Genomic DNA, 63633 nt, shown 5'->3' on the forward strand with positions numbered 1-63633 from the left:
CCAATTCTATATACATCAAACAACCATGCATAATAATACCCTTCATGTCGTTAACCTGGAATAATTACCTTATCATAAAATTCACATAGATATCTGTGTAAATTTAAGTTTATCATCTATGATATTCTCTGATTTCTCAGTCTATTTATTATGTTGATAATATACTGTAACTTGCTGATGATACATGCGATACTGCAATTCCAAACTGTTAAAATACATAAAGCAAATGGCTAGAATTGTACATTAAACACACCTATTAAACTAGAATTGTACATTAAACACACCTAACAAACAACCATCCAATCCAACTCCACCCCATCCCCCAGTAGGCAATGAGGATAAAGTGCCTTGCCCAAGGACACAACACATTGGCACGAGCGGGGCTCAAACTCACAACCTATGGATTATGAGTCGGGAGCCTTATCCACTCGGCCACACGTGCTCCCACAAAAAAGAGCACTTGTCCAATATTTTAGGCTTACGTACTTTCCAGATTGGCTCATCATTTTCTCCTATTTTTAGGTGGTGCCGTATTCACCGACCCTACCCAGGCTTTACAATCAGAAGTAGAGGCTCTGACGTCACAAGGAGTCGACAAGATTATCGTTCTCAGTCATCAATGGGGCTCGATCGACACAGATGTGGAAATCGCAAGGACCGTACCAGGAGTCGACATAATTGTAGGAGGTGGACAAAATCACTTCCATTATACAGGTATGTACATTTATGTGTAAGTGATACAAAGAAAAAACACTACGGCACACCCCACACACACACTCATAAAGATACCCCACAAACAACACCACACTCCCACAAGTATACTGGGGTAAGAGCCGCATGCACGCACAGACCAAGAAACATTCGCACGTGATATTTGGTTATCTGGGAACTCCATGTTTTGTCCCTTGCAAAACAATGAACTATTAAGAGGCTTGCTTTTTGATACATCGTATCATAAGTCATACACTTATCATAACGTTTTCATATGACTTACAATTAATCGACTTACGATAGCTTAAATTTGAACTTAAAACTTTCGCCGTGTCACAACTGTGCGCGAATATCGTAACATCACTCATCTTTTATGATTTATTAGGTTGTGCCCCGGATGTCGAGGTACCTTTGGACGACTACCCTATCGTCGTCACCCCGGATCACGATCCCGACGGCACAGTTCTCATCGTCCATGGAACTATCTATGCTAAGTACTTAGGTCGACTGAACGTAGTCTTCGATTGTGATGGTAATGTTACAGAATGGTATGGCAACCCTATTCTGCTGGACGATAGTATCGAACAAGGTTTGTCTTTAAGCCTGTCTCAAAAACAATTGTGCAAGTAGAAAGCGCCATCTTTGGCAATTTGAAAATACTGTTGTGACATGATGCTTACATTATCGCCAACGGAGGAGCCTTAGCTTTCAAATACCATTTGTTTCATTTATTTTAGTTGCGGCAAACCAGAAATCTGCTTCACTAAACACAAATGTATGAAAAACATTCTGTGCCACTTTTTTGTATTGTTGTGTAATCAATACATTCTTTGGATTTCACGAAGGAACTCTTGAAAAACTTGATGCTATACTAGTGAAAGTGGCACAATTGCGATTTTACCCTTTCTTTGTTAATTAGACATATTTCGAGATTAAAAGGAGCAAATTGAACAGAACAAACGGCATTTGAAAGCTAAGACTGCGCCCTTCACGTTGGTGTAAGCATCATATCACAGCAGTATTTTCTAAATGCCAAAGAGGGCGCTTTTCACTTCAAAAGTCAAAAGTCAAAAGAAAAATGTATATGATATATTCCTTATTGAATTTTGTATGATTGCTGGGGCAATGTGACCTCATTTCTCATTTTCCAAAATTAAACGTTGCTGACCTTTGAAATTATGTTAATTGTTGTTAAGATATTTTGTTTACGTCATAGTGTGCGTCAATAATGTATTCATTGTTTTATTATTTCTCAATGTCAAATAATTTGGCGATCGTTTACGATATTTTCAAGATTTCGACTAAATCTTTTCATTTCAGACCCAGAAACGCTTATCGAAATAGAAGAATATCGCAAAGACATTCTTGCAGTAACTAACAGGGTGGTTGGCAGGTCGTTGGTACATCTCCAAGGATCCCCAAGAGGTTCTCTGGTATGCCGCCAGAGAGAGTGCAACCTAGGCAACCTTATTACAGACGCAGTTGTATGGTATTGGGTAACGTCATTTAATGACAGGGAATGGAATGATCTATCTATGGCGGTTTTTAACGGTGGTGGAATACGAGACTCCATAGATAAAGGTGTTTATTTCATATCCCAAATTTTCGCATAATGACGAATATAAGTATTACAACATTATAAATCACCGATTCGCTGAGTGCGAGAAGCGACAATGGCAAAAATTACATTGGACCGCAAACGCTCTATAGTCATTATAATACAAATAATACCGGTTTATATGTTTTTGATATTCGTCGGTATGTATGCAATGATCACGAATTATAATTTTAATCATTGTAACATGTCTTAGTTTTGTTTTCGGTAAGGCTATTGAATTCAGAAACCTCTTTTTGAAATTGGTAATTTTTACAGAAACGCCAATAGTTAGAAATTACAAGCCTTTGGTAACTTTCTGAAAATTTATAATTCTAATGATGGTTTGGAACCATCTAATGCTTGCAAATGGCAAGGGTAATTGATATTTGTATAAATGTAGCATATAAATGGTTGATAAACTAGCTGTCATATAATACACTTTGCTGTAAAGCGCAAAAATTAACGGTGATGATATAGACGATCTGAACCGTTTATTACGCCAACATGTTTTTTTTTCCAATAATTTACGCACACAGGTGAAATTCTATCTCGCGAAATTACCACCGCGTTGCCATTTTTGGCACTATGGTTGCGTTGCAACTGGAAGGACGTTACATAAGAGAAATGCTGGAACATTCCGTGGCCAACTACCCCACTTCGGGAGCCTTTTTACAAGTGTCAGGTCAGTAAAATTGGTACACTGCAAAAATTGTGTCTTACCTGAGGACACTATTTTAAGACGCGACTTTGAAGCTACTTTTTAGCCATGTCCTTATGCAAGTCATGTCTTGCATGAAAACATGGCTTGTGGAAAGACAGGACTTTGAGCTATGTCCTTATCCAAGACATGACTAGCTACAAGACATCAACAACGTATGTAGCTAGCCTTAAGTCATGTCTTAATTATTGGAGCAGATTGGACATGTCTTACTTCATGTCCTAATTAAAGACACATTATTGAATAAGTGACTTCTAACAAGTCACTAATTCTTCGAGTCGTGTCTTATCGCAAAACTAGACATGACTCATATGCATAAAGTCATGACTAACCACAAGACATGTGGTTATGATATGGGACTTGCACAAAGACGCTAAATTAAGACATGTCTACTGAAGATATATCTCCATGATAGACACAATTTTTGCAGTGTAGATTTGCTTGTTTTCCAAAAACGGGTTTCAGTCTCAGTGGCATAATATACTTTCCATGTCAGCTCCTCTTATCAATACAAGTTTCACAGTTTTCGCTCGTACACAAAAGTTGCAAATTTCCTATATTTTGACCGGAAAGTGTAAAAATAAAAATTCTTGTTCCGTTCGTCTTCAAAGAAGTTATTTCAGTCAAAATATGTGCACATTAGAGAAAGAATTTGGAAAAAAAACCTTCTGATAATTACAAACACTCGCTGAGTAGCAAGACCTTCCCTCTAAGCTTTTAATCCGATAAGCTGATTATCTATTTGTTTTCATGAATTGGAAGACATTCTTTGATGTATTACTGAGCTCAATCATCTGAAATTACTGGCGCGTGAACCACCCAGGCTGGTGGCTCAGCATAGTATTTTATTAACAGAAGGTTTTCTCCAAATTCATTTCCTAATGATTTAGGTCGTCAAAAAAGGAAAGATTTTGTAGCCCTAAGACAGAGATGCGGGTACCATGCACCTAATACTTTGGGCAACGCTTGTTTTTCCTCAAATGTCTCTAAAGACATTTCATGTACTTTTTACCATTCTCAGGAATACGAGTAACATACAATATATCAAGAGATCCTTATGACGGACGAGTAGTTGAGGTATTTGTGCTATGTACTGAATGCCGTATCCCGAAGTTTGTCCCATTGAAAGATGAACTAACTTACCGTATTGCTGTTCCGGCTTATACCGCTTCCGGTGGTGACGGATACGGAGTTGTACGTGATTATGCAGTCAACAGGATGGAAGGTGGGTATTCTGTTACTACATTGCATCATTTTGGAAGAAGAGTTTCCAAAGAGTTCAATGCACCTTGCTAATGGTAAAGAAATATCAACAGAGTTTTTGTTAAAGAAGGAATCGGAAAGTGCTGATGGAATAGCAGTAGAAATAATTTATATCCTGCTGATCTTTTGAAAATAACAATGTTACCAATTCAAAAGAATAAAAGACTAAAAATTACAGATTAGTAATGCACGAAATTGATCGTTATAGATTACTTTAATTATGATTCAATAATCTAAACATTTCTTAATATTTTTTATTTTGTGTGTTTTTGTTCCCTTATTTAACAGGTGGTGTTGACGCTGAGATTTTAGCTGCATACATCGAAAAATTTTCTCCAGTTTTTGTTGGGCTTGAGGAAAGAATTAAATTCGTTGATTCGTAATAAAATGCTTTCTAAAGTATAAGACGAATTTATACTCCATCGCTGACCGACGAGCGATTGGTATTTGACCAATGTGATATGGTGCTTTTTCCAACGTAACAAAAGCGCTCCACCTCTTTAGCTAACAACCAATCGCTATCGCTTAGTGATGTAGTATAAATTCAGCTTAAGGGCGTAGACCACCAAATAACTTCTCCATTGAAAAGCACGTAAAAATCAACTTTTTTAAGCGGCGTTTTCTACCAGGCGTGACAATATTTTTCTCTTTTTAACGTCATCCCTGTATTAATTAAGGACTGAAATTTCATTTAAGCTCCAATTTTGGGGAACTTTACAGATTCAGTTTTTTATTAAAAAATGTTGAAAAGCGACGTCGCTATTTCAACGCCAAAACTAGCATTAAAACGTGTTCCGTTAGCAGTAATTCGAACAGGGCCTACTTTTCTTGTGAAATCGATTTGTATTATTTCATATCTATTTTAGTCATTAATAGGTTAGCATCTTTCATTTAAATCAGAACATGCCAACCTCACGAAGAACATGGTCCCTAAGGACACCACATTCTCTCCAGTAGCCATATACTTTTAACCGGAACTCATCACCATTGCACCTTTCGTGCAGTGATTTGGTGTAATGCGCCCTTAAGACGTAATATCTGCTTTGTTAAGCACCTGTTGTTGAGATTTGTTCAGTAAAGAATCATATATTCAGTATTCTTATTCAATGGGTGCGTCTTGTAAATAATTCACGTAATTTGATTGGTTTTCCGGTGTATAATATCTCACAATAGTTGATAGTGATATTAGTCAGGGCGCGCGCCACCACGCAACGGCGGCACGCTTGTTGCTCCTCAATGATCGCGCGATAATGCGTTCGCGTAATACACTTGCGAGAACTAAGAACGCGATTCGGCGGCTTAGATGTTCGTGATTTTTTTCGTTCATTTAAAACAACGGGGGTGTCCTCACAAAAGTAACTTTATTTTTTCTGAAAAAAAGGCAGTTTTTCTTGCAAAAATTACATTAAAACTGAATAAGAATGAGAATAAATGATAGGATTTTGTCTTTTGCCTATCCAATATCGTGTCATAATGGATGGGCCGGCCAATATTGTTATCGTAGTGGATACGGCTGCGCCGGCATCCACTACTCAAAATATTGGCCAGCCCATCCATTATGACACGATATTGATAGGCAAAAGACAAAATCTATCATTTATTCTCTAATTCATGGTATTAAATCGCTGAGGACGGAGAATGGTTTCTCTATCATACATTGTTCTTGACTGGTTTAAACCTACCATTGATATCTATTATGAATGATACCAAAGCAGTTGGTCAATTTAAATGGTGATTTATGTCATACAACTACCCTTCGTAGTTCTAGAGTTAAAAACAAAATTCATATGCTAGATGTGACCACAGGTTTAAAAGGTAGAACATTATTTAAAAGCAACCATTAAAAGCCCATTCAGTGATTTGCTCATCCGAACGATCGTAAAAATCATCAAAATTCAGATTTTGGTACAGTTGTCATTGTCATAGTTGCCATCAGTGGCGTAGCTGCCAGGGGGGCGGGGGGGGGCAAAAATTGCCTATTTGGGCCCCCGCCCCCTAGTGCAAGGAAAAAAGAGGAAAAAGGAGGGAGAGAGAGGAAAAAAGAGAGGAGAGGAGGGGCAGAGAGGTGGGGAATCCATACGATATGCAATATACCATACGATTATTATCAATAAGCCTGGCAAAAATTGTCTATTTGTGCCCCCGCCCCCAGTGGGAAATTTGGTGGATTTGGGCCCCGCCCCATACAGTCTTGCCCATCCTGGAAAAAATCCCAGCTACGCCGCTGGTTGTCATAGCCTGCTGGTGGTTCAGCCGAATGCCGTGTATTTAAGACAAAATTTAAGGCATTTACATGAATCTGTAATTTATATACTGACAGATATAAATTAGCTACACGTATTTGAATACGGCTTCAACGTCGTCTATACTGCTGTTTTATTTTTTTTTTGCCAAAATTTTCATTTCAAAAATACCAAAATGACAATTTGAATGACTTGTCCTTCACCTTTAAGCAATTTATAAATAATTTTAATTTTTTGACACTTTCGCTGGGATCACTGAATGGGACTTAAATGAAGCAGAGATAGGAGATAATGTATGAATCAGAACGTTATCTAGCAACTTATTCTTAATAATCATGATAATGACTACAAGAGAACCTAGAATAACTTAGCAAGTAATGCCTATGGTTACTTTTATGCAGAATTTGGTTTTGAAAATATATCCAGCAAACAAAAATTTCACTAACAACGTGAAATATCGGGTTATGTAAATGGTACGTAAAGGGTATAAAACGTTTTAAGGGATCGGATAGCAACGTTCGCACAGTATTTGTTATGGAGCATGAGAGGGCACATCAGACATATTGAACTGCATTCTTAATACGAGGAATGTCCTTCTGACATCAAATAATTTTGATTTTTTGAAATTCTCGATATGATACAAATTTTATTGCAAACTATTCAAAATTGGTATTTTGATTTTGTATAACCTAACATTTAAATGTTATTTAACGTTTTGACTAAAACCAAAAAGGTTTATATCCTTTAAAAATATTTTGTGTGTGCTAGGTAGTTCAACCGTAGACTCTTAAGTTCAATCTACTTTTGTCCTGTTAATCACGGTCCCGTTAGTAGTTGTTATATATATAGCTAAGTTCATATTTCACTTAATGCATCCGACTGTGAAAATAACGTATTACATATGTTTTGCGTTTCGGTATTTGATCGCATTGTAATTTCAGGATTTCTAGTCGAGTGCAGGTGTTTTGCTTTTTATTTACGAATTTAAGCTCGTTAATTTTACCATCGTCAAAATTGACACACCGTATCAAGAACAAAGTCAACCATTTCAGAAATTTGAGACACTCATTCACGGCTTGTGAGCACCCGCTACCGTTTCAGCCGTTACTTGTCGAGTTATTTTGTGCTTATTTACCGATTCGTTTGAGCTCCAAATTGACACACCGTATTAAGAACAAAGTCAATCATTTCAGAAATTGTAGACACCCTTCACCGCTTGTGAGCACTTGACAGCGTTTCAGCCACCGTAACGTTTGAAAATATTTCAGATATGTTACTTGTATACAAAGTAAGACAATTAACCATAAAGCATATATTTTCCCAAAGCAGTACTTAACTTTTTATCAGACTAAATAGTCAACTAATATACTGTTGAGCTGTCTAATGGTTAAAGTCAAAAGTCATACAGGGGTCATGGGTCATTATGAGACAATCGACATGAGCCACAGCATTGCTTGCTGTTATTGTGGTCTAAGGGGCTGTGCAATAATTATGAGCCCGGGGAGGGTAAATTTGAGGGGGGCGAGAAAATGTTGGCGAGCCGAAGGGGGGGCAGGCAATTTTGGCCAGCCGAGAGGGGGCAAGCGATTTTGGTGGGCCGTTTACAACAAGGCTCATTATTCCGAAGGGTCATTACTCCAAAGGTTCATTATTCCGAATTTAAAACTAGGCTCTTTTATTCCGAATTTAAAATAAGGCTCGTTATACAACGGTCATTTCCTATACATGTCCTATACCACCTGGTTCTTTAAAATAGATAGATAGCGCCATCATCCCTTTAAAAGCCTTTTACATTACACAAGTATGAATTATTTACAAAAACAAATAGTTTGTTTATTGTGTTACAATGCTTAATCTGTACAGGTAGAATGGTTAGGGGGAATTCCCTAATTGGTAGTGGTGGTGGTACATGGTGAGAATATTAAGGCTATAATCCGTCTGTCGTGCGTTGACATGCAGCATTCGTCATCACACGGAATATTATCATTATGTCGGATTCATTTGACATCGGTGCATGGCAATGCCACGTTGACGGTCATGACCCCCAAAAAATCGGATTCCCCCTTAAAACGTCCAATCCTATCTAGCGTAAATATCGTACGGTCCCTTATGTTACAACATATTGCTGTTATATAGAGGTGATAAACCCTATCCTACAATTATTATAGTTTATTTGAATGAATGCATTATCGAAAACACCACCCAGTCAGAGTTGGATCCCGGAGTTGGATTCACTTCCGTGGGTGTATACGCGAGCGTTGGTCGCGTATTGTACTACGGGCATTTGGCATGTTATGCTCAGTCAATTACTGTCTCTGTTTTCGTGGTTTGCCTCTGCCACCACCTCCACCACTGCCTTGTCTCCTAGTAGTTGTAGGTGATGTTGTCTTTGGCGAAGTTGGTCTTGGTGTAGTCTCTGTGCATTCGCCTTCAACAAATGTTATACGACCTTCTACGTATCGGTTTATGGGAGTAAAACGCGCGATGTAATCTGCCAACACATCTTCTCCTAGATCACCTGTTGTATATTGAAAACAATAAATTCAATATTGTGCGCGTGAATGAGTAATTACGTGTGGGTGTGTGCGGTATGTGCGCGTGTGAGGGAAGTGCGTATATTGTGTTTTGTTGCGCTCACAAGTCATAACCAGTGATTACATCATTATTGCCTTCAAAACTGTGCCTACCAGGGAACGTATAATAATAATAATAATAATAATAATAATAATAATAATAATAATATAAGATAAATAAACGCACTATGCAAAGCCTCTAGGCGCTGAACATAATTACGGAAAAAGATCAACTTAAACCAAGGGTTATGCGATGGTGCGCTTCTTGTCTTACGAATGAAGTGCCGATTGTTTCATAACGTGATTTAACAGGGCAATCAGACCCCCATATATGTGTTTATAAATAAGCACAAGTACACGCGCTACAAGTACCGAACTGCTTTTGCTGGTATCGCTTATCAACGTTGACAGCATTTATTTAAAAACTTCATCAACAATATCAATATCACAGTATTCTACAGATGTCACATGTGCTGCCTTTGTATTCACTTACCAGCAACATAATTTTCACCTTCATTTGTAACAACCTCATAGCCATTACCACCCTCGCCTATAAATGACGGCATGATGACTTTATACACTTTGTCGTCATCGAGAGGCTCATAGTAAGACTGTAAGCAACCAAGATACTTCAATACTTGAACATCAACAACTCGTCCATCGTATGGTTCTTGGCATAGGTCATAGGTTACTTTCAATCCTAAAACAGATTAAAGAATATATTATACAAATATCACCTGCCCATGAATGTGATTGATTGGGTATTACATTATTCTTTCAAGATTCACGATTTCACACCACCAAAAAGTATTATATGGTTGTGCGCCCTGAATGCATTTCTCAGAAAAACCGATAGATGGCCTAAAGTAAGCATTAAATTGAGCAGAAATTTGCATAACTTTGGCTAAATTTGGATAGGTCATGATAAGTAATATCAAATCCTGAAAATGTGCCTCAGATGGGAGAGATCGAGTATTTTTTAATGATTTTAGCAGCCTTTTCTATACAGAAACACTGGCATGATTTTGGATGTCGTGCCAGTAGTAAAAAATAATGACGGTCAACCTATATTTTTCCCAGTCAGAGGGATCAGGCTAGGGTGTTTTCTTGAGGCAAATTTAGTACATATCTCTATGGAGATTTATTTGGTGGTGTGAGATCTGCAAAGTTAAACATTAAGAGTTAAATTCGGGTAAACTAATAGTGTAAAGATATATTCACCGCGTGAATATATCTTTCCAACATTACACAATAAACAAAAAAGAGGGAATGTTACAATAAAAAGGCATTTCGTGATCCACAGCCTCATCACCCACTTTTCTCAAAATAAAATTGAGATTTTTATATCACTGGGTACCTCTGGCTACATAATGTTTATGTACAAAATATTTCTTGCAGATCAATTCGTTTAGCAAAGATATCGTGAAATTTGAATTTCGTTCTGGATATGTACTGAAAAATGTCATAAAAAGAAGATGCTAGGATCACGAAATATTCCTTTAAGTTATTACACCAAACGTTGACTATTACGTAATGAACCATACCAGCTACTTGAAGAAACCATCCTGAAAGGAACCTACTCCGGCAGATACTGCTTGTTCCAACATCTCCCTTACATATCGGCCTTCTAACTCAACAGAGTCAAATGTATTACTGAAAGGTAATACTGCTTTGATGTCACTCTCATAATAAATATCACCTGAAGAGGGTAGTAAAAACAACAAATAAAATAAAAACAATAAAAACAGCAAGCTAGTGGCCATAGCTTTGCATTTAACATGTAGAGTCACTTTACAGGAATTAAAATGGTATATGGTTTGCGGACGGCGTAGAAAGCAATACCGATATCCAATTTTTGATTGATCATTCAGTGAGTTTATATATAAGCATAATTGGATCAGGGAAACGACATCCGCATGCAGCACCTCGTGCCGTCGGTATCGCCGGTATCGGCGACGTAACTTGTGTTGTTACTTAGGTTGCATCTTCATATTATATTCTGATTCAGTTTCCTCCCATACCAAGATATTCAATAAGTGTCCGCATTATTTTGAGACTATTTTTAATCTTCCTTGCATAAATTTACATAAGAAAATTGTACCATATGGTCCAGGTATGGCATACCTTCGTTAATGTTATCCCTGATCCCACCTCCATTCATGAACGCAATTATTGAAGCGTTTAGCGCTTCTTCTTCTGTCAATGACTCCAAACACTTCCAAATCATGGCATCGGCGAGTAGATTACCAAGATTACACTCCTGTTGACGGCATGGTATTATAGGGTTGTTCCTTGGTGTACCTCCACCTTCCAGGAAAACGTCAGCTCTTCCCACTATAACAGGATCATTAGGATTAGAGATTGGCTCAGCCCATTCCATGATCTCCTCAAGCAAAGGTGGATCTAAGTGTCATTTGATAGAAAAAAAGAACACGATGCCAAAAAAATATACTTAAAATCTTTGTTCACTTTGCCAACAGACAGCTCTACTACCCTGGGGAAAAATGACGGTGTGCATCATCCAGAAGTTTTATTCATGGCTATAAGGCGCTGCACTTTTATTCTGCATTCTGTTGTTATTTTGTAATGTTAGGTAGAATAACGTTTAAGATCTTATATTATCTACGTGTTTGATCCCGAAATGTCTTGTGGGATTCCAATGCTGTTAAAGTTCTCTTTATCTATTTACCTTGCTCAACATCTTTGTCCAGTAGAATTGGTCCACCATTAAAATCTTCGACCTTTCCCTCTTCGTCGAAGGTCACGTCAAGACGTCCCAAGTATTTCGCAGTATGGTATCCATGTACAATAAGGACTTTCCCGTTCGGGTCATCATTAGGGGTAATTACTATGGGGTATGGTTCCAAATTGAAGTTTTCAGGCACGTCCACAGGTGGAGAACAGGACGTACAATCATCTAAATACATTGTGAAGGGAATCATAGAACGATTAGATTAGAATAAAAATATAGTTTAGATATAGGATTGAATGTCAAAGTTGAGTGATCACATAATTATTGGGCTATTCAAATTGAAATATACACCCCTTTGGAAGATTTTGGAAATATCTTCCACAGGGGGAGTATGAATTTCAAATTAAGTAGCTCCATTTGAATTTCGTGCACCCTCTGATATAGACCAGAATCTTCAACCGAGGGAGGATGAGATAACATGCTAATTCCATTTGAAATGCATACTCCCGTGGTGGAAGATATTTCTAAAATCTTCCACAGGGGGAATGTAGATTTCAACTGGAATAGCCCATTATACATTACAGGACACTTAGAAATTTATCCATTTGTACTTAATTTGTCCCTGAGATTATTATTTGTACATTATTTGTCCCTGTATATGCTTGTCATACAACCAGAGGCGCTAACTAAATTAGGAATAAGTTACTTCAGCTGCTTTTGTCCCAGAGGATGATTTAAGGAAGCCCCATCATGCACTGCAAACGTGTTATCAGCAGAGTTTCAACTGCCACTTTACTTTTCAAATCCCATTGAATTCTGTGCAAAAGACGTTGTTTAAGAATTGTGCGTGTGTCATTATTAGTTGGTCGATTTCAGATCTAAAGTGATGTATGCATGAAGGATAATTCACACCTTCTGTAGGTAACATAAAATGTGAAATCGACCAGCATTGTGAATGCGTTTTTATTGTAAATATATCAGTCCAAATTCAAATTTAACCATGGCCGTCAATGCACTGTGCGAGCAGCAGTCGTGTCATGTTCACTCACACAGCTGTGCTAACCGCAAGTCAACACAGTGGCGTGGTGGGAAGTGCTTAAATCATCCTCTGCTTTTGTCCCATCCGGACTTCCGGGAAGCGACTTTTGTTTGTCATGTTGGACTCTTTTAGGATGCAGAATGATTAATGATTTATTTCCGGTAAGGCTTTTGTCATATCGTCCGTCCAATTTACCTGTTGATTAACAACCATTTTGCCCTGATTTTGCTCGATAAACAGCAAGTTACCGCTTCGGTCTGTTTCTACAGAAAACGAGGTTTCCGTTGACGTTGAAAAGGCGTTGCAAAAAGGCGTTGGAGGCTGTTTTCCATATCGTTTCCATAACGGTATTTGGCTCTGTAGAAACACGCTCAAAGTTATTTGCCTTTGTCATTATAATTCGCGATGTTTTATTTGTTCATTTTTCGTTAAGTAAGTCAAATCTTATCAGTGCTTTGATTGACTTGACTTAACATATGTGTACATATGTGTACACCTTGGCATCGAATGCTTACCATCATACTGGTATATATCCAATCCACCAATCACGATGATATCAACACCAGAAATGGTACGAGCAATCTCAGCAACTTCAGTCTCCTCTACACCAGATCCGGAAGACTGACCGAGAACAATGATCTTGTTGACGCCCATTGATGTCAATGCGTCCACTTCTGTTTGGATGGCCTCGATTGGATCATCCAAGACGTTCGCTGTAAGAGATTAATAATGTAAGCATCAGCTCTACTACTTTAAATGCCAAGATACGTGGTTCTCACGTCCATACGTTCATAAAATAAGATACTGATTGCATTCTATAATGAACTGCCCAAGTCGTTTTTGTAAACACGTATTTCTTTGATATGATTAAATTAGATGATTAAAATAAAAATCATTTTAAAATGGAGAGCTTGGCCATATATTACCCAAACTTAATACAAAGAACACATTACACTACATGAACTGGCATTGCAGTAGGCCTACTCGGTTATGTGAAGTCAGCACTGGTCCCTTATAAGCGAGTGGCAAGTATCATATACTTTGGTATTAAAATCTCTTATTCTGTCATGTGAAAGTTCAATAACCACAACAATTATTCTTTCACACTGTCTTGTTCCATGCCCAAGGACAAAATAAATGGCATGTGGCGAAATTTATCTTGAAAACTAAAGCAAGTACCATATGTTACACTATGAACTTGTCAAGACCCATTGAAACTCATTATCCTAGGTCAAAAAACAGACGATGACTGCCCATTGAATTGCTATGAACGTAGATGCCTTCTGAACGTTAAGGGGTCGGTCTGTATTGTCTCAAATATCTCCGAAATGGGAGAAAACTGCCATGTTTGCTGTGAAATTTTGCCTAGCAATATCTATCTCAGGTGCAAAATTTATGGTGCACATGAAAGAATGAAGTCTTTAGATTAATATTTTAGCAATCTTAATATTATTAGTTGATAGGAAATTCTTCAAATATGCCTGTACATATAACGACGCATAACAGCCCACGCAGTTTTTTATAGGTGAACTTTTTTCGAGCAGTCCGTGTTGGACGATGACCCTATCTTTTTGCCGAGGTATTTACAGGACCTTGAAATAAGAATTATGATAGATATTTGCGACTTCGGAATGCAACGAAGGCATGTTTGAAGCTCGTCAATACACAAAATACTACCTGATTTTACACTCTCGTCGACCACTGTCTGGGGCATGTTATTTTGTTACTCTAAATTCAACAAAATTCCAATTTTTCAGGCAAAAAGACTTCTAGAGATACCATCCTACATGTCCATGTTCGATTTATGGTAATACAATTAACCAATTTTTAAATATCAATTTGTTTAGATTCACGGAAGCCATATTTTGTACATTTTCGACAGTAACGAGTTAACGCCAATTTTGGTACAAATTTGTCAGTTTTGCCAAAGTTATTTATCCGGTTAACTAACGAATACCAAGGTTCATAGGCGAGCTATAGCGCTATGTTATTTAACCACTTTTACTTACGATTATTTTCATGATTCCGTTTGAGAACAAATTAATATAATTCCTTATGGGTCTCCAACTTCCCCTGTCTTCAAGCTTCTTCACACGACTATAATTGAGACCGAATTGAAAAGACTAGTTTGCGTATGACGTCCTGTCAACCAGACCAAAAATGCCGTACTGCGCAGGTCAGTAACCAATCACGTCTCGCCTTTGCCCTGACGTCAGACGCAAACTAGTCTTTTTTAATTCGGTCTTCAATTATAGCCATGTTTTATGGAGTGTTGCCAGACAAGTCAAAAGCAAATTGGGACAAATCGGCACTAAATATGGCCCGTAACTACACTCAATATATCACCCAAATGTCCATGTTATTTAGGGTACAATGTTAATGTAAATAAATTGTAATATACAATATTATTTTAAAACAGTGTTTAAAATGTTCTAAGGTGCGTATGCGCGATTCTTTCTTCCGTTTGAGTTTTAGTGTATATACCTATAATGTATTGACAATCAATTCATAAGAAGCCCAAAGTTAATACCAACACTGCAGCGCTGGCAATACGACCAATTCTGTAAAACGATATGACATGAAATCGTTCCGCTTGATTTATCAGGTCTATAAAGGTGACAAAGGAACAGGTCTCTAGTTTGATTCCACAACCATTCAAACCGATCTCATGTTTTATTGTATTATCATGTATTAAAATGAGGATGGCTATGTCATAAATAGACCGGAACAATATAACCGTATACTACCACCTGTATTGAAGGACAGTTCTAAGATACAGGGTGTTCCAGAATGATCTATACCGTGTTTGAAAAATTAATCAAAAATGTATTTAATTTTAGTACCGGTACATGGAATACAATGACATAAATGTCACCCACTTATTGTGTTATTTTCATTGCAAAAACTTGATTCGTTTTGGCGTGATATTGATATTCTTAAAACTGGACAAAAATTGCACGTATGTAACTTACAGCACAGGCTTCATAAGCACAAGACATTGCTGCTTCATCACTATCGCCCAGACGTAGACCTAGGCCTACTTTGCAATATATATAGTGTAGAAATCATTCAGTTGTCAAAGGAGATACACCAAATTTGGCACAAATGTAGAGCTTGAAACACTGAATAATTCTTAATATTGATTTAAGTGACCTTTTTCATGTGTTTTCAATATTAGTCCCGATATTTTTGCTGAATTAAAAAAAAAAATTGCGATAAATTTTACGCCAAAAATGTAATTCTTATAGAGGATATAACTTGTTCAAGAAAAACTTGCTGCAAATGTAATCTTCACCTTTTCCTAGTTGTGTGTTTGCCAATATACATAAATACATGCTGTGGCACAAGGACGAATCTTCTCTATAATATTTTTATAATAGGCCCCTAAATCAATCTCTGCCGGCATTTCAAATGATGAAACTCACACACCGCAATCATTATTTTCGAAACTGCCGCCAAAGACGACACATGCAGTATTAGGTAAATCAAGCTTAACAAATCCTTTATACCATGCATGCTAGTAATCGATAGATCATAACAAAATTAGCTGCAAAACTTTTTCCAAATAACTTTGTGCTGAACGGTCATTCATTATTTTCATAATAGATTGTATTGTCAAAACTTAAACTTCACCATTGTACGCAATATTCTGTAATTTCTTTTAGAAACATTCGATCTTTAAAATCTTAAATTACCAAAAAAGCTAAATATAGGGGCCTATGTAATATTTAGAACTCAAAACAATACGACTGATAACAATGCTACCTACAAAATTCAACTTTCCCGGTATGGATCTTTCTGGGACACCCATCCAGCTTAAGATGACAGCGAGACAGGATTCTCTAGATCGATTACACGGCCATTCATACCTATTACCTGTTTTAGGAACAAACCAAAAATCGATGACGTCTTATAAACGAAACCAGTTTCGTTTAAGGGGTAGGGGGTAAAAATACTCGATTACGTTTGTACAAAAACATCGGTCTGAAGAATGTTTCATTATTATTATTATGTCAAAATTTCCAACATTTCATTATTACGTTTCTGGCATGGAGGGAGGGGGTCGGCTGAGAAACGAAACTAGTTACGTTTATTGGAAGTCATCGATCTGTTGGTTTGTTCCCTTATTGTAACCTTATAGAGGCCAGACTTTTATTTGAATGATAATGGCTCTGTCACGCCGTACTGATTACCCTCTGTACGGAATGTTACATCACAATCTTGATCGACTTGACAACAGGTACACCCCGGTACAAATAATTGTAAATGGTGGAAAGTCGTATTTATGACAAAATGATTAAAAAGTGATACTTTTAGGTATTATTCTGTTAGTTTCTGTTTGGCAAATCATAAATACTCACGTGTTTTGGTCAAAATGGCAATAATCTTTTTTCTACCCCTACCCACCTGAAATAGCTAAACACAACCCTTAAGATAATAAAAATAGTTATAGATGATCAGATTGATTGGTCTAAGTATGTACGATCCATGATTCATAATCTCATTAATAAACGCGATGCGTGCGATCCAATCATATTTTATTATTTGTGAAAACGCGAACGCAAATCGAGGTCATTAATATCTCACAATTGACCGCAAAATGCGTAATTGTTCCAATGTCGCACACAATTGACTTCTGCGTGCGCCGTATTGTGCGTCCAACGAACTGGGTGCGCGCTGGCTGCCGTATTTGGATTGCGCGCTACCAAGTATTTGCACAGATTCTGATACGCACTTTTGTTATTGGTCGTTTTGTTTTAGCCTGATCGATTTTGGGAAAGGGAAGATGTAAGAATTATTTATTTTTACAAACTTTTGAGGAAAATTTTGTGTTATTTTGTAAAGTTAAAAGATCAAAGTGACGGTTATGAATGAGGTTAATAACTTTGCATCGGTTATATGTCGGGCATTGTATCTAAACATTTTGCTTTGGACCTCGGAATATCCCTCGGGGCTGCGCCCCTCGGGATATTCCTCGGTTCCAAACGCACAATGTTTAGATTCTTCACAATGCCCTACAAATAACCGATGCGCAGTTATCAACCTCTAATTAATGTCTCGCCAATTTTCCTACTCACCAATATTTCCCATTCCATTGAACGCTTGTGACCCATAGCCAATGACACCAACTCGCTCATCACCAAACATCTTCACAGCACTCTTACCAATGCGTCTCTGTAAGGCTGGTGCCGTTGTAGAATTGAAGTTGGCACTTAGTACGTCGAAAGTTGCTTCATCTAAGAAGATTCCCAGGAAAGCTGGACCAAGAAGAAACTCTTGATTTCCTAGCGTCTGTAAAAATTATGTTATTTGATCAGTGAGCGAACGGTGGTGATACTTTACTGTCATCATACGAAAAATAACGGGTCGAAAATTGAAAGGAACTGAAGCTATATCTCCATTCTTATTTATGAGGCCGGTCTCATAGATAACTTTTCAGGTTGGCCCCTGTTGAAAAGTATACAGGACACATGCCAGCTATTATATGTGAGAAATGCCACGGGTCCGCAAAAATGTTTATAATCTGGTAAGACGTTTTGGGCAATTTAGTGAAAAATCGGTATTTTCAAATCAAATCAGAAATAATGGCAGTTGGACATTATTTGTTAATACATGCACAGACAAAGTTTTCTCTGGTTTCAGTGCCGGCAGATTATACGATTTACTGTTACACTTTGATTTGGATCACCCAGTTTACTGATTTCAAAATGGCTGCCAAATCCCATTAAATTACGTGTTAAGGCTTAAAACATGTACAAATTAATGCAAACTATTAATACAAAATATTATCGTTGTAAAGATGTCGAACACCATCATACTGGCGGGCTCCTTTGTTCAAAGGAAAAGTTAAAAATGCAGCACACTGATGCGTTATATGCACATGATAAATTTGTATTTAAACTCTACAGAAAACAACTATTGCTTAAATGGGCTAATTATGCAAATGTTTTATATTGCAATTCTGGTAGTATTAAAATTTGTATGCATTTTTACAACATTTGGTTGCTAAAACGACCAGCTAAGTTTTGGTTTTTAATTAAAAATTATATTTTTCACCTTTGGCATACTTCATTGTTCATAGTATTAAAATAAATGCGGGTCTAACAATGTTGATGCTCGAATTAGCAACATGGAAAATATCGGAATTGAATAGGATAGTTGTTGAATCTTGACAAGCATGTCAAGACAGCCAGCATTGATAGAGTTAGGGCTTCTAGGCCGTTGTCTGAGACAGATCCCATATGTCTGAAGTTACTCTTAATGTAGTAGACCATCATGAAACTTGATAAAAATGTTAGGGTAGACTTTGCGCAACCCAACAATAAACTCCGCTAGAGGGTGCTTTCAAAACGACTGTCAAATCCCATTGAATTACCTGTTAAGGCTCAAATAAAAAATGTACATGTTATGCCGCTTTCAATATTGCATTAGGTGATATGCTATGGGAAACCATATTGCGTTTTTGGCTACATCCTGACGGATTCATACAAGCTGAAGCTGAGCCTTAAATACTCTGGAATTTGCAGAACTTGCAACGCGGAAAGCTTTTTTTCCAGCAAATGTACCTAATATTAGCACATTTTGCACAGTTCCATTAAAGGGCAGGTCTATTGCAAAAACAACATCATATCATTGGCAAGCTAATATTATAAGGACAATGAAAATGACTCCTTTTTTGAGAAAATAAGACGTGTAAAATTCCGCAAATACCAACTTAAGCGGTGAGTTCCTTCGAACGAGACAGATTTGGCCTAGAAAAAAGGTGACGCCATGAAATGAGATGTGCCCGCTTTGAGAAAAGGGACTATAAACGCTCTCAATGGACAGAACGTATACTGTTGTCGTTCACAGAAAAAAACTGTAAATTAAGTAAATTTAATGGTTTTAAACATATGGATAAAATCAGCCGCTTCTTTAAAAAAAAAAAATATATTAGTAAATTGTGATATTACAATTCATATGTATATCAATATCATGAGAAATATTAGGCCTAAAAAATAAATAAATAATTTGAGCTTAGAATTTCATCGTGATCCATCTGTGACTAGCATATAAACCGTGTTAAGTCCACAAACTCATGTATCTGATTTCCCTGTGCGATATTCAGTTGGATGAAATATTACAAATCAAACGCAATACTGGGTGAGCTTTGTTTCCGAAATGAGAACAATAGTCTGCATATTGTTATGCAGCATTGTTATGGTAAATAATAGTATAACTCATTGCTGCTAATGTCAAACTTGTCACACAAGTAAATGAGAGCATGATGTAGTGTCCGCTTCATTTACTTACGTTATAGCCCGCTGCCTTGAAAATTAATTTTGCTTCAAACGGGGGAAGAACACGTACGAGCCTGAATTTACCCACACAATTTCTCTTTTTTCAGGAGAAATACGCATAAAAAAAGATGCAACGAGTGTCAACTTGTAATGTAATAATAATTATTCTCTTCGAATAGAGATAAACTTGTTTTTGCAATAGACCTGACCTTTAAAACGCGCTTAGAAACTGGTCTGAGAGCCATATCTGGCATAAGCAATTCCTCAACCTCTACAAACCCAGAGTTAGATTCAGTACTCGGGGGTCAGGAGACAAAAAGGAGACCTCATGTAGCATGGCTAGATGGAGTAGCTTATCCAAACAGAACCCTTTGTTATGATGGTAGATATAGTTCCTCAGTTGCATGGTCCATCGTTTTGCATGGAGTTGAGGTGCCATGCCATCTTTTTGGACTTGTACCAGATATTCCTCAGTTGTAGTCAAGGGCGGCAATCCGAAGTTGTTTGTGCAGCCGCGGATCCAGAGAGAAAAAAATACGGGGGTGGGGGCGCAAAATACATGAGATTTCTAGAGGGCGACGAACTATAATGTAATAATAATTATTCTCTTCGAATAGAGATTAGCTTGTTTTTGCAATAGACCTGACCTTTAAAACGCGCTTAGAAACTGGTCTGAGAGCCATATCTGGCATAAGCAATTCCTCAACCTCTACAAACCCAGAGTTAGATTCAGTACTCGGGGGTCAGGAGACAAAAGGAGACCTCATGTAGCATGGCTAGATGGAGTAGCTTATCCAAACAGAACCCTTTGTTATGATGGTAGATATAGTTCAGTTGTAGTCAAGGGCGGCAATCCGAAGTTGTTTTTGCAGCCGCGGATCCAGAGAGAAAAAAATACGGGGGGCACAAAATACATGCGATTTCTAGAGGGCGACGAACTATATGGCCGCGAAGAAATCATGGCGTCAGCTTGCGCGACGCAGGGGGTGTCTGAGGGGGATGTGGCTCCTTCAGAAGTGAGAAACTTTTGCAAAATTAAGACCAAATTGAAGCCATTTGGTGGACCATTTTGACACTATTATTGTGTAAAATTTGAGTTTGAAAGAGCGGAAAATTTGTGAAATGACCATAACGGCTATTTCCTATTCGTGGACAAGTTTTCAATATTATAATGTAACGGCTCATTTCCTATTCGTGGACAAGTTTTCAATTATTATAATTGTATAAATTTAATTGCTTGCGCGACGCAGGGGGTGTCTGAGGGGGATGTGCCCCCTCAGAAGTAAGAAACTTTTGCAAAATGAAGACCTAATTGAAGCCATTTGGTGGACCATTTTGACATTATTATTGTGTGAAATTTGAGTTTTAAAGAGCGGAAAATTTGTGAAATGACCATGCCGGCTCATTTCACATTCGTGGACAAGTTTTCAATATTATTGTATAAATTAAATTTCTCTCCTTTCCCCTTTTCTCGTTTTTACGGGGGGCGCGCGCCCCATCTTTCCTACTTTTGCTTTTTTTCGGGGGGCGCGCGCCCCCTCCGCTCCCCCCTGGATCCGCCCCTGTTGTGTTTGTGTGTGTGTGTGTGGGGGGGGGGGGGGTTAGAAGTTTTGTTAAATATGACTGAGAAGGTAACTGAGGGGGGGGGGATGGATGTGACAAATTAACAAATGAGCGCGAAATAAAAGCATTTGGTTGACACCTTTTACACAATTATTATGTAAAATTTTAGTTGGAAAAAAATTGCAAAAATGTTCAATATGAAGGTCCAAGTTGTTTGCAGTTCATTTCTACTGGCGAGCAAAGCGTGCAAAATGTGCAATTATACACTATTGTGTGGGGTGGGTGCGGTGATTGTGTTGTGGAGTACACGCGCATGTTAACATGACAATTGCTCCATCAAGGATAAAATAGGAAATAAAGAAGAAAATAAAAGTAAATTGGCATTTGGCACCCAAATAGGATCATTTAATAAACACATTACAGTAAAACCTCGTCTACAAGCATATAGTGTGTTTTTGATGAAAGCTAAATTCAAACGAGACAGCCGTAAATATGCCAATACAATATATTGGTCTTACAATAGTATTTGTTTATATATGTTTGTATCGGTAATTCATTTGCTCAAAATCCATAATATTATAATTTTGTCGATGGATAGCGTCTAGATTAATTTAGCTGTCATCAAAAGCACTATATATGCTTGTAGACGAGATTTTACGGTATGTTGTTTATTGCTCAAAAACTCTGTCCTGAAGTTAAAATTAGGAAACAGAGATTGCTTTTTACTGCATTTATAGTACACTTTTTGTAAGAGGCAAAATTGGTCTTACTCCAAAGTAAATGGCAGTATCCATAAGTGATTACTGTGTTTTGTACAACCTGGAGTGCAAAATTAATCTGCTTTACATCAGGAAGTTATAATACATGATCAATTGTTCAGCTTACCATCGCATCATATCCCAGTTGGTTCATAAAATAAGAAGTCGCTCTTCCTTTATAATGATCAAACCACGTTGGTAATCCACCTGTAAACGGATTTCCTGAATCCAGCAGACACACATTGATATCATCTCCTTCATTGCGGACTCCATTAATGGCAGTGCCACGTCGAGCAACTCCTCCAAAACATTCCCCATTTTGGTTTTCCTCAGGACTACATTCATCTCCGGAGGAATCAAACTGTTCAAAGGAAGATATTACGCCGAACGTGTGTAGGATAGTAAGGTTGAAGTCTTGGCGGGCATTGCAAGCCACGATTAGCCCAACGATGAGAAAGATAAACGGAGTCTGCATGGCTGACAGAGTCACAGACTTGCCTGACCTGTTGTGATATAACACAGATTAACAGCAACCCATATATTAGGGACGCACCATTGAATTCAGGGGGATGTTGGAAATTGTGATGAGTGCAATTTTCTTTACACTAGGTGTTTGGCCGTTTAAAAAAATATTCATGTATTATTGTATTCACAGTTACATTCTAGATAAAACTTAAGTAAAAAGAAACAGAGCATCAAAATGAGCCACGTGGAACTCAATATTCAAGATTAGCAGCAACCCATATATTAGGGACGCACTATTGAATTCAGGGGGATGTTGGAAATTGTGATGAGTGCAATTTTCTTTACACTAGGTGTTTGGCCGTTTAAAAAAAATGTTCATGTATTATTGTATTCACAGTTACATTGTAGATAAAACTTAAGTAAAAAGAAACAGAGCATCAAAATGAGCCACGTGGAACTCAATATTCAGGATTAACAGCAACCCATATATTAGGGACGCACTATTGAATTCAGGGGGATGTTGGAAATTGTGATGAGTGCAATTTTCTTTACACTAGGTGTTTGGCCGTTTAAAAAAAATGTTCATGTATTATTGTATTCACAGTTACATTCTAGATAAAACTTACGTAAAAAGAAACAGAGCACCAAAATGAGCCACGTGGAACTCAATATTCAGGATTAACAGCAACCCATATATTAGGGACGCACCATTGAATTCAGGGGGATGTTGGAAATTGTGATGAGTGCAATTTTCTTTACACTAGGTGTTTGGCCGTTTAAAAAATGTTCATGTATTATTGTATTCACAGTTACATTCTAGATAAAACTTACGTAAAAAGAAACAGAGCACCAAAATGAGCCACGTGGAACTCAATATTCAGGATTAACAGCAACCCATATATTAGGGACGCACCATTGAATTCAGGGGGATGTTGGACATTGTGATGAGTGCAATTTTCTTTACACTAGGTGTTTGGCCGTTTAAAAAAATGTTCATGTATTATTGTATTCACAGTTACATTCTAGATAAAACTTACGTAAAAAGAAACAGAGCACCAAAATGAGCCACGTGGAACTCAATATTCAGGATTAACAGCAACCCATATATTAGGGACGCACTATTGAATTCAGGGGGATGTTGGAAATTGTGATGAGTGCAATTTTCTTTACACTAGGTGTTTGGCCGTTTAAAAAAAAGTTCATGTATTATTGTATTCACAGTTACATTGTAGATAAAACTTAAGTAAAAAGAAACAGAGCATCAAAATGAGCCACGTGGAACTCAATATTCAGGATTAACAGCAACCCATATATTAGGGACGCACTATTGAATTCAGGGGGATGTTGGAAATTGTGATGAGTGCAATTTTCTTTACACTAGGTGTTTGGCCGTTTAAAAAAAAGTTCATGTATTATTGTATTCACAGTTACATTGTAGATAAAACTTAAGTAAAAAGAAACAGAGCATCAAAATGAGCCACGTGGAACTCAATATTCAGGATTAACAGCAACCCATATATTAGGGACGCACTATTGAATTCAGGGGGATGTTGGAAATTGTGATGAGTGCAATTTTCTTTACACTAGGTGTTTGGCCGTTTAAAAAAAAAGTTCATGTATTATTGTATTCACAGTTACATTGTAGATAAAACTTAAGTAAAAAGAAACAGAGCATCAAAATGAGCCACGTGGAACTCAATATTCAGGATTAACAGCAACCCATATATTAGGGACGCACTATTGAATTCAGGGGGATGTTGGAAATTGTGATGAGTGCAATTTTCTTTACACTAGGTGTTTGGCCGTTTAAAAAAATGTTCATGTATTATTGTATTCACAGTTACATTCTAGATAAAACTTACGTAAAAAGAAACAGAGCACCAAAATGAGCCACGTGGAACTCAATATTCAGGATTAACAGCAACCCATATATTAGGGACGCACCATTGAATTCAGGGGATGTTGGAAATTGTGATGAGTGCAACTTTCTTTACACTAGGTGTTTGGCCGTTTAAAAAATGTTCATGTATTATTGTATTCACAGTTACATTCTAGATAAAACTTACGTAAAAAGAAACAGAGCACCAAAATGAGCCACGTGGAACTCAATATTCAGGATTAACAGCAACCCATATATTAGGGACGCACTATTGAATTCAGGGGGATGTTGGACATTGTGATGAGTGCAATTTTCTTTACACTAGGTGTTTGGCCTTTAAAAAAAATGTTCATGTATTATTGTATTCACAGTTACATTCTAGATAAAACTTAAGTAAAAGAAACAGAGCATCAAAATGAGCCACGTGGAACTCAATATTCAGGATTAACAGCAACCCATATATTAGGGACGCACCATTGAATTCAGGGGGATGTTGGAAATTGTGATGAGTGCAACTTTCTTTACACTAGGTGTTTGGCCGTTTAAAAAAATGTTCATGTATTATTGTATTCACAGTTACATTCTAGATAAAACTTACGTAAAAAGAAACAGAGCACCAAAATGAGCCACGTGGAACTCAATATTCCAGGATTAACAGCAACCCATATATTAGGGACGCACCATTGAATTCAGGGGGATGTTGGAAATTGTGATGAGTGCAATTTTCTTTACACTAGGTGTTTGGCCGTTTAAAAAAATATTCATGTATTATTGTATTCACAGTTACATTCTAGATAAAACTTAAGTAAAAAGAAACAGAGCATCAAAATGAGCCACGTGGAACTCAATATTCAAGATTAACAGCAACCCATATATTAGGGACGCACTATTGAATTCAGGGGGATGTTGGAAATTGTGATGAGTGCAATTTTCTTTACACTAGGTGTTTGGCCGTTTAAAAAAAATGTTCATGTATTATTGTATTCACAGTTACATTGTAGATAAAACTTAAGTAAAAAGAAACAGAGCATCAAAATGAGCCACGTGGAACTCAATATTCAGGATTAACAGCGACCCATATATTAGGGACGCACCATTGAATTCAGGGGGATGTTGGAAATTGTGATGAGTGCAACTTTCTTTACACTAGGTGTTTGGCCGTTTTAAAAAATGTTCATGTATTATTGTATTCACAGTTACATTGTAGATAAAACTTAAGTAAAAAGAAACAGAGCATCAAAATGAGCCACGTGGAACTCAATATTCAGGATTAACAGCAACCCATATATTAGGGACGCACTATTGAATTCAGGGGGATGTTGGAAATTGTGATGAGTGCAATTTTCTTTACACTAGGTGTTTGGCCGTTTAAAAAATCAAAATGAGCCACGTGGAAGTCAATGAATAAGTAACTTTGAAATATATGAGCAGGTTAAAACATAAAGTGTTATTGGTGATATTGACAAACTTATTGCAACAATTTAAATCCTTTTCATTGAAGTTAAAAGTTAAAAGTTAAAAGTTTGGGCTGCCATATGAAGACCTGAGCGCAAGAAGACCGTAAGTCCACTTTGCCCCTCAACATGTATACACTAAAGTTGCGTATAGTTTCGTATAGTGTGGTAATGTTTTATACATGTTCAGGGGCCAAAACAAAAGAACATGTATTAAACATTATAAAACCCTAAGAAACTGTACGTAACTTTAGTGCATACATGTTGAGGGACAAAGTGGACTTACGGTCTTCTTGCGCTCAGGTCTGCATATAATAAATACTTGTCTCAGGCCGGTCTTACTTGACTTTGATTGAGATTATAGGAGACCGAGACCGGGTAGAAGACCAGGACCAGCAGGTTCGAGACCGAGACCACCGAGACCGACACCAGACCGTTTTTTGTGGTCTGCAAAGTGTTAATGGAACATGCAAATGTTATTAATTAACCTCGTCTACATCAGTGTCTCAGACTGCAGCAGAAGAATTTCATTTGCAGTGTGACCAACAACCCACTTGACCTATTTTCTGGAATCAGCTATTAAACATTAATAATCCAATATTAACATTCGTAGTAGAGTATAATTATAATATCCATTTCCCAATACGATACATTGATGTTTTGTAGAGAATGAATGTTAGACAAAATGTTCTTTTGTATTTTGTATGTCAACGGAAAAGTAAACTTTTTGACTGGGATCCTCCAACACTGTTGAACTTCTCTTCGGCCCCATTCCAATTGTTCATACAAAAAATGGAATAAGGGGTAGTTTTTGGACAGGAAATGTGAACGAGTTGAGTGTAATTATAGTTGCAACCGTACTGGTAATTACCTTTCCATTTGGTTAATGAGTTAATGTATCGTAAACGGGAAGATAGTAAAAGTGTATTTACGAAGTTTTTTTATAATTATACTTGCAGCTTTTGATTGCTAATCATTAAATATACGTCTTAGATTCAAAAGCATTAATTAATAATGATAGCCACAATAATACAGTTCGCATAATACTACACCATCCTGCGCCTTTCATACATTTAACTACTTTGAAGCCACTCCCCATGATCCCTCCAAAGAAACGGCACTCCACCACATAAACCCCAATTATGCCAATACGTTCACCATAATATGTACAACTTACTTCACAAATCAAGATTAAGTAGTTAATTATCACTATTTCTTCTTCAAAATGGCGGCAGATATGAGTGTACAGATATACATGTAGCAAAAACTAGTTTTGCACTACATGGGAATGCCGAAAGTGTATGCGATGCATAAATGAGTAACAATACAAACAGTCTCAAAATTCCCCGCTTTATGTATGACACTATATTATTATTAAAGTTCATGGCCATTACTGTAGAATGAGGCCATCGAACCATCATATAATTCGTGTATCTGTTATCGCCCACCACTTATGTTTACGTCTATAATCAAAATGGCGCTTACATGATTATAGAAGATTATCAAGAGAAGTTAATAAATTGATCCTTAGCATCATATGTTATAAAAGACCATCCGAGTTACGTCATTGTGTCAGTCGTAGAGGAGATTTTCAAGATTCCCCGCAATGGCTTTTGACGCCGGTGCCAAGGAGATTAACGTAGTAAATGTATAAAGTCAGCGTACGCATAACAAGTGACAAATAATTATTGAAGAACGATGTCAAAATGATGATTACCTTCTTTATTTTTACGTGCTTGAAAGCGCTCTGGCGAGAATACGTTACGCCAATACACACAACTCTGTAGCTGCATAAATTATGTAAAATGCCAGTCCTTTTTAAATAAACACAACAAAAAAGAATATCCCCACAGACAAACACCCAGTAAATAATGTACTAAATACTAAAGTCTAAAATATTTGTTTCTGTTTTAGGCACACCACCATATGTTATAAACTTCAAATTGAAACTTATGAATCTACAATAAAGTAAAATTCCCTGTGTAAATCGAATGCAACTTTTAGTGACTATCACTCACTTGTAGACCGCTCTCTTCCGAAGGGCATTAAAGCTAAACCACGTGGCGGATATTTTTGGTACTTGCTGTCAATCAAGAATAATGTATACATTACATGTAGACTAAAAACTGAGTAGGTGGGGCATCTGCAAATGTTCGTACGTCCCTGATATATAAATGACAGATAACAGCAAAAACAGCTCCCATATCTGTCCATAACTTTGGTCAGTGGAGCGAGTCAGGGGATTTAAAATGGGTGATTATTGACTGGCAAGTGCCATATTTGGGAATAAGTGCAGTCCATCATTCAATGTGGAGGAAAGACTAGATTTTATCGATTGATTTTGCTGGAGTAATTTCCTGTTAACCAGGTTTAAGTACTGCAAAAGTCGAATCATGTTTGCATAACCGTAACATATTCGTACGCACTGTTACAGCAGTGCGTACGGTCTCATTCCCAATGTCTTGATATGGCGTCTAATACGTACATGTACCCTTGGAGGTAAAATTTCCAATGCCTCGCTAAGTTGGTATTTTTAGTAACGTAAACAAGCTTTGTTTTCACGGATCATCTGATTTTTAAAAAAGTTGATTGCATATTTTAACCTTGATCTCTAAACAACTGCACTAATAGCTCTTTGTCATCAATATTCACTCGGTCGGACATCCGGGAACATTGTCCCCTTCGTCCCCTTTGCACAAGCGTGCGCATAGCAACCAGCTCGAGAAAGGGGAACTGCACATGCGCTGCACATGCGGACACTGGTTTTACAAGGCTATTTCCCCTTTGTGACGTCAGCCCGACCAAGAGAATGATTGCGCACTCAAAGAATGACCATTAACCGTATGTAAAATCATACTCAATAGTACGGGGTCGTTCTTCAAGTTATCATTGTTGAATGGAGGTTATGAAATGTGCCAAGAGGCATGATGCTATTTTAGTTGCAGATAGTTGGACCATAGACCCTAGGTTTTTTGGCTGGTTTGTGTCTTTTTTAACGGTTCAACAGACATAATCAAAACAGACGTTTATGGCAAAAGGTCAGTGCAGTGTTGGGTCTTTTTAGGGACGCACCATTAGACTTCAAGGGGGGGAGGAAGTTGTGGTCTTGGATTTTTTTTAAATTTCATGCATTTATACACAGTTAGGTGGGGGAAGTTTTAAAAAACAATTTTTTTTAGTGTTGGTGGAATTTTTTTTGCTCATGTAGTGGGGAAAGGTTTTTTTTTCAAAACTTCCTAGCCCCCACCCCTTGAAGTCTAATGGTGCGTCCCGACCACTCTACTCCCAATTCCAGGAAAAGGCAGCATTAATTTATTTGGATTAGAAAATATTAATATAGAAAAATTAAATATAGAACTCTAAATCCTTTTACTTTAGTACTAACTGGCAAAGTCAAAGCATACTGCACTTACAATTCATTTGTTTTAAATTTTAAATTGTTTTACAATGCTTTTATATATAAATCGCAAATGCAACATAAATCACAATCAACATGGCAGTATAGGCAGTATAATCATAAAATCCAGCTGCAATGTATCCTGACAAAGTCCTCTGTAGACTTAAAGGCAACAGGCTAACTATAATGTACATCATTGTGACAAAGCTGACAAACTTAAGACGGTGTTACTTGCACCATTCATCAATTTCTTCACGAACTACTTTTCCAATCTGATCCATTTGTCAAAAGTGTATTTCCAGGCTCGGATCGGGTATGGGGGTGGGTGGTTGACAGGGGGTTGCAGATTTTCCTAATTCAGACCTTTTCAGAGAAATCCTCATTCACTCACCTTTACCCACTACAATTGATTTTCGAGATAAATTAGATAAATTTCAATGAAAGTTCATGATTTGTGGCCCACATTTGTTTTTACAGACAAAACAGATCCCATTTAAGGGGGGGGTATGTAGCACCCGGGCCTGTGTATTTCATAAACCAGACTTGAGCATGTCAAAGAACGTAATAAAATATAAATTCATTCATATTCATGTTCATTAATTTATTTCCATCAAAATCACACACATAATAACACCAACAACTATAGGCCTATATAAACAAGATAGAGGAGGTGCAACTAAAAGCAAAAGTCTGAGAAAACGTTGCGCCCCCTGACAATTAAATTAAACACTCAAAAACCAAACAGACATACTAGTACAAACAAGACATGACAAGAGCGGTGACCGAAAAACACACACACATATAAAGAAACATATATGAGAAAAGAATTATTCATATTACAGACATTTGATCAATTAACTCATTCAAACCCAAATTTAGGGACCGCCAGTGGAATCGGACAGGTAGGCAATGTACCTCACAAGAAGGCAAATGGCCCGGCCCCAAATACCACCAGCGTCAAAGAGTCCAAGAGGAAAAACTTGCAAATATTGAAGCGACAAAATAATAAAATAAAAAGTTACTAATATTTTATTCTAGTTATCTATCTGGATTGCAAATGTATTATGACAAGGCTCAGCTTGTCACGTGACCCTAGCCCTACCGGGTTAGGTCACGTGACTACTCAAACATTACAATAGCATCAGTTGGCACCGAAGGTCGATGGATGTCGGCCGTAGGCCACCATAGCTAAACAGTAAGAATTTGGTTAGAAAGTATTTTCGTAGAAAATGTTAAAACTGTCCATTTTTATTTTTTACAGAATTGTCCCCTTTTTTTTTACAGAATTTCCGTTTTTTACAGAATGTTTTTCTTCCGTCGATTTACAGATGTTTCTGGTTTTTTTTCAAAGATTACTTTTGTCACAGCATTTGAGCTGTTTTAAAACGGAGAAAAACGCCGAACGGAGAAAAGGTGTCGGCCTATAAAAACAATCAAAGAGGAAATTGGTTAAGAAAGTCACTTCTACAATCGTTTTGAATACATTTCGTGGTTTATAAACGCCATCAGATTATACTATTACTGCTTTCTGGTCTGAGTTTACTCTCTCACTCTCTCAACTGATTTCCCCTCGAGATTTTAAAATTTCCAAAATATGGGCATTTTCAGACATCCAATTAGCTGGCGGACACTTATTCTCAGTTCGGTGTTTTTCCAATTAAAACAGCAAAAATACTGTGATAAAGAAAAATGTTTTGTGTAAAAACAGAAAACGTCTGCCAAAATATTGCTTTTTTACATCCATCAAATATTTTCTCAATTTCTAGTGCATATTTGTATCCGCTGAATACGTGATCACGACAATGGCTTGATTGATTACCCTCATTATTATTGAGGGTTTATTTCAATTCAATATATAAACGAATGCATATTGAACTTTTGAAGGTGTTTTGAAAAATGCAGCGCGCGATACCTATTTAAAGCTGAAACTGGTTCACAGACAAAAATGCGTTGTGTACCCCTGCCATAGTCAAATAACAAAATTCGTCTGTGATTCTTGCAGTATGGATCACCTTACTCTCGCTCTCCTTTATGGGCTAATCTTAGCCTGCAATGCTCACCAAGACTTCCACCTTACCATACTACACACATTCGGCGTAACATCTTCTTTCGAACAATTTGATTCCTCCGGAGATGAATGTAGCCCAGAGGAAGACCAAAATGGGGAATGTTTTGGAGGAGTTGCTCGTCGTGGCACTGTCATCAATGATGTCCGCAATGAACGAAATGATATCAACGTTTGTTTATTAGATTCGGGTGGACAGTTTACAGGAAGGTGGTTTGATTATTATAAAGGAACAGCGACTTCTAGCTTTATGAAAGATCTGGGATATGATGCGATGGTACGTTGAACAATAATCATGATAATTGTTTCAGTTGTTTAATTTTGCCTTCCTAAATAAGTATGCATTACCTTTTTCATTAAATATTATACATGTATAACAGATTCAACATGTACCTGCAATTTGACTTTCTAAGCAGATGTTTTTCCAAAACAACATAAGTAAACATACTTGGGAGGTCATAATTGTAGCACAAAAATGTTTTTAAAACGTTATAAGCGTGTTTCAAAAACATTTCAATAACTGTTAAGCTTTGAATATTTCGTACAATTTTAAAGGAAGTCTCTGGCAATCACAACATTATGCCTTATGTGTAAGAAAAATAATTATCAACCACGAATCGCGTGGTTTTATTTAAAACAAACTCATAGTGACCATAAAAACGAATAAAAACATCCGTCTCTCAATACGCGATATTTAAAATTCCCGGGCGCCGAAATTGTGGAGTGCAATGACGTCTCAGTAATACAATGAAGGCTGACAATGGAGCACAAATAACCATTATGTCATTGCACTTAGACAATTTTGGCGCGGGAACTTTGAATATCGCGTGTTTTTTATTCGACTGTTTTTATTCGTTTTTATGGTCAATATTTTAAATAAAACCATGTGTTTCATGCTTGATAAGTATTTTTCTTACATATAAGGCATAATGTTATGACTGTCGGAGACCGCCCTTTGATAACGAGCACGGGTTCGATCAGCGGACAAACAAAGATGATGCAATAATACTACTTCTTCATGTCATGCGTGTTATTAAAACGTCTGTCAACCAGACCAAAAATATTTTACTGCCCAGGTCAACAACCAATCACGTCACGCCTTTGTCCTGACGTCAGACGCAAACTAGTCTTTTTTATTTCGGTGTTCAATTATATGTTGCATGGTTGCGCTCTTTTATCGTAATCAATTCTCTTCTTTCACTCGGCGGCATTAAATCGATTACCTTGGAGCGCTTTTAAAATAAAAGTATGCTTGCAATTGCAAATCAGTAGGATCATAACCAGTGCCGCCGCCACTGAGGTGGAGAGAAGCATGAAGTTTAACTTAGGTAAGCTGACAATATTATTTATAAAGCCTACCCAGTCGCACTGCAGTTTTTAGCGGGATCCCGCAAATGGGGCGTACCTCATCCCATTTTTTCACACTTCTGTAAGTAGCAATTAGCACCTCTTGAGTTTTCCGATAAAATCAATGGTCACTAATAGTAGTGGCACCAGTCGCGGTACACCGCAGTACGACGGACTTCTGCACTAGTGTATATTGAATAAACAATGTTCATTGTTTACGCTGGTTTAAATCATGGGTCAATATAACTATAAACAGATTCTAGGGAGTGTGTGTGAATGTGTGATAATGGATGAATATAACTGTTTACTGTTACAGTATTAACCAGCTATTGTTGATGGTATCGGTAGCTAGTGATTTTTGCTTTACGGGCGGCACTAGTATTGTGTTAGCATGGTGCTGTATGCGATGTATTAAATTCGTGTTTGAGCTCTGTTTTGGCATGTTTGGGGGTTTATAAGATAGGCCTATGTCCGAAAATTGGGTTTGATACTTTGATTTACCGATTGTATAATACTAATACCGCTGCACGTCGATCTTTTTTACGGGTAAGGCATATACAGATACAATCTACACTTCTTCATGTCAAAGTTTCACAAAAAAAGAAACACACAGGATGTTATTTCCTCATAGGCCTATTTTGTTGAACGGATCACCGTCATTCCTCTCATACCGGGGGGGTAGGCGATCTTCAACTACAAGTATGTAGCAATTAGCACCTCTTGAGTTTTCCGATAAAATCAATGGTAACTACTAGTAGAGCGTGTTTATAGTGGTGTACGGTATTTATACGGTATCATTATACGCATATGGGATTAGAATGGAATGTGACTTATCCGTTATCTCGGCTGTTTATAGTGACAATCAATAGCGCTATTCTGAATCCGAGGTGGTTGAACTCAGCGTGTTCGAGGTCACCGCATGCAATGTGGGAGACACAAATATGGTGCCAGTTTCAAATAGTTTGCCATCGAAACGACACCGACCATTTATAAAAACATTATTGTTACAGATCCGTACCATATCTGTAGGTGATGTGTTATTACAGTGACAAATTTGAGCTCGGAGAGTTATATTACCCTGCTCCACTTCCTTGAATAACGGCATCGTTAATCCCTGTCTGTTTATAGTGGCCGTATACGGAAAGAATATACTGCAATATCCATCGATATCGAAGGATATCAGTTCCGTATAGTATGTGCGGCAAATAGCGCTATTGGTCTGTTTATAGTGGCGACCAATACCGTATAAGATGTACTTATACGCTAAATACCGGATAATCTTGCTCACTATAAACACGCTCATAGTGGCACCAGTCGCGGTACACCGCAGTGAGACGGATTTCTGCACTAACCTGGTCAGAGATATCTGCCTGCCCAGACCTGGCCCTTGGTCCGATTAATATTTTGGAGAAGTTTCACTACCAGGTGCTTCATAAAACAACTTTTCATGATCATCGGAAAAAACATGTTGAAAATTTGAAAACATGTCTCCGAGAACGCGAGAATATGTAGCGGGCTATTTAATTCCTTGCCATCTAGGCCAATAATTTAGTAGCCTACCATGGTAACAGTTGATATATCTGGAATGTTGCCAACATACCCTTTACCTCGAGACTAGTATACCAGTTGTAACCATGGTAACACGGGACGACGGTCTTTGTGGTCAATGTATGGTATACGTACGTTACGTACAACCAATCACAGCGCTAGCTGGAAACAAGTTCACCTTATTATAATGTTATGAATGGGCTGTTGTCAACATGTTACTCGATCCCGGGGTACTCGATTCATGAATACTGTATCTCAATTGACCAGCTTATTGGAGTGCCGGGTTGGGGTCCCGTGGGTTGGGTGTCAGGCTTATAAATAAATAATTACGGGGTCATACAATTTTAACCTGTTAACATGGTTATTGGGGTAAGGTGTAGGCCTATCGGTGCTGGTGGGTGGGGTCATTGTCGTAATAGGGGGGGGGACGCAATTTTATTGACGCCAACTTTTGGAAAAGTTGGGAAAACCCCTCCCCCCCTCCGAAGAAAATAATAGCCCCTTATCTATGGGCTGGACAATAATAATTATGAGCCCGAGGGGGATTTCCAAACGGTTTGCCAAAAATCAACCCCCCCCCCCATCGCCCTGCCAAAAATGCTTGCCTTTCCTCTCCAATTCCAATTTATTTTGCATCTATTTACTTTCTCAATCATAATTTCAATTTTTATGGGCCTTATAAATGATAAAGATCTGATAATTAATCATTATTTACAGATATCGGCACGTGCATGCATCTCCCGAATTTTAAATACACGCATGACCGTTATCACAGATTTATCAATATTCAGTTTCTTCTTGTTTCTTTTTTGTAAAATTTTTACTGCTTGTCTCACAATATCGCCAATATCATATAACCAATAGGCCAACCAATATCTAGAGCATTCGAATATGTGGATTGGAATTAAAATTTAGAGCATAAAAAAGAAAATTTCGAAAGTTAACTTGACTTTCTGTTAATACATATTTTGCGGGAAATGGTGCCGGCAGGCATGATTAATAATTAATGAGCTCTGAAACTACTAATCACTACGCAATAACATCGCGATATGAGTTTATTTTTCTCTCATTCATTCATCACAAATGACCACGTGACCATTAATACGCCGTGCTCTCGTGTTGGAAGCATGTTTTGGGCGGGGCCTGATGTAGTTGGCCCCTGGATTTTTTTTAAATAAACGAACAGGTGGAACATTTTTCTGACTGAAGTAAATACTAGTAAATAGGTCTAAAGAATCAAACTGTGCTTCTCAAGCATGCGTTTTAAATAAAGGCTCTGACATATTTCGATAATAAAATCAATTTTAGAAACAAAATGAAATTAAACTAGTAAATATTTTATCATGTCCACGACACTTTATTTTTACATCGATTTGACAAAATATACGAATGCGTTCAAGGATTTTGAATTATTGGAAAAAAAATGCACATTTATGCAACGGTTATTTTGGTTCCTTTCCCTTCTCTCTCTGAAAATTAGGCAGCAACCCAGAACTGTTTTAACAGCCAGTGTGGGGGGGGGGCACAGGGGACAGAAGGGCAGAGTGCCCCCTGACAAAAAATTTACATTCACGGGTCGGGTGCATGAAGATGATATCATCCTGTCCGGTTCGCAGATGGTCCTGATTCTTGAAGTGTGTGGGGGGGCGGCTAGGGAGTTAGGGTCTGGCCGAACTTCTTCTCTTTTTTCTTTTGCCGCCTTTGGGTGCAATTTTTTTCGGCGAAGTTTTTTTTGTTCAATTTAAATGTATACCTTCACAGAGCTGGGTATGATTTTTTTTACTCATCAGTGAGGCAACTTTTTTCAAAAGACTCCTAGCCCCCCCCCCCCCTCCGATAATATCTAGTGGTGCGTCCCTAACATATTTATTCTGATTCTTGCATTTATCTTGGGCAACGGATTAATTTAATTTCAATTCTGGATTTTAAATCTTGCTAGTGTAGGCCATCGGCTTTGGATTCATAATCTTGGGATGTTGGTGTTGCATTTTGTTATTTCATCGGGAGCTTCCAGGCTGGGGTCTACTCAATCACAAGGCTGCCATGCCAATCTTGGGCTTCGGTGGACTTGGATCCGGACTTGAATGTACATGATTTATTATTAAATGATGCAATTTGCAGTTTTTCGTACTGCGCTGGAAAGGAAAGGAAACCGGCCGGGCAAGCACTATAACATGTATAAGGAATATATTGAGATGAAATAAGTGAATATAAATATATAAATTGAATTGATCCTACAGCACCGGGGGGGGCACCCATGCGCATTGGGGGGGGGGGGTGAGGCCCCCAGGCTAAAGGCAGGCGGCGGAAAAATATCTCCAGTAGGGTTTCTTTCACTTTACCTTGTTCAGCTCAAAATGGACAGAAACCCTTCCTGATAATTATTATTAGTATTATTTCAGCATTTTGAGTATATAATAACAAATTTAAAATGTGAAAGAGGCGGGTAGAATAATTATTAATGAAAAATGACGGAAAATTGTTGGAAAATTGTGTAACGATACCATTTTAGTGCACCAACAGGGCTATAGGCGTAGGCGGTGCTGATATTGGGGCGTGTAACATACACCTCAAATACTTTACAAAACCAAAAATTTATTGAAAGAAAAATAGCCTAGCCTCTACCCCCCCTCCAACACTTTTTAGATTTTCGAGAGTCGTCCTGGCTGTAAAAAATTGGGTCAACCTTTTCGGGCGGACTTTTGCTGCAAGGGTGGCAAAAATACACCCCCCCGGTAGGAGCGGCCACGGTACTACGCCACTGGCACTCACTAAACATGGGTGACGTGGATGTGCGGTCACTTTGCCCCTCATTTTTCAACTCCCTCTAACCCAATGACCCCCTTTCTTGTTTTAATGAACTCCTTCTCACCAAATGACCCCCTTTTTTGTTTTCCTTTCACCAAAAGACCCCCTTTTTTCAAAAAATTTGGGAAAATTTCTGATAATCTCTCACTGGGTGACCAAATTTTTTGGAAAGTTTTGTATCAACTTTTATATCTTGACCAAAAATTGTTCCCAGTCTCACTGAATGACCCCCTTTTTGGTCAGAATTTCCTCAGTCTCACGGAAAGATTCTTTTTTGGGACCTTCTCACTGAAAGACCGCCTTTTTTGGTGTCTAGGCTCTCACCGAATAGTTTCGAACTGCTGTCCGCAGATTCCCGTCACTTCCAAAGTCGAGTGCCCCCCGGGCCTACAGCTATAAAGGTGAGAACTGACGAAGGTCGAGTTATCAAACACACTGAGCAGCAATTTTGTCACGGGAAATAATATTGAAAGTACAGTCTTTCTACAATTGTGTTGTTCTTTTAACGGTAAATTTTGTTGTATAAAACGTATTTGTGGTCAATTAGAATGCAAAAAGATGAAAAAAGTGAAAAATGTTTCTTGATTTTTATAAATTAAGGTCGGTATTCTTTTGTACACCTTTTCCCTTTTTCAAGCTAGGGCGGTCGATTGCGGCCAAATAATAATGTCATTGAAAGAAAATGGAATTGGCCAAAATACTGCAGATTGCCGGGGCAGATTGTAGGCTAAATGTTTTTGATTTGAACTGGCCGGCAAAACGAAAATCGAAGTGGCAAATGTAATGCAAATTATTATAATATTATTGACTTGCGGCTGCCAAATCCGATGTGTGAACTGCCAAATCCCATGTAATTGATTTAATCTGGCAATTAGGATAGAGTTGTAAACACGGCTGCCAAATCCAATGTGTGAACTGCCAAATCCCATGTAATTGATTTAATCTCGCAATTAGGATAGAGTTGTAAACACGGTTCCGTTCCCGGTCAATCGAGAACAATTCACACAGTGGTAAACAGAATTAACAGATTAGCTCATTATACCATTGAATGCTCAAACAATGTTAATTGGGGCGGCGATTCAATCAGGAGGTGTATCGGCGATCAGATCATGACAACCTACGAAATGGATAATTTGAATTTGTAAAAAATACTGGAAACAAGGAAATACTGTACATTGTCACAAACGTTTTCAGGACTATAATTATTTTTATTAATGAAGCTAATTGGTTGATCATATACATGAAATTGATACGACTCGATTAAAAAAGTAAGACTTTGAAGCATGTTTTAGATCGCCCAATGTTTTCATTTATCATGTAAAGGGGGAAACCCCGACTCTGTGTGAAGCGTTTTTCAAATATACTAATTAAAATTTTTAATAGGTACATTTTAAGGAGTTTAAGCTCATAATAAAATTATATAAAAATCAGATTTTTTCTCTCTTGGGAAGATTTATTATAAATATGGACTATACTTTTCAGCATAACTTCTGATTCTGATATCGTAGAAAAAAAATATGCAGGGAATGCTTGCACCCTCCTTTCTAGAAATACAGCGAAACTGGGAAAGATTGCCCTTTCGCACGTGTAGTGGGGTATATGAAAACACGAAGCGATTGTGCACGAGATTGCCGATGCCGTGTATTGCATGCGACGAGCGACTGATGTTTTCAGGACAGTTATCTGAAGTTTTCGCGGTATTAAAACAGTTCTATAACCCATGTAACATTACCATGAGGAATGTCATAATTATGTTACTATTAGGCTCATTTATTGGTGTGTTGAAATCGAAAACCTTTCTGGGTTATACCCAGGGTCTATGGTTAAACCATTTTTACCAATTTACCAGCGATTTTAAAATGAGTCCTATTTTCAGGGTCATTTTAATAAAGAAATCAGCTTTTAGAAAGCTATAATCCAAAAGCTTCAACCCCGCCAGGCCATTTCCCCTACCAGTTATGTGTTAATTAACAATATAAACATGATTTAAGATAAGAGTTTCAAATCAGTGACTTTAGGTAGGCCTATGTAAATAGATCGGTGCTGGAAGCTTACCGCGGTTGGCTTCGTATTGAGTTGATGCGATGGTGTTTATTGATCAGTCTCACACTTTTCGGTGATAAAACAGATTAGCTGATAACAACTAATTGTGTCGGCGGCCTGCGGTATAAAAAACAATAGATGCGGCGCGTCCGTTCTACTGCAGGAAACCTTATAAATAATATTGTCAGCTTACCTTACTAAGTTAAATTACGCAGGTCAAAAATATCTTTCCCCCATTTACCGCAATTTATGGCCTTTGCAATTCACTTTGCCCCACCCCCATGCCCCCGAATAAATTTCTGGTACAGCTACCAATGATAAAAAATTCATTCAAATGTTGACACTTAAGTTGCTAAGGTACTTTTAATTTGTGGCCGAGTGGGAGCGGGAGGGTCTTTAACCCCTTCAGAAAAACAAAATCAAAACAAAAGAACACATATTTATATCACGTGCGCAATCATCATTACGCTTTGCAGAAAAACACTTTCCCATAGAAATATATAACTTACACCACATAGTTATTGAGGGTGATATAGGGATCAAATCAAAACTCGACCGGCGGTAGACCACCGGTTCCGAGCGGTTCCGTCCTGTTATCAGAGGTCATTGTTGCATGAATATTCAAAATAGCTACATTGATTGAGAACAACTCCCGGGCAGGAAAATCAATTCTTCTTATTGTCTACATTTGTATAGAAACCACTTGAAATCACTCCGCTTGAAAAATTGCATTTCTTGTACAGGCAACTGACCATGTGAACCAGGGTCTGAACACTGACCTGTATATTTCTGTAAGTTTTAGAACCACTGGAAACCGCCCGGAACTGGCGGTCGAGTTTTGATTCGGGCCCGTAGAGACCAGTCCAGCAATCAGCATGGCATTAAGACATTTAACCATCTGTCGTTCATTGGTTAATGACACATTTTTTAATTGCAGGTACTGGGATACCAAGAGCTTCTTTTTAGTCCAGATGACCTGGAAGTCTACCTTGATGACGTAACATTCGATTTACTAAGTGCCAACTTAAATGTTTCAACGGCACCAGCCTTTACGGGACACATTGGTAAGAGTGCAGTGAAGATGTTTGGTGATGAGCGAGTTGGTGTCGTTGGTTATGGGACACAAGCGTTCAATAGAATGGGTAATATTGGTGAGTATAGGGTGAGATATGACTTAGAGAATAAAGGTATTGTTTTTAGCCGCTGTCGTGCATCTATCATCTCATATAACACGGGCGACATCATTATTTTAAGTAAAACAACGAGGCGAAGCCGAGTTGTTTTACGCCAAAAATAATGATGTCGCCCGTGTTATATGAGACGATAGATGCACGACAGCGGCTAAAAACAATACATTTATTCTCATTCTTAAACACTTCACTTCAAATAAAAATATCATACAAATTTTAATCAAATTAAATCTACATTTTGCATGGAATTACCTAGGGCTTAAAATCGATCAGTCCCGTTGTTGCTGTGCGCCTCCGATTGGTCCAAATAGCGAGTACGCGTATCGCGTTGACGCACACGCGCTGACCCGTGTGATATCGTGTCATATCACACGGGTAAAGCTGGGTAAGAACCAATAAGATTGCAGGAACGTTCTCAAGCGTTTAAGAATGCTCCATACATAGACAAAGACACCTTTCTTATCGTCTTCCTTTATGTCGTATTTGATTTGCCCATTCAGAAGGCATCTAGGTCTACAAAATTAATAACGGATTTACTGATGCCAATGCGCATTTATCGTCATGGTTTTTATACACAACCAATACGCAACAATCGCTAAAGTTAACAAGTAAATCACTATAGGCGCTACCTACTTAAGGATACGGTAGGCCCCTATTAGCATTAAGATTCGTGTCACAAAGTTCATCTTTTTAATTATCTGAGATTTTTGGGCCTGATAGAACCATTAGTTGCATGAAACGGCATACCCTAAGGAACAAATGTTTATCAAATTTGACTTTGACAGTCCATGACTTCAGTCCATTCAAGTCAAATAAAATCAATCGTGTCATTAATCAGTGCAATATTAGTATCATCACAAGGTACACCGAAATTATGTGGATTGACGAAGCTCATTGCATATAAAGAAGTATATCTATGTATGCATTCATCTCTTACAGAGAATGCCTTCGAAGATCCAATCGAGGCCATCCAAACAGAAGTGGATGTATTGACATCAATGGGCGTCAACAAGATCATTGTTCTCGGTCAGTCTTCTGGATCTGGCGTAGAGGACACTGAAGTTGCTGCGATTGCTCGTAACGTATCTGGCGTTGATATCATCGTGATTGGTGGCTTGGATATATACCAGTATGATGGTAAGCACTCGATGTTAAAGTGTGAACATATAGATGAGGTGACCTATGATGTCACATGTTTACATTCAGACCGCCCTCTATTGTTTCAAGTCAGGCAAAATAACACAGGAGTGTCTATGACAGACCACATAAATCTCTTCAAAACTCGACTTTTAAAAACCTTTGAAATTTTGTGTGATATTATGTGTATAGCTTGATGCATTTGTAAACAAGTTTGATAACATTTTTAGTATTATTTGCTTTGAAATCAAACTTAATGAATAAAAATCAACGTCTTCTATGTAAACCATAGTATTTTTTGCCTGTCAGCTTTCATCTCAGACCAACAGAGGGCGTATCAAATGTAAACACATGTCACCTCATCTATACCAAGTCAATCATGGCACATCTATATAATATTTATCATAATTTATTACAGAAAAGACATACGCCCCTCCCATGAGGCATATTATTTTGACGCAGGTCCGTTGATCGGCAATTTACACATGAACCATACCGCAGTCTAAATAACCCAGCATAACAACGCATTAATATTATTAGGAAATCTAGACGGGGCAAGGTTAGCTGATCCAAGCAGGTTATCTGGTAATCTTAGAGACAAATAAAGAACCAAGAAATGGTAAGACGTTTAAGGGTTTAAGTCCTGCGTATCTTGACAAAATGATCTTTTTCCGGGTTTATAATATTTTAATACTAAAATAACCACACATAATATAATAAACACAAAACCATATTAATTTAATCCTCACATTATCGATTCACAATTGTGTAGATGATTGTCCACCACCTGAGGACGTGTCTGTAGACTTCACGTTAGAACCATACCCTAAAGTAATCGCTCCTTATGATGACCCGGACGGTAAGGTCCTCATTGTGCATGGATACAGAATGCAAAGTCCATGGGACGTCTTAACGTGATCTTCGATGAGGAGGGCGAGGTCAACGAATTTTATGGTGGACCAATTCTACTCGATAAAGATGTTGAACAAGGTAGGTAAAGAGAATGTTCGCAACATCACTCGTCACACAATACATTTTAGGCTGAACTCAGGGGTCTGATATCCGAGCATTGTCCCTTTACATATACACGTGCATAGCAAACAGCTCGACGAAGGAGAACTTCACAATGGTTTTACACGGCTTGCCCTTCTTGCCGTCAACCTTGTTTTATTTTATTTGATTTTTGTAAGCGCGACAAATTGTTCACTAAGACCAGGAAATCAAATAACGCCCAAGTTTGGGATGCTTAATTGGCAGCAACGAACAGAATTTGAATTCCATCTTCGTCTTATTATTTATATAATTTTATACAACTCAAACCTAAGAGTTCATTGAAATAACAATGCAGCGGGATAGTATCTGCAGCCCGCTAGTCAAGCTGCCTTATCCAGTAAAAGCGTTCTACAGGCACAGTAGCCCAGCCCAATTACGCCACCGTTGTCTACCAATGTTGGTAACATGGTAAAGGTGTATTAACCAAACCAAATGACAGGGAATTATACATTTTTTAAATCACAGATCCAGCTTTACTTGCGAGGATTATGGAGTGGGCTGAGCCAATCAACAATGATCCCAATGATCCTATAGTTGGAACTACCGATGTTTTCTTACAAGGAGCACCACGGGACAACCGTGTATGCCGACAACAGGAGTGTAATCTTGGTAATCTACTCGCTGATGCAATGATTTGGAAATGTTTGGAGTCACTGACGGAAGAAGAAGCGGCAAACACTACAATAATTGCGTTCATGAATGGAGGTGGGATCCGGGATAACATTAACGAAGGTATGTCATACCATAATTTCTTGCATTGGGAGATGAAAAATATTCTAAAATACGCGGAGTTACTACACATCTTAAAGTTGAGTTTATGAAGAATTCTTAAATACTTGAGAATGTTCTTGCAATCTCATTGGTTCTTACCCGTGTGATATGACACGATATCACACACTTTAGCGCGTGTGAGTCGACGCGATACTCGCACGCGCTATTTGAACCAATCGGAGGTGCATAGCAAGAACGGGACTGATCGATTTTAAGCCCTAGGTAATTCCTTGTAAAATTTAGGATTTAATTTGATTAAAATTGGCTATACTTATGATTAATATATTTATTTGAATTGAAGTGTTTAAGAATGAGAATAAAGGTATTGTTTTTAGCCGCTGTCGTGCATCTATCGTCTCATATAACACGCGACATCATTATTTTTGGCGTAAAACAACTCGGCTTTGCCTCGTTCTTTTACTTAAAATAATGATGTCGCCCGTGTTATATGAGACGATAGATGCACTCCAGCGGCTAAAACAATACCTTTATTCTTTAAATATCACAATTGATACTTGGTATATTAACTTTTAAAATATTTTTACCACTCTCCTCAGGTGAAATTCGTTATGAAAGTGACATCCGGGTAGTGTTACCTTTTAGTAATACATTTGACTCTGTGGAATTAGAAGGTCGATATGTACGGGAGATGTTGGAACAAGCAGTTTCTACCGGAGTAGATTCCTTTCCAGGGTGGTTCCTTCAAGTAGCTGGTATGGTTTACTACCTAAATTTCATGTAATAACGCAATATTTGCCATATTAATTATACTCTCACCTCGAGTTGAGAGTTATACATATACTTGAAAAGTAGTAGAATCTATGTATACGGGATATCAGATTTAAACTTTTGAATCAAACACAAGGAATTAGCGATCAGGTTTTGATCTTTTTGACCTTTGACCTGATAACAGACTCGTAGACTCCTGAAATTTCGAACCGGCCCCCGTCTTTGTTTAGAGATGGTTGGTTGGCTTTGATGTGAACGATGCAGTACCATCTGAAAATTCCGAGGTAGGAATTAATTCCTTGTGTTTGGATCAAAAGTTTAAATCATAATCATAATTTATACCAACATAGATGAACTTTCATGAACGCCCAGTGAAAGAGGTATTTTACATCTTTAACTTCATGATTAATACTATCACAATCATGATTAATACTATCACATTCATAGACAGTTCGTATTCTGCATAACATAATTTTTATTCTATTTTAGGATTGAAAGTAACCTATGACCTATGCCAAGAACCATACGATGGGCGAGTCGTTGATGTTCAAGTATTGAAGCATCTTGATTGTTTACAATCTTACTATGAACCTCTCGATGACGACAAAGTGTATAAAGTCATCATGCCGTCATTTATAGGCGAGGGTGGTGATGGATACGATGTGGTACCAAATGAAGGTGACAATTATATGGCTGGTAAGTGAATACAAAGACGGCACCTGCTCTGTGGAATACTATGTTCTTGATATTAACTTGAATTACTTCCGTATTTCCGTATTTTCACATACTAGGTCAAAATAAGAATAAGTTGATGGAAGCGTAAATAATTATGACCTGCTACCATGAAATGAGAATAAAGTCGCGAGTTGGTAGTTTCGAGACATCGTGGCTGCTGACTTGATATTCTTTCTTGGCCGCGCACCCGTACAAGCTAGTAGCATGTCTTTCGTGAATGGTCCATTGTGCCTCATTCACAAAGGACATACATGAACATACATACTATTGACTGAACAGGTTCGTGTAAAACAAAGTACAATAACGTAGCAGGCAGAACATTCCCGAAACTACAAAATCGCGACTTTAATTAGAAAAACGAAATATGGATGTCATGGTGTACAATAAAACAGTTTGAGGTAGAATCATTCGAACTTTAAAATCGATATGTCTTATTGCCACTATGCAAATCTACATGATTCGTGTTGACTTGCGCATATTGTGATATATCACCTTCAAAAGAACCAATGTAATTGCACATTGGAGTATATGTTACATGTATAAGAATAACGTTTTGTTTTTGATATATAACAGGTGATCTTGGGGAGGATGTATTGGCAGAATACATTGCGCATTTTACTCCCGTAGCACGATATGTAGAAGGTCGTGTAACATTCGTCGAAGGCGAATGCACCGCGACTACATCAGGACCAACCACGCCAATGGCAGCATCAGTGCAATCCACAGCATCGTCTGCAACCACTAATGGCGGAGGTGGTGACAGAGACAAACCACGAAAGCAGAAACCGTGAAATTATTTTTAAAAAATGGAATAAAATTAATAATAATTGGTGGTTCTTCTTTTAAATATTGGAATAACAATGATAATAGGTGTTTTTGTGGTTGTTGTTTTTAAATACCCAATAAATACAACAAATAAACAAAATTTAACTATATAGGAGCGGATATTGGTAGATAAAATGAATTAAGATTTTATCTTCGACACTACATTATTGTTTTCTCACCTTGATCGTTTTCACTAGTTGACTAGTTGGTGCTGTGATGATCCTGTGTACAATCGGGATATTCCTCACTGATGGCGTCCCATGGCATCGAACGCAAATTCGTGGTTAACGAAACGTTCTAGTATTTTATTTAAGGTTATTTTAAACTATTTTAAACTGTTGCGATTTGGTAGTTCACAGCATCTTATGAATGGTAGTGAGCTTTGGCAAAAATTTCATTGCAACCACAACACTTTTGTAAAACGTACATAACTCATTAACAACAATATCAAAGTATATGATTTGTAGAGTGAACTTCTGCAAAACATCAGAGTGTTATTTTTTAATAATATATTAAATATTGGTTCTTATATATTAGAGAATGAAAATCGATATTTTGGCTGCTTCGACCAACAATACCTCGTCTATCCTTAATTTTGTACTTTATGAGAACTTTTTATTTTATTATCAAACAGAACAAATTGAGTTGTCGAATTACAATGACTTTTATTCGAAAATAGACCCGTCACTATTTAATAAAGTCCCTTGAATTATGTTGATTCGTTTTTTGTGTGATGTTATTTACCGAATAAAGTGAAAAATACCGGTGAATTCCACGACATGTTCGTAAATACTATGAAATACAGGGTGTGTCAAAATGATTGGTACCGGGATATGTGACATTCTCAAAAATATATCAAAAATATAAAATGGCTAATTAATAAAGTTTTTGTACTATAAATAGAAAGGGGCATATGTTAACTAATTGATCTAATAATCTAAATTTAAACGTAAATCAAAAGTGGAACCCTGAGCTTACGTCACGAGCATTCCCAAGGTCATAGACGATTGATTTGGGTGCTTTTGGGCGCCTTAAAAAGACCAAAAATTCATTCATTTTTTAATTTTTCAGCTTTATTGGCCAAAAAAAAAATCGGAAAAATAATTTTTAGTATCCAGACATCATAAGCTTTCCATTGATATATAACTTTATTTTCAATGAGGTTCACCTTTAATACGATTAATATAATTAAAGACAGAGATAAAAACAATTTATCGCGTCTGATGTCACTGTCAATTACGATCCTTGATTGGTTTACACAGGTTAATCAGCGCGTAAAAGGAAGACCGATCTATCTGGTGCTGATCAGAGAAAAGGAATAGCAACAAATGGCGAAAAATTACGTACTTTTACAAGGCAAAAATCAGCTTTTCTAGGCATTGTGGACATGGTGCCTTCGGTTAAGAAAGTTTCCTACTATAAAGACCTAACTTTTGAGATGGTTTGCATGTTTCAAGGTGCAAAATTAACAATACGGCGCCCGGTTATAAATCCGCGTTCAGCAAGTCATCATCACGACACTTGTAAACAAACCGTGCTCGAGTTTGATTGACAGGTGACGTCAAACGCGATAAATTGTCTTTATCTTTGTCTTTCATTATAGTTCTAAATCTATAGGCGTATTTGTGACGGCTGAGTTACTTTTTATCTTTATAAATATGATAAAAACACCGTCCATAACTTGTTCCGTCAACCACAATATCAGTCTTTTGTTGTGTTGTCTTCCACATCCTTTTGTGCACACTCACCAGGACTCTGAAAGTTTAAATATTAACATTTTAAGTACGTAAAAATATATTTTACAAAACGAGAACATGAGAGATCTTAATGTTTAGACCCATGCAATTAGCCAGAAATATGCATGCCAGGATTTAATGGGTGAGAATCTCTCAACCGCCGCTCATTAATATCTATAGGTGCGTTCCTTAATGGGTGAGAATCTCCCGACGCGACCGCCGGATATTAATGACGGACAAAAGTGTGTGGTGGTCGTGTCCCTTTGTGCAAATCCACTGGGTAAAAAACCCTTCATGACCACTTGGCAGCACAACCATACGATGACCCCCCGACCCGGACTCGGACCAATACGGTCTACGTCAGATCCTTTGGTTCTCTGATAATAATCAAGGGCATATGTACGCATAAATTAATATTCCGTATAATTACTGCTGTTCAACTGAACAATGTTGGCACTTCCCGTTCTTGTCTTGGGTTCGTGGGGCGAACCGTGTCTGTGTTACTTGTCAAACTAAATATATATTCAAATATTTTGACCATTTTTTGTGAATCCATGTTTAAGAAAAAAGAGGAAGGTAACATTACGCTACAGAACCCTTTGAAATTTAGTCAATTCTTCTTCAACATATGAATCCTTGTCCCCTGAGATGACCAGTTTGTCATGCAACCAAGATGGCTACAATTTACAAACACCAATATGAGGAATGTGACCTTGTTCAATCCTGCTTTCCAGAAAGTGTCCTCCATCTGAGGCAATTGATCGTGACGTCGCGTCGGTAAAACCGGGTTGTTTAAGGATGAGAATGGGTTATTACAGTTAATATCCATACACCCTATATTATGGCAGACATGACTTTAATCTTCCATACAGGGAATGTAAATTTCAAATGGGATTACCTGAATAGGTGACTCTATATGAAACGTATACCTCTGTGTGTGAGGTTAAGGTCATATCTTTCACAGAAGATGTATGGGTTTCAACTGGAATAATCTGGGAGAAACCGAGCTCGCGTGCAAAAGATTGCTGTAACCCAAACAGATAAGTGGAAATAAATGTATTAGTGAATCCTTATTCATAATCCCAACTTCCTAAAGGTCCTTTTCAAGACATAGTCATACATGTACCTTCTTATCTGGGCTTGCTTTCGTCAAGACCTCCTTCACAGTCAGTATTATCCCAATACATATTGGTATTTGCAGCATTCGTAAGGCGATATTAATTCCAAAGAGTGCAAAGCGAATTTTGACAATATCATAGAGCCAACAAGCGCCTCGTTCACCGCATGTGTACTGCCACAGAGTACATGTAGCATTGACAATTGCGCCAAAGTATATGGGAGTTGGGAAATAACCTGAAACATTAGGATAAGTGGAACAAAAACATTAAGCACTGGGTGGAAACAATGTGTCTTATACTGTTCTAATTAATATAATAATCATATACCAACAAGAATAATGCTTATATCTTATGCCAAATTTGGGATATGCATTTGGAGCGGAATTTTCTTCTGTGCATTATGACACATCATTTGTTGCAATGGTCCCAATATTGACGTCACCGCGTACATGTAACCGTAGAACAACGAAGGTAGGGGGACTAAGGTATTTCATCCGTCGGAAATATATGCGTGTCTTTGTGCCCAAATGACTTTTAAGTTAAAAGCTACGATAAGCTTAAAAGCTAATCGTAGATCCATCCTTACACTTTTTACCCTGGGAGTAGGACCGACCATCAAAGATGACCATAGAGGGAGTGTGGGGAGTTTCATTTCACTCTTGTAAAATAATTTCAAGAGATATTGACTTGTTTGTTAGTTTGGAATAGTCATTTCCTTGTATTTAGGAGAAAATTTGGTGAAAATCGCATGTTCATAGAATATGTAGCCACAAATCAATTTTGACTTTACTTTTGTACATAGCCAGAAGTTTGCAACAAATGAGGTGTCATAATGCGCAGAAATAAATTCTGCATCCAATGCATTTCCCAAATTAGGCATATATCAAACCATTTGAGAGGACATATTGGATATTGATATTGGACACAAAGCTAAGTGCAATAAAATGCCAAAAATACAATAAAAAAAATCAAATCAACTTGTGAAAATGTAAAAAAGAAAGATTGAAGTGACACAAAAGTGAAGAAAAATAAAACGAAAGAGAGGAAGAATAAATACAGAAAAAGAAAAGAAAGAGAGCTTAGGGAAAAAAACAAACATACACAACCAACAGAAAAAGGTGATTGAATGATATTTACCAAAGCTATTTTGAGCAAACTTGGTTAATCCCAATGTTACAGTTCTTATCTCTGTCTCAGTGTTTCTGAAATATATGAACAAATAAGCAAATTAATTAATTACGTCAAAATTGGGATATATACACGATTGTAATGTATTATGATGGTGGCGTAATTTTTTGACTTGAATTTGTTTTTAAACTACACACAGCATGTAGTTTTCGTTGTTTGCTTTTATATTTTGTTGTCTGTCCCTGAAGAAGAGCAGTTTATCTGCTCGAAACGTCGGTTGTTTTATGTCTATTTGGTTTTGTTTGTCTGCTCCAGGTTATTTTGTACTGTTTTGCTGACACTTCTGTGGGCTCTGAAATTGGCATTTTTTGGCCATCGAACTTTGCCTGTTTTGGTACCTACATTGGTTGTTTGGTTTACCGAGTGTGCACAGTGATTTACCTCATTGATCCTTGTTGTTTTTGCAGGTTTAGCACTTTTGTGAGCCTTGGAACTGGTAATTTTTGGCTATCGAACTTTGCCTACTTCCTATGCCTACATGGTTTTGCTGGTTTTGCCCCCCCTGCATATTGTCTAGTCTGTATTTTACATGTTTCCACATCAAGTTGGTGTACCTTGCTCGTTTTCTTTTCTATTATGATTAACTGAAATGCACTCGAAAAGTAGCCTCAGGTTCTGTGATCAAACCTGAGATTGTACAATAAATATTATCATTCAACCAGATTCGCTGATGCATTCACGATCGAAGCGTTGGAAAGAAAAAAGCTAATGTGAATCATTACCTTCACTAATAAGCCAAATCGCTATTGTAACTTCCGGTTTTTTTAGGACACTTTGCCCTTTGACCTATCTGGAAAATTCAGAAAATTCGGGTTTTGTGCGTACAAAATATAATTTAAAACGTGTTACTAGAATAAAAACAAACTTAAAAAACATTATTATTAAATGAATTAATTATTTAAATATTTTTAATGATAACATTATGATAATAATAAATAAATTATTAATAATTACAGCAATTTTCCCGATAGGTCAAAGGACAAAGTGTCCTAAAACTGCAAAAAACTATCCCACAATGCATTGCAAACTTCCAATGCCGATTGGGCTTATTATTTCGGATGAAAATTCAAAGGGAACGTATTTGATTATTGCCTTAAGGGATCTGGAATGAGCATTTTGAGTGTTTCAATAGTATTTTGTGTGTGACATGAGAGCACATTAGACACATTGAATTGCATTCTGAATACGAAGAATGTCTTTCTGATATCAAATAATTTTAATGTTTTGAAATTCACGACATAATACAAATTTTATGACAAATTATTAAAATTTGATATTTTTCACATTTTGATATATAACAGTCCTCGAAGTAAATTTTATAAATCTAATGATATATTCTTAAAGTGTATGTAGCTAGGAGGAAAAGCCGACGATCAATTGAACAATTTTACCTTTCATATTGAAGATATGGATTTTTCCCCCAAAGACCTAATTTCTTTTTTGGTGTTTTGGGAAAAAAATCTTCAATACGAAAGGTCACAATTTTCAATTGATCGTCGGCTTTTCATCCCACCTACATACACTTTAAGTATAAATCATCACATTTATAAAGTTTACTGTTAAATATCAATTTTTAATCATTTGCCATAAAATGTGTATTACATTGCGAATTTCAAAAAATCTAAATTATTTGATATCAGAAGGACATTCTTCGTATTCGGAATGCAATTCGATATGTCTGAAGTGCTCTAATGTCTCGCAATAAATACTGTCCAAACGTTCATACCCCAGCCCTTAAGGTGGCTAATCAGAAGAAAAAAAACCCCGAAAAATCAATAATTTACCCTAAGAGAATCAGACTCATAGGCGCATTATCTTGGAAGCGGCAAAAAGCAAGCAAACCAAACAGAAACACAGCAATGTACAGATTGGTTTCACAACTATCCTCTCTATCGCACAACCCAGATTTAGCACTGCCGAATTCAGAATCATCGTCAAATGTAGCCATTGGTGGAGTTTGTACACATGTGCAGTCGCTGTACGTTGACGAATACTATCAATACAATAATAAACAACAATAAGTAGAATAGCATAATGCGCCACAAATTAAATGCGCATAATATTCCCGATCCGATTATTTTAATCAATTTGCAAAATAAATTATGACATCCTATTCTTCTTGTTGATTTTTTTCCTAATAAATTACAGGGTAAGGGATCACCCATCGATAAAATTGTAATAGTCCTGGTTTTCGTTAAGGCTAATAGCTTTATTGCAGAATGTCACACCGAAACCATTAACAACAGCCTCTCAGCCTCACATGACAATATATCCTGCGGATGGTAAACACCTGATATAAAGAAAATCCGCAGTTATGTAACCCGTCCTACACCAAAACCTGATCTTAATTGGTGAGGTCGTGTGCAGAATCTTGCTAGCTCCAATTTGATACAAAATCTGCTACCAAACACTCCCAAATCTGCTCAGAACACATTACAGGTTATCGCTGACCACTACGGCCCCACATCATTCCATAAACCATTTAACAACAATTAAAGACTTTGCATCTTCAAGAGCGCACACCCTAACATTAGATCCACAATTGATCTACGTAACCAGGATCACATCCCCGAGTTACAAAGAGATTAGCAGTAAGTTCCTTGTTTAGGGGAATTTCAAGCTAACTCAATTTTTCCACGAGAGCATACTAAACCACCGCCACGGTTCGAACCCGCTACCTCTCGCACACTAGTCGAACGCCCTATCGATTGAACTAATTGACTGCTTATTAATATTCCATACATATCGCAAATTTTGTTACCAGGTGTATTTTATCTCATACCGTGTTGTTGGACAGGTCTTTTAATTGACACCCAGCATTACAAGGGGACAGATAGGAAACGTCATCAGCACCACACACTGGACGAAAAATATTCGAGTTGCAGCCACAGTTGAAGTTACAGTCCATGCCATCCAAGCTGTGAACATTGAGAACGAATGTTGTACAATCAGTAAAATGCGGGTAGAAAGAGAACTACAACCGATTATCAGAAGCGAGGAGTGGAGAGTAAAGAGACTTTTATTTCTGCTGCGTTTATTTTTACCTACGTCGTAATAGTTCAGAGGTTGGTCAAAATATTGTTTTGTCACGAGTACGGGCTTTTCACGTCATCTTTTAAAAGCCACAATGTTAACGAAATTAATATCTTAAAGTAAGTGGCCAAGGAAAGGGTACCTATGGGCCCTATGGACCAAACATTTTTGTTACGCGTTTGCGTCTACATGTAATTTATTTTGCCATAATTGTGTTTATAATTGACTCAAAGGAGGTTATTTCAACAACAAAACATTTAAATTCGCGCATTGGGCACCCCCTTGGCCACCAATCACCATTAACGCTGATCATTTAAAAAAGATTTAAACATGAAAATATGCTGATTTTTCTGATTATGTGCATTCATATATTAATTAATTAATTCAATACCCTATTGTGATTTTGTTTTAATTTTTGTCTTTGATAATGATCATGATAGTTTGATAAACTATGAAAGCTGAGGCCATTAACCAAATTTGAATTTAGCTACATAGGCTATATTTGTGGATGAGCAGTTTCCAACCGCTCCTTTAACCCTAGAACTACGAGGGGGTTACCCCCAGGGGCACTCGCATATATTGGCATGTGTCATGTGCCTGTCAATAGTCCCCCTTGTACAGGAAATCTGACAACCTATTTTATACGCAATAAATATTACCTGGTAGCATACTCATTGTTTACACCAGCTATCGGCGGGTTTTTGCACCCCACAAATGTTGCTACCACTAGCAACACAACTGACAGAATATTGTTGACCAGAACATACACGCTACATTGCTTTAAGGTAAGCCTAAATTGACGACACACAAATCCTGAAACATTCAATCCCAAAGTGGCGGCTGGAATCAAAACAGCACCTACACATAAAGAAACAAAACAAATGATATTAGAATGATATATTTGTGTATATTCTCAGTAAAATACTGGCCCCTGAAAATGTATAAAACATTACCACACTATACGAAACTATACGCAACTTTAGTGTATACATGTTGAGGGGCCAAATGGACTTACGGTCTTCTTGCGCTCAGGTCTTCACTTAGTAACATTATTGATATTTACCGTTTAGGAGAGCAGCCCGTTTCCCAGAAATTGCAAACTCTATTCTGAAGTATTTGACGACAAACGTAGCAAAGACTCCAATACAAGCCAATTCTACCGAATGGAAAAGCAGGTAAAATATCAACAAGGGGCGACGAATGATCCGTTTTATAACGGGAATAAAACCTATCAAAGGAAAGAAACAAAATTGAGGAATTCTGAGTTAGTTACTGTATTTTGACTACAATTAAGGTTGTTGACTAGTGTACAAGGACTATTAGTTGAGCTGGTTTCGTGTAACAAAACAAAAACCAGTTTTCATTGTTTGGATTAGAGGAGTAATGAAAAGTTACACCTTAGGGACGCACCATTAGATATAAAAATTTTGCCTCCTAAGCCAGTGAAAAAAAAAAATTTCGCCGCCTTCGGCGGCAAAAAAAAAAAATTCTGCCTGACCCAAACTCCCTAGCCCCCCCCGATAATATCTAATGGTGCGTCCCTTAAAAATTTGATTGGGTACGGAATGCAAAACTTACCCAAAGATGTCTCAATTCGTCGTCCGTATTCCATAGTGGCGTATAGTGGGGCGCCGCGAATAAACAACTTTTCGAGAAAATCGGGTTTGAAGAAATGCAAATTTAAAATCGAGTTGTGTAAATCAGACATTCATTATATTTTGTAAATGATGTGAAATTTCTGTAGTAAACTAAATAGATTTTATTGTTATATATTTTTCAAAAGAAATAAATACATACTTTTGCTGGCAAACTGACAATAAAACTATACGTCACTATGGAAAACGAACAAAACGCAATACCCTAACCTTACGTTAACCATACGCCACTTTTTATACACATTTTATAATTATGAAATATCGGCAAAAATGAAAAACATCGTATGTCATAGTGGCGTACGCGTATCGGACCTATACGCCACTATGGAATACGATGTTTTTCATTTTTGCCGATATTTCATAATTATAAAATGTGTATAAAAAGTGGCGTATGGTCGATACGCCACTATGGAATACGAAAAATGTCACTTTGTAACTATACGCCACATTTAATTAATTAATTACTAATTAATTAGCTAATTATGACTGATGAGACTTAGAAAAATGAAAGAGAACATCATTAAAAACATATGTGCCAATTTTCAAAAAAATGACCAAAAATCACTATACGCCACTATGGAATACAGCCGACGAATTGTTTTAAACTAAGAATAGTTTGTACCATCTAAGTGTCATATGTAACATGGCAAAATAGGTCAAGGTCAATTGATTTCAATGGGGGTTGAATTCTTCCACCATATGGCAAACTATTTTTATTTTGATATGGTTGTTAAATACGGAGAAATTAGACCCCTGTATCAGCTTTGATGACATTTGCAATGACATATGACCAGAATATGTTTAGTTATTCGTCACAGTTCGTCGGCAGAGTGCTACACTATCGTAAGTGCAGTTTGGACAGTTTTACAGGAGGAGCATTTTTGTGTTTAGCGTAGCCGTTTGTTTCCATGTAGCCATAAAATTACATGGGAATGTAAAGCAATTTGATTTCAATAATATAAACTATGTAAATGGTGTTAAAGTTAATAAATCGATGAATTATTTACTGATTTAGATGTCGTAAGTGCCACATACGATAGTGGTACACTCAAATAGAAATGAGTGTAGAGTGCAACACTATCGTATGTGCCACATACGATAGTGTTGCACTCAAATATAAATAAGTGTAGAGTGCAACACTATCGTATGTGCCACATACGATAGTGTAGCATGCACTGCTAAATTAAGATATGCATAATATCGGCTCAAATATCCAATATTTTGTCATTTTATGTTTGTTAACAAGTGTTAATTTATTTTGGCACATAATATTTACAATAGCAAGACACCTTTTGCCGTAATGTTATCTCTCAAGATTAATTACTGAATCTAAAACTAAAAACACTGGATTTATCGTCTCTATTACCAGTCATGGGAGCTATGAACTTAGTCAGCATGGCGACAACGCATACAGCCGTCAGCGTCACAGCCAGTGATGTGTTAGAGACTGTTTTGCACTTACGATGGTGTAGCATTCCGTGATTTTGTTGTTTAGGCCCAATAAAGTAGCGTATGTGGCACATACGATGGTCTTGCAGCAAATGAAAAACAAAATTAGCGTGCAAGACTATCGTAAGTGGCACATACGATAGTCTTGCATGCATTAATTAAAATTGCATTGCACTTACGATATTTTATTTTATTAATTAAAAATAATTAAGCATTTTTGAAACTTAAAACCTGGTTTAAAATGTGCGTTTTTATATGGCCTTCCATAATTCGTCAAAATCTCATTTTGGCCAAAAATGTCACTTACGATAGTGTAGCACTCTGGCGACGAGTTGTATTCTATTGGCTGTAGAAGTAGTAACAGGCTTAATTGCCACAGCAATGTGTTTATACTAGTTTTGAATATATTGCCCTGCACTAGTCGTTACGCTGACAAAGAGCAGGGATAAACACCGAGATTGTAATTTTATAGAATTTTCACATTATGCCACTGTATGTTTTACACGCACCTGTAAGACTATTGTCTTTGAAAAGAGCGGTATTATATTCAATCAATGATTGTACACATACTTACACAGATGATGATTGTGGCCTGATTATAATGCAGGGCAATACATTCAAAAATAGTGCAAACCCATTGATATGGTAATTAATCCTGTTAAATCACTACTTCTGCAGCGAAAAGATCCCACTGAGTACCTCCATACTCACCAACCTTTTATTACAATTCAGTAAATTTGAAAGTAAATTTGCCTGAGCCACTAGCAAAAACAATTATAGTTTGGTCATATGGAAAGGTTTGTATACAAAAAAGATTTTCTTATAAACCACCTGCACAGTTTCCACCTCGATACACCTGAGCACACATTTTCGTCCAAGAGCTTCCAAGCAAACAGTGAATTGTCTCTACACAGTCTTTGACTACACTACACGGTTGAGTGCATCATAATAGCTGTGTGAGCTTCTAGCTGAAAAAAAGGCCTCTGTGATTGGTTTTTGTCAAAACTTCAAGTGTTCCCTTCATCCAATCAGAATTTTTTTTCTATCGAACGAAAGCTACCACTTCCCCTAAAACACTTTTTCTCATTAGGTCAACAGATAACGCAATTCAATGTTTATAGCAAGGCAAATGTGGTAAATCTGTTGAAAACGACCTATCCCAGCACAATTTTTGCCCAAAATGTAGTTTTTAAAAGTAAAAACAATATTTTTCAAATTTTATATCACTAATTCTATTACCCCCACGACCCATTATTCAAAATCGCGCACTGTGATTTGTTGGAACGCGTCACGTGACAGACCATTAATTAGCGATAAAGTGTCAAGGGCAACGAACTTTATGTTCTTATATCATCACAGCGCACAGCAAAGCGCACAGCACACCTGCTTATGTAGGGGAGAATGGAATGCCAGGGGTGTGTTATTGTATGTGCATACCTGCTTATAGGGGAGAATATTGTTATTGGAATGTGCATACGCTTTGGCTACGTGTAGGCGCTACACCTTGAGGTAAACAACTTGAAATATTTGAGCAAAAAATGTGATATTTTCTCTTTAAACGCACTATTTTGTGGTAATAGAATAGAAATAAGGGTGCAGCATTATCCTTTACACGCAAATAATGTGTCCTCGGCAGTAAATCGTTTAAATAATGGGTTCGGCTGCGCCTCACCCATTATTTACGTTTTACTGCCTCGGACACATTATTTTCGTGTAAAGGATCATGCATTACCCTTTATTTCTTAAATTAAAGAGCACATATATTGTCCATATACTAGCCTCATTAGAATGAGCAATGGCCAATTCTCTTTTAATTGCAAATCTTGTGCAAAAAGTTACTATTTTCGCCTGTTTTGTCATACGGTTGTAAATTCAATGAACTATGACTTTGCTAAAGGGCGTTTACAAATTGACATATTGCAATCTAAACAATACGACAGCCAAGCATTCGTGATTATGGTATAGAAACCACAAAATTATGGGATGAACAATGCCGTTAATATATTTTTGAAGGAGTTTATCTTATAAGCAACAAACCTTTCGCATGCTCCCAAAAGTGTCCTTCACGTCGATGGAGCTATCCATATCCCCGCCGATTTCTCCATTACCAGGTGCTCCTGGTTTATTGGCATTCTTGCTCAAGTCTGTATCTCTTACGCAAACATTAACACTTGGATCTTTTGGTAGAAGTGCCATTGGTAAAGCAGCTACAAACAGAAAAATCCCAACTATAACAAACCCAATCCACCAAGCGCCGATCCATCGTGGGTCCCATTGTGAAAGTCTTGGAACTTTGTCTTCTGGGATGCGTTCAAAATCAACATAATACTGCACTGCAAAACTGCCAAGGAAGTACCCTAAAGCTGGTCCACCGACAAATATCGTACTGTAAAATGCTGAAAAAAAGATGGAAATAGCATTTATAAATAATCTGAACCTGATGAAGAAATACCCCTAAGCAAGTATGGTGGATTCAGGGGCGCAGGGTGAGGTGCAATCATCAAGTTAACATATTAGTATATTAAAAATAATTTTTCACCAGGTTCGCCGTCGGAAATCATAAAGGAGACAAGCATTAAAAGTGATCCCGCCTGGGAATCGAAACCAGGACCTCAGGTTTTCTGCATGTCTCCTTTATTATTTCCGATGGCGAACCTGGTGAAAAATTATGTGTATTATATATAATTCCCGTCGATCATGCCACTATTAGTTTTGCTGGTTGACAACTGCTTTGAATTGTTTTTAGGTTGTCAATGGCTGTCTAAACCACTCTGAATATGTATAACAATATTACCATCATAACTATCCACTCGATACATCAACAGTTCCACTGGAGCGAGAGAGGTGTTAGAGGTATCAACACACACAATATCTATGAAGCGTAACACTCCTTTCTCTAGGTGGAACTGGTGGGCGTATTGAATAAATAGCACGATCCACACCGACATCGCCTGGCTAATAATTACTTGGTACAGCAGAGATACTAAAATGAATACCTGGGATCGATAAACGTGAATGTGCTATGCACGATTTGATATTCAGATGATAAATCTTTGGATACCGGGGTAGAAAATGATGAATATCTCCCGTAATTGACCCAATACACACACATATTGTACATGGAATATACACCGTGACCATACGTATGCTAGCATACAGCATCATCACCACCACCACCAGTATCCTGCTCCACCTTCCATACACTCACTGAACTTCTCTCTTTTCTACCTTTCTTCATTTTCAAAAGCTGTTATGCAGACTTACCCTGTAGATCGTCGACCAGCGACGAGTGCATCTGTGTCCAGCGGTTCAGATAAAAAATGCGGCAAGGCGGTGAAAATGTTTCCCAGCGCCATCATCACAAAGGACACAGCCATCACCGTTGGCCTACTGACTCGCTCAGCATAATATGTAGTGAAAACAACTAATATGGTTCCACTTAGGCTACTTAAAGTCGCCAGAAATGCGGATTGGGAGCTGGATAGTCCAAACCGGCGCTCGAAGGATGGTAAAATGGCGCCAAAGTAAGCACCACGCATGTAGATAGGCACACAAACTAACCAGATGATGAAAACGACAAATGGTGGCCATCGAAGCCACTGCAACCAGGAAGGTGACCAAAAAGGACCAAAGCCACATTGACCATCAGGATGCGAAGATTGCTGCAAGTACTTCGGAGTTGGTGCCTTCCTAGAATCTGAGCCAGATTTCTGGTTTGAGCTGACTTCCGCCATGCTTGATATACTTTAACTTCCGATTGCTACTGTAATGAAAAATATTGAATGATTGTGTTACAGCAAATAACATTTAAAGTAAAAGAAATTGTAATTGTGCATTGACAAAATTGCCCAGATTTTTATGATGTAGCCTGATGTTGTAAAGCCGTTCCCACGAACCCCTAAAATCATTAAAAAAACTTTATTTATTTTTGATGTAGCTGCAACGATTAGAAACTTAACATAGTGATTTAGGTATCTTTTAAAGACCTTATTAAAAGTATGGCTGCTGATATGTTCTGGGTGGTGCGAGAAAAAGTGCAAAAAGTGGACTTTTTCCGGGGGTGTGAAAAGTGGACCTTCTGGACCTCTTTTGATCAAAAAAAAAAAGTATAAAAGCTTGATTTTTTTTCTCGCTACGCTTGCAAATTAGGATTTTTTTTGGATTTGTTCATACTTGGGATTCAACATTTTTGTTGATATGTGATAATTTAAAGTGTTTGTACACTGTACGTGTATAGAGTGCCTTGGGCGTGGTCCACACACCAATAAACATCGCCTCACCATTTACTAATGGAAAACAAGAGACCGCAAAATCATCTGTGCGTGGAAGCGACGATTTCCGGTAACGAATATAAGTGGGCAATTAGTTTTGGCACCACTCGGTACCAGATCGGAGAATCTGATCGAATCTTGACTCAATGAGCCTTGGCCGACCAGTACCTCCATTGACTGAGTGAAACAATTGCGGACTCATGTTAAAAACAACAACAACAACAACAACAACAACAAAACAATTGGATTATTTTACAAAAGGTCCGTTGTCCCTAGCTTAGTCACTGCCTTTGGAATTACTTCTTTTCTCCCAGTCTTTAAATGTTTCTTCCCTTTCACTTCATTCAGTTAGTCAGAACTTTCATTATTTTTTGTCTTCAATATTTTTGTCAATTGAGAATGACGCCTCATTGGAATAACGACCGCTTTCTTCAATTTCCAGCAAGCACAAATGTTTTCGACATCATTCACAAAAGGTTAGAAAAGGTTGTCAGAAAACGGTTAAATGTCGGGTTATATAAAGTGTATATAAAAGGTTTAAAGCGTTTTCATAACATTCAAAAACATTTTTATTTTGATAACTTACTGCAAATATTCTAACATATCATTATTAAAGTGTTGACAAAATATTTTTCAATATCATTTTAAAAACATTAAACAATATTTTTGCAGTGTGCTTTCATACAGAACGTTTAAAACGTTTTCATGACCTTTATATAACCCGACATTTAATGTTATTAAAACGATTTTACCGAAACCAAAAACCCAAAATATAACCTGTTTAAAGCATTTTAAAAACGTTTTGTGTTTGCTGGGTTGGGAATGATTTTTCTTTATAATAACGACCGTTCTCTTCACTTGGAAATGACACCTCTTTGGAATAACGACCGTTCTCTTCAATTGAGAATGACGCCTCTTTGGAATAACGACCGTTCTCTTCAATTGAGAATGACGCCTCTTTGGAATAACGACCGTTCTCTTCAATTGAGGATGACGCCTTTTGGAATAACGACCGTTCTCTTCAATTGGGAACGACGCCTATTTGGAATAACGACCGTTCTCTTCAATTGGGAATGACGCCTCTTTGAAATAACGACCGTTTTCTTCAATTGAGAATGACGCCTCTTTGGAATAACGACCATTCTCTTGAATTGGGAATGACGACTCTTTGGAATAACGACCGTTCTCTTCAATTGAGAATGACGCCTCTTTGGAATAACGACCGTTCTCTTCAATTGGGGATGACGGCGAACCCACCGCTGTGTCCACAACTTCCTACTCCCTCTCAAAAATGGCGATTTCCTATTACAAAGTTTGCATGCTATCGCTCACTACGATCATAGATTATGCTACGATAATAATGTTTAAGAAATAATGGAAAATATAATGGAACAGGAGATCTCCTTCACCGACGCATCGCTGCAAGGTTAGCCCCGCTAACGACATACCCCGGGCGTCATACATGCATATTAATTTATTGCGTTGAAGTGTTCATGATCATGAATATAATGGAGTTGACGTTAATGGGTTATATTTTCTACAATTTCATACTACAATCATTGTTCCGGTTGGAGGCACACGTATGCCCCGGTAAACCCCGGGGCTGCTACGTGTTCAATAACATGTTAATTGATAGCTAAGAAAACAATAAAACACCGGTCAATTTAATGTAGTAAGGTCCAGATTTGAAAGTTGCACTTACATATAAATTTGTACAATACAAAAACACTCAGATATCATTACACAGATTTTGTTCCATTACACTGAATGCAAAATCAATAGAATTTACTGCAACTTTCAGATCTTGAGCTACATTGATTTAAATGTACGCTGTGACGTCAATATTTAGTCAATTGCTAGAAATGAGGTGTCAAAATGTGCAGAAATAAATTCTGCTTCCAATGCATTTTACAGATTTGTAATACAATCACACGTTTTTGAATAATGGTCATTATTTAAGGGGTCAGTTATTTTTTTGAGAGGTTTATATACCATATCCGCGATGAATATTAAAGGTTGCAAAAGCTAGAATAAGAACGCGAGATGGCCGAGCGGTTAAGGCGTTGCGCTGTCGACCGGGAGATACGATCGACGAGAGTTCGAGCCTTGGGCTTGCCTTAAGTGAAAATTCTCCTCCCTCCCAAAAAGTTCCTATATGGTCGGTAATCCTTCAATTAAGTTCAGTTACAGAATTTATTTGTAGAATTTCTTCTCGCCCCCATACACTGCTTAGCACGTGCAGATATAGGTATATAGTATGTGTGCGATGTCCTGTGGTTCGGAAGTCACGTAAAGCCGTTGGTCCCGTGTTCAGGAGGATTCATCCCTGTGCACGTTAAAGTGTTAGAGCTATTCGAAAGAGAAGTGAGATCATCCCCGGTTATGATATCTGCACTCAGTCCCAGGTTCCTGGATAAGTTGGCGTTTAATAGTACAGCTAAGTCTGAATCTGCCGACTCAACCAAGAAAGAAGAAGAAGAAGAAGAAGAATATGAAAATCAACTGGTTTTCTTTGCAAAGGTTGTGGTATGGGGAACAGCCCATGAGTCCGATAGTTCATTAGCCTGGAAATGGTTAAAGTTAGGGCTTAGGGTATTTTAGGTTAAGATTAGGGTTAGGCATGAGGTTATGGTTAGGATTAGGATTAGAGTTGGAGTAAGTGATAGGGTTAGGGTAAACGATATGATTAAGAGTTATGGTTAGGTTTTGGGTTAGGTTTAGGGTTAGGTTTAGGGCTTAGAGTACAGGTTTGATTGGAGTTCAGTTCAGTGTTTGGATATAAAAGAAGTTATATTGACTTTTCTGACTACTATAACCCTTCCGACTTTCAAATGTAACCTCAGTAACAGTAGGCCTACCTCAGTATCATTTGGAGATTTATTTTTTAATTTTCCTCAATAAAAAAAAAAATCACAATTATAGGTAATCTACAATATAATACAATTATGATGAAGATATGTGACCCGTTACAGCGAAAGGTACCTATGTCGGCTGCTACATGTGTCTCATTTTCCACATTGTTGTCAGAAAATATCAAACAATCATGACAATGTGGCGGTCATTTCAAATCATCGTCAACGAAATCAAGTCAACGAATGTCCTCTCATTGTTAGTGGGTGGCTAGACAAATACAATGCTTTTGTAACCCACCACTTGAACAGGAATTAGCCATAGCAAACAAAGACAGGAGCTGTATAACAAACAGTTCTAGGTACAGGCTTATTATCCTCTTCAACAATAGGATTAACCAGGCGGCGAGTGGCATGATAGAGCCGGCAACTTGTAAAACCGCCCGGCCGT

At 37.5% G+C, this 63633-nt stretch overlaps 6 protein-coding genes across 6 annotated transcripts in view; 4 read left to right on the forward strand and 2 right to left on the reverse strand.

The window, feature by feature from the left end:
* LOC140162944 (5'-nucleotidase-like) overlaps positions 1–5644 on the forward strand; it is an 11220-nt gene extending 5576 nt beyond the window's left edge. Inside the window, exons 4-9 of the mRNA XM_072186264.1 lie at positions 523–714; positions 1097–1300; positions 2032–2292; positions 2845–2990; positions 4048–4251; positions 4578–5644. Coding sequence (XP_072042365.1) covers positions 523–714; positions 1097–1300; positions 2032–2292; positions 2845–2927 — 740 coding nt within the window. The 3' untranslated portion in view covers positions 2928–2990; positions 4048–4251; positions 4578–5644. The remainder of the gene's footprint in view (positions 1–522; positions 715–1096; positions 1301–2031; positions 2293–2844; positions 2991–4047; positions 4252–4577) is intronic.
* Positions 2933–4672, forward strand: LOC140161928 (snake venom 5'-nucleotidase-like). The gene is made up of 3 exons (XM_072185222.1): positions 2933–2990; positions 4048–4251; positions 4578–4672. Exons 1-3 carry the CDS (start codon positions 2933–2935, stop codon positions 4670–4672), a joined length of 357 nt encoding a protein of 118 aa, XP_072041323.1.
* A 2494-nt stretch (positions 5645–8138) lies between the features above and the next one.
* On the reverse strand, positions 8139–27548 carry LOC140162945 (5'-nucleotidase-like). The gene is made up of 9 exons (XM_072186265.1): positions 27413–27548; positions 22565–22940; positions 17915–18128; positions 13352–13549; positions 11795–12022; positions 11230–11508; positions 10650–10804; positions 9599–9805; positions 8139–9050 (listed from the first exon to the last, which is right to left on the reverse strand). The coding sequence occupies exons 2-7, from the start codon at positions 22910–22912 to the stop codon at positions 10653–10655; spliced, it is 1419 nt and encodes a 472-aa protein (XP_072042366.1). The 5' UTR covers positions 22913–22940; positions 27413–27548; the 3' UTR covers positions 8139–9050; positions 9599–9805; positions 10650–10652.
* A 4087-nt stretch (positions 27549–31635) lies between these two features.
* On the forward strand, positions 31636–42375 carry LOC140161929 (snake venom 5'-nucleotidase-like). The gene is made up of 4 exons (XM_072185223.1): positions 31636–31974; positions 40381–40594; positions 41573–41770; positions 42311–42375. Exons 1-4 carry the CDS (start codon positions 31636–31638, stop codon positions 42373–42375), a joined length of 816 nt encoding a protein of 271 aa, XP_072041324.1.
* Positions 42376–42550: 175 nt separating this feature from the next.
* On the forward strand, positions 42551–45849 carry LOC140161930 (snake venom 5'-nucleotidase-like). The gene is made up of 5 exons (XM_072185225.1): positions 42551–42760; positions 43289–43555; positions 44152–44307; positions 44813–45019; positions 45632–45849. Exons 1-5 carry the CDS (start codon positions 42670–42672, stop codon positions 45847–45849), a joined length of 939 nt encoding a protein of 312 aa, XP_072041326.1. The 5' UTR covers positions 42551–42669.
* Positions 45850–47584: 1735 nt separating this feature from the next.
* On the reverse strand, positions 47585–54570 carry LOC140161931 (solute carrier organic anion transporter family member 5A1-like). The gene is made up of 7 exons (XM_072185226.1): positions 54537–54570; positions 53618–53816; positions 52708–52843; positions 51710–51918; positions 49875–49939; positions 48746–48972; positions 47585–47638 (listed from the first exon to the last, which is right to left on the reverse strand). The coding sequence occupies exons 1-7, from the start codon at positions 54568–54570 to the stop codon at positions 47585–47587; spliced, it is 924 nt and encodes a 307-aa protein (XP_072041327.1).
* Positions 54571–63633: the final 9063 nt, after the last annotated feature.

This window comes from Amphiura filiformis, chromosome 10 (assembly GCF_039555335.1).
Source record: "Amphiura filiformis chromosome 10, Afil_fr2py, whole genome shotgun sequence".
NCBI lineage: Eukaryota > Metazoa > Echinodermata > Ophiuroidea > Amphilepidida > Amphiuridae > Amphiura > Amphiura filiformis.

Excerpts from the sequence above, each read along its gene's own strand:
- LOC140161928 (XM_072185222.1), top strand. The coding sequence starts at position 2,933 with ATGCTGGAACATTCCGTGGCCAACTACCCCACTTCGGGAGCCTTTTTA. Across the intron at positions 2,991-4,047 it reads AGCCTTTTTACAAGTGTCAG|GAATACGAGTAACATACAAT; the intron begins GTCAGTAAAATT and ends TACCATTCTCAG. Across the intron at positions 4,252-4,577 it reads TGCAGTCAACAGGATGGAAG|GTGGTGTTGACGCTGAGATT; the intron begins GTGGGTATTCTG and ends CTTATTTAACAG.
- LOC140162945 (XM_072186265.1), bottom strand. The coding sequence starts at position 22,912 with ATGCAGACTCCGTTTATCTTTCTCATCGTTGGGCTAATCGTGGCTTGC. Across the intron at positions 13,550-17,914 it reads CAATGGAATGGGAAATATTG|CGAACGTCTTGGATGATCCA; the intron begins GTGAGTAGGAAA and ends AATCTCTTACAG. Across the intron at positions 10,805-11,229 it reads CAGGGATAACATTAACGAAG|GTGATATTTATTATGAGAGT; the intron begins GTATGCCATACC and ends TACCCTCTTCAG.
- LOC140161930 (XM_072185225.1), top strand. The coding sequence starts at position 42,670 with ATGGGACGTCTTAACGTGATCTTCGATGAGGAGGGCGAGGTCAACGAA. Across the intron at positions 44,308-44,812 it reads GTGGTTCCTTCAAGTAGCTG|GATTGAAAGTAACCTATGAC; the intron begins GTATGGTTTACT and ends ATTCTATTTTAG. Across the intron at positions 45,020-45,631 it reads AGGTGACAATTATATGGCTG|GTGATCTTGGGGAGGATGTA; the intron begins GTAAGTGAATAC and ends GATATATAACAG.
- LOC140161931 (XM_072185226.1), bottom strand. The coding sequence starts at position 54,570 with ATGGAATACGGACGACGAATTGAGACATCTTTGG. Across the intron at positions 53,817-54,536 it reads ACGAATTGAGACATCTTTGG|GTGCTGTTTTGATTCCAGCC; the intron begins GTAAGTTTTGCA and ends CTTTATGTGTAG. Across the intron at positions 47,639-48,745 it reads AAGCAAGCCCAGATAAGAAG|AGTCCTGGTGAGTGTGCACA; the intron begins GTACATGTATGA and ends TTAAACTTTCAG.
- LOC140161929 (XM_072185223.1), top strand. The coding sequence starts at position 31,636 with ATGGATCACCTTACTCTCGCTCTCCTTTATGGGCTAATCTTAGCCTGC. Across the intron at positions 31,975-40,380 it reads ATCTGGGATATGATGCGATG|GTACTGGGATACCAAGAGCT; the intron begins GTACGTTGAACA and ends TTTTAATTGCAG. Across the intron at positions 41,771-42,310 it reads GGATATATACCAGTATGATG|GAAATCTAGACGGGGCAAGG; the intron begins GTAAGCACTCGA and ends TAATATTATTAG.